A 71,472-nucleotide genomic window follows, 5' to 3' on the forward strand; every position below is an offset into this window, starting at 1 on the left:
AGTCTTGGGGCCAAGTAGTTTCTGAAAATTAAAATGGAAAAATCAGTAATTCATTGAATTCATGTTGAGACAGCTATATACCATAAACCATAAAGAGACAGCTACCGACCTTTGCCTTGGAAGAAATGCTCGAAGATGAAGGCAACCCGCCATCCACACAGCGACTCATCGACAAGGGCGAAAGTCTCCGATTGTTTCTCTCCTCACCAAATTGACCCGTTCCCGAATTACAATACGCATATGTCCGTTTCACTGAATTTGTTAGAGAAGAAAACGATGAATTTCCAACGGCCATTTGTGATATTAAAAGAATATATCAGTGTTCTCTGGTTAATCCAGTATTTCCCACCTGAGCGAGCCTTTTTTGGGATATGAAGGCCGATAATCTCATTAGCCGGCGACGACTTTGCTGCTACTCTGGCCGGAGCAACAGTCCTCCGTTGACGAATCGACATAGAAGATGACGGCAACGTTTGCTTTGGAGGAGGATTCGGACTCCGATGAACTTTACGTTCTTCCTCTTCTCCGTTGTTCTCCGAGCTCCCATCGCTCCCGGTGCAACTCGTTCTCTTCCGCTTGCCGTACAATCGATCCCCCTCCTTCTTGCATATTTGTTCTCGATCTCGTAACCTCACTCTTTCATCCATTTCCTTATCTTCCCCTGCAAAAGTAAACAACGCAAACTTTATCCGAATCCTAAAATTACAATTTAAAAAAAATAATAAAAAAATTTGCAACTAGTCGAACCAGGTGCATTTCTGACACTGGAAATTCTCTGTCGTAGTTTCGAGATTACGTTGAAGTTCTCCGCACTTGTTCTCCGACCACCTATATTTCTCTCCATGGCCGCCGTCGACTCTCTTTCATCAAACGAAAGAAATAAACAACAAACTCCGGCGAGAAACTCAACACCGCCGGTCGATTTCTCCGATTCTCAGCTGAGTAAAATCAGAAAAAAACTTCACTGCAAATCTTCTCTCTCTCTCTCTTTTCGGTGTCTCTGACATCTAATCTTTTTCGGTACACGTCTCCGATATCTAATATGTTTAAACTTGCTTTTTCTACTGCGGGGCCGCCGTAGACGGCGAGGATTTCTCTCGCTAGCTAAAACCCCATCTCAGCCGTCGGATGAAATCTTGATCTGACGGTTCTGCAAGGCCGGTGCCTACATGGCAGGAAACGTCACTTTCTCAAGGAATAACTTCTCGATGATACACGTGGCACGGTTATGAATCTCACTTTTCTTTTCTTTTTTGGCGCGTCCTCCACGCTTTCGGTTGGCGCGTGCACCGCTGCAACCCAACTTACTGTCAGGTTTGTTGAACTACGCAAATTGGAGCCTACTAAGAGCATCCACAATGGTTGGGGAGAATTGGGAGATAATGTAAGAGTGATTAGGAGAGAGAATGTGGGAAGGGGAGGAAAAAAAATAAGAAAATCAAAATCAAAAATTTAAAAAAAAAAAAGTAAAGGGTCAGGCGCGCCGTTCGACGCGCCTCACGCGCCCGTGTAGGAGGCTGCTGTGCGCGAAACGCGCACAGCAGCCTCCTTTTTCTTCTCTTTCCTTTTCTTCTTTTTCTGCATTCTCCCCAATTTTGCAGAACAAATATTTTGATAAATAACCCCACCCCACATTTGTTATTATCCCCACCCAAGATAATTCATCTGACATTATCTCCATAATATCCACGGATGTGGATGCTCTAACTTTAAGTGATGCACGTCTGACGTGTCATGGGTTCCTTTTTTCTTTTTTGGAAAAATGACACTTTTTCCCCTGAGTTATATACTTATAGTACTTTTCCTCCCTAAATTATTTAAGTGGTTCTTTTCTCCCCTAAAATGTTAAATAGACATATTTACCCTTTGGTAGGAAATATCCCGACCGACATAAGCTCCACCCCGACCGAGTTGTCTTTGTTCTTTTCTTCTTTGTCTTTACAGGTGACAGGTCGGGCTTCCAGACGAAGAACCCGATCTGGGTCCGACCGGGAGTTGCCCGAGTGATGGTGTCGACCACCGAGCAGTAGCCCTTTGGCAGGAGAGCTGGTACAGGACACGTGGCGGCTCTCTACGACGATAGGCAGGGCACCTGGGAGGTTGACACGTGGTGGTTACGTGGAGAACATGCCGAACGACCGGAGTCATGTCTCCAGGCGCAGCGGCTATAAATACCCACAGTAGCTACAGTGTAGAGGACTTTTGGACGATCGATAGGTTGTTACTAGAGAATCCCGACCGCAGTCAGTCGGTACTCAGAGCAACCAAGTAGATTGTACTTAGGGCCTTTACCGTGATCAATAAAGTCTTTTACTTGCTTTAATTGGTCTCGGGTTTATTTTATATTGCTTACGTAGAATTAGCAGTATCATTTTGGCGCCGTCCGTGGGGATCCGTGCGAGAAAGCAACGTCTTGACGAGCACCCGCTCCCGTTCCAATCATGTATCCGTGGGCTCAAAACAACTTCGCCGACGACCAGGCGGACGCAGCGAGCTCATCTGGGCACCACGCCACCCAACAGCAAGGTCAGACGGTAGAATTGAATCTCAATCTCTCACCACCGCACCCGTCTAACACATACCCCGGTTGCCCAACAACCGGTGAACTACATACAACCGGGATACCCAACACCCGGTCAGCCATATCAGCAGCAGTCGATGATGTATCCCGGCCAATATCCATACCTAGTCCCACCTCCGCCGCACGGGTATTGGCCTAGCCAACCGATGTACTACACTCCCCCGGTTGGTTATCCACCATATACGCCTGCTTACACGGCTCCAGCCGCCGCCCCTCCAGTACAACCGACCGCACATGTAGAGCCGCAGCGTCAGTCCGCTTCCCGGGCCCGATGCTCGGCTCATTCGCGGTTGGGGTCGGGGGGTGCTGATGCGATGGAGGCACCAGGGCAGGCCCAGCAAGCGGTCGAGGTTCCCGTCCAAGCGGAGGACCCCGAAGAAACTGCCCGAGCGGTAGCTTTTGGTCGTCTTCGACCGGAGATGCGCCAGCGTTTGGGACCCCAAGACCCGAACCGCGGGCAAGAAGACGTACAGATGCAGGAGGCTAGCCAGGAGGCCTCATCTGGGTATGGCGGGTCGAGATCTCACCGACGACGACGCGCTCGGGATACAGCCCAAGCCGCTGAGCTCAACGAGACCCGAGGATTACTCTATAACCTCCAGGCAGAATTTGCGCAATTCAGAAGCGCGCACCCTGCAGCAACCCCGGTTGGACAACCGACCCTGCACCAGACGCCTTTCACAGCGGCGGTAATGGCTCAGCCTTACCCGCTCGATTTAAAAGTCTCTGGAGAGAAGAGTTATGATGGCCGGTCAGACCCTGAGGCTCCCGTCAACGATTTCTACAGCAATATGACGCTGAAGGGTGTGTCGGACGCCGTGATGTGCAGGGCTTTCTATTCCACGCTTACCGGTCGAGCGGCGGAGTGGTTCCGAACTTTGCAGCCGGGTTCGATCGACAGGTTTGACACCCTGGCGGTCAAGTTTGTGAGGAAGTTCATCACCTCCAAAGTGGTGAGGAAGCCTTATATGTATCTGGAGAAGGCCAAGCAACTTGAAGGCGAGAGCTTGACCGACTTCCTCACCAAATGGAAGGCGGCGGTCGGGGAGGTAGAGCCCATGGACGACGTCACCGCCACCCACATGTTACACATCTCTCTCCGGGCGGGGTATTTATATCAGGACTTCATTTTACACCCCCCGGCCACGTATGAGGAGGCCCTTCGAAGGGTCACAGATTATGCCAATGCTGGCGAGGCGAACGCCGTAAAGCGCTCGCAGGAGGTCGGATCTTCATCTCGTAAACCGGCCGGCCGGGCGGAACACCGATCGGGTGATGACCACCCCCGATCCCGCACCAGGACTGGTGAGTTTACGGCCTTGAACCGATCCGCAGCGGAGGCCATGCAGTATGCTCAGTCTTGCAACCTCATTAAGCTTCCCCATCCCGATCGAGATGGTCATGACAAGAGTAAGCATTGCGCTTACCATCGATGTGCTGGGCATGACACTGAAGAGTGTACCCATTTGCTCCAACTGTTGGAAGATTTGCTCAATCTAGGGAAGTTGGACAAATGTGTGGGGAGGAGAGAGGACCCCAAAAGGAATACCGATCGGAGAGAACAGCGGCGCTCTCATCACCGCTCCGACCGGTCGGGTCAGGACCGAAGAGACGATCGAAGGGATGATCGTCGCGATGACCGACGGGACCCTGACCCTCCATCTAGCAGCCGACCAGCATGAAAGCCGACCATCCACGTTATTTTTGGTGGATTGGAAGACGCTTCCCGACCGCGAAGTAATTGCCCGGTCGCTATAGTGGACTCCCGGGAGACCGGGAAGAGGCAAAAGATGGAGCCCATAACCTTCACCTTGGAAGATCAACTCAGCAGCGGTGACCACGGCATGGAGGCGCTCGTGGTCACAATTGATGTGAAAGGGACGGACGTCCAGAGGGTTATGGTCGACACTGGCAGCAGTGTGAACGTCCTTTATTTGGACGTGTTTGAAAAGCTTGGATTAGACAGGAAGGAGCTGACTCCGGTCGGTGTACCACTGTCTGGCTTTACCGGGGCTCTTATTTACCCCGAGGGAAAGATAACGCTCCCGGTCGAGATCGGCACAGCCCCGAAGTCGATCAAGACGGAGTTAGAATTTGTTGTGGTCAACCTCCACTGCGTCCACATCGTTATTTTGGGCCGACCCGCCATTATGAAGATCGGTGGGATAATTTCAATGCCTCACCTATGCATGAAATTCCCCACCCCCAAGGGGGTCGGCGTGGTCCGTGGCGATGTCCAATCCGCCAGGAAGTGTTACACCCGAGCGGTTAACAGACGCGATTCCGGTTCGTCTTCCCGGGTGAACACCATAGCCAAAGAAGAGGCTAAAGATCGGAAGGAACAACCAGAGCCTTCCGAGGAGATAGAAGAAGTTCCCCTATCCGAGGACCGACCGGATAGGAAGATCAAGATTGGTCGGGCCCTCACCCCCGATCTCCGAGCAAAAATTTTAGCCATACTTCGGGAGTATGCCGATATCTTCGCTTGGGGGCCCGAGGACATGCCCGGGATCGATCGGTCGGTTATTTGTCACAAGTTAGCCGTCGATCCCGCAGCGAAGCCGGTGGTGCAAAAAACCCGGCACCTTTCTTCCGATCGCCGCGAGTTTGTTAGAGAGGAAGTCAAGAAGATGGCGGCGATCGAGCACATCCGACCCGTGATTTATCCCGAGTGGGTGGCTAATATAGTTATTGTTCCGAAGCCCCCAGCGTGGAGGATGTGCATAGATTTTACCGACCTCAATAAGGCCTGCCCGCTCGACCTGTATCCTCTACCCAGTATCCACCAGATGGTCGATGAGACGGCCGGGGCCGAATTGATGAGCTTCATGGATGCATTCAAGGGTTATCATCAAATCATGATGCACCATGAAGATGAGAGCAAGACAGCCTTCGTGACCCCGGACGGGCTGTATTGTTACCGGGTGATGCCGTTCGGTCTCCGCAACGCAGGAGCCACCTATCAGAGAATGGTCAATATGCTCTTTGCCGATTTGCTAGGCCGAACGATGGAAGCTTATATTGATGATATGTTGGTTAAGAGTCGGGACCGATCCGACCACACTCGGGACCTCCGGGAATGCTTTCAGGTTATGAGAAAGTACCAGTTGCGGTTGAACCCAAGCAAGTGTACATTTGCGGTTCAAACCAGCAAGTTCCTCGGCTATATGATGACAAAGAGAGGAATCGAGCCCAACCCGGCCAAAGTAAAAGCGATTCTGGACATGCAACCACCTTCTACCGTTCGGGAAGTCCAGCAATTGACCGGTCGGTTGGCAGCCCTCAGCCGATTCCTCTCCAAGTTAGCTGAGCGCGCTTTACCTTTCTTCAAGGTATTGCGAAAGGTCAATGGATTCGTCTGGGACGAAGAATGCCGAGCGGCTTTTGATGAGCTGAAGGAGTATCTCATGTCACCAATTGTGCTCTCAAAGCCCGAGCTCGGAGAAGAGCTAGACGTATACCTCGCCGTCTCCGATCGTGCAGTAAGCGCAGTATTGTGCCGAACTGATCCGGAAGGGGTCCAGCGACCGGTGTACTATGTAAGCCACGCGCTACATGGTCCCGAGCTCCGGTACTCCCGGTTAGAGAAGGTCGTCTACGCCTTGTACATCGCCGCGAAGAAGTTGGCTCCCTACTTCCAGGGTCGAGCAATTCGCGTGTTGACCGATCAGCCGATCGGGCCAGTCCTCCGAACTGCTTCCTCATCCGGTCGCCTAGTCAAGTGGGCGTTGATGTTGACCCAGTACGCGATCGAATACCGACCAAGACCAGCCATTAAGGGTCAAGCTTTAGCTGATTTCTTGGTCGAGTGCACCGCCCGGGATACCCGACCCCTTGAAGTTGCGGACCCCGAGGCTGAGTGGTGGTCGTTGGCTACTGACGGGTCGAGTAGCAAGAAAGGAGCAGGAGGAGGAGTGGTGGTCACGAGCCCGGAAGGATTTAAAGTTTATTTTGCCCTCATGTATCAGTTCCATCCGACCAATAATGAGGCTGAGTACGAAGCCTTTGTTAATGGCTTACAGTGCGCTCGGGACTTGGGGGCTGAATACATTCGAGCTCAAACAGATTCTGCGCTCGTGGTCGGCTAGGTTCTCGGAGATTATGAAGTCAATGGAGATCGTCTACAATTATACCGAGACCTAGCCATGGAGAAGCTTACTCAGTTCCGGGGGTATACCATCCGGCACATCCCCCGATTGGATAATGCCGATGCGGACATCTTGTCTAAATTGGCTCAAGACGCCCCGGAACATATGTCGAAGATAACACAAATTTTGGTGATCCCGAGACATAGCATTCATCGTCTACCGGTCAATCCGATCCAACCGGTAGAAGATAACTGGATCACCGATCTAAAGGAGTACCTCGAGCACGGTCGACTCCCAGACGACCCGCAGCGTGCTCGGAATGCCAAGTTTAGAGCCCCAAGGTTCCAAGTCTTAGACGGTCGTCTCTACAGGCGATCATATGGAGGCCCTCTTATGCGTTGCTTGACCGCCTTTGAGGCGGATTTGGTCATGAAGGAGTTGCATTCGGGAATTTGTTCTTCACATCAAGGAGGCCGATCATTAGCCCGTCGTATCATGCTGATCGGGTACTATTGGCCGTCCCTCCGGCTAGACTGCGAAAAGTTAGCTCGGGAATGTGAGACGTGCCAACTGTTTGCCCGGATACCTGGACGACCGGCAACTTTCTATCAGCCGGTAACAACTGCAATTCCCTTCGCTAGGTGGGGGGTAGACATCCTGGGCCCCTTCCCTCAGCTCTCCGGTCGGAGGAAGTTTGTGATTGTCGCTATTGATTACTTCTCTAAGTGGATCGAAGCTGAGCCCTTAGCCACGATCACTTCTCAGCAGTGCGCTCGGTTCCTTTGGCGCAATGTGATTTCCCGCTTTGGCGTGCCCGTGCATCTCATCAGCGACAACGGCCGCCAATTTGTGAGCCAGTATTTTCAAAATTTCTTGGCCACGATCGGGACGACCCATGTCCGGTCGTCGGTGGCTTACCCGCAGGGAAATGGACAAGTGGAGAATGTCAACCAAACGATCTTGGAAGGTCTAAAAAAGAAACTACACTCGGCTGGTCGTAGTTGGGCCGATGAGTTGCCATATGTGTTGTGGACTTATCGGACGACCCCGATGGAAGCTACTTTAGAGACCCCTTTCGCCCTGGTCTATGGAGCAGAGGCCCGACTCCCGATCGAGAAAGAACCTACAATGCGGAGGAGAACGAACATGCGATGGTCGTGGATCTTGACGGCGTAGAGGAAAAAAGAGAGCTAGCAGCTCGGCGCATGGCCGAGTACCAGAAGCGGGTCAAGAGTTCGAAAGATGTTCGGGTCAACCCTCGTTACTTCCAGGTGGGAGACTACGTTCTACGACGAAGGGAGGCCAGTCAACCTTTGGAGGGCGGAAAGCTAGCTCAGAACTGGGAAGGGCCGTACATCATCAGCGCCATCATACGGCCGGGTACATACCGACTGGAGACGACAACCGGTCGGGTAATTGAGGGGACTTGGAATTCCGAGCACCTCGTTATGTTTAGGTATTAGCTTATTTTGTGTAATCTCTAGACGAAGTGGGGGCTCGACCTGCGAGTTAGTCCCGGTCGTCATTTGTAATTAAATTTTATCATTGTAAATATTTATTTAACCGCCTGCGAGCGGGAAGGTTTAATGTATAAACGATCGGTGATTGCTCGACCGCTTGCATGCGGCGGCCCGGTCGGTTATGTTCTTTACCTTTGAGGCACGCAGATCAATTCATCTTCCAAGTTACATCGACCGGGCGAATCTATCGACCGGTCAAATGCGCTCCACATCGGCGGACATTCGAGTCACGCCACTAATCGGGGAAGCCAGGAGCTCTCAGCACAATTCCCCGATCTGTCCAACTTCTTTCACTATCGCACCCACTCGTGCCTCGAGCGCACAATAGTGTGGGGGCTGGGATGAAGGAAGTATCTGTAAGCCCGTCGCTCGGATATATCCTGACCGTGGAGGCTTACCTATTTTTCAAAAATTTCGTCAAGGCCTGGAGATCGTGTAAACTCGATCGGGTTGGCCAGTTTCACGACGGGACCTCAGACGCATGACCGGGCTATAAGGCCTTAAGGTTGGGCGTCAACGGGGTCGAGTATTACGAGACCGGGCCAGATGGCCGTGAGGTCGGGAGTTTACGATGAGGTCGAGAGTCTATGATTGGAGTGCGCACGGTTAGGAATGAAAATAAAAAACGAAAGCATAAAACGAAAGATAATTGGATCAAAAGAGAAGTTGTCATTAATTAAAAGGTGCCCGGTACAACTCGGGACCGGGCTCCCGGGTAAGCGTTTACAAAAAAGGAAAGAAACCGGTGGCCTTCACTTCTTTGCGGCTTCGGCAGCGGTCGGGTCGGAAGGCTTCTCAACAGCAGCCCCGCTCGGGCCAACGATCTCGATCTCCGGATCGTAGGGGTCTAGCCCGGGGTCGGGGACTTCGGTCGGGAGGGTGGTCAGAACCAGCTCGAGGTCATCGCCTTCAAGGGCCTCCCTCATGTTAGCCTCAGTTCGTTCCCTCATGTCCCTTTGGCCGTTATTGTAAGCCCAGTGACTGAAGGACCAGAAAAGCTCATCCGCGACCGCGTTCTTCCGCATCTGCCGAATGAAAACCATCCCGGGCTCGACCTCCCGGAAGAAGTGCTCGATTGCGGCAGTCGGGTCCGTGCTTCGTCTGACCGCTTCTTCCCGAGCTTCCTTCTCTTTTTGTAGCGCCTTCGACAAGGCGCTCCGCTCGGTCCGAGCTTTCTTTAGGGCCTCCTCGGCTTTCTTCAGCTCGACAGATAGCTCCTCCAGCTCTTTGAATCGCCAGTCGGCGACCTTCTTTAGCCGTATGGCCTCCGTGGCCAATAGCGCCTGGCCGTGAAGGGCCGCCCCGACCCGTGATGCCTGCAAAGATAGGCATGTTAGTCTGATCGAAGATCCTTCGTATAAAATGAAGGAGGGAAAATTCTTACCTCGGCCAGCTCGCGGCCGAGCCGCTCTGCCAGTTGGGTCGGGCTCAGCTTGGTCAAGTCTATCTCGACCGGCGTCAGATTGCCGATCCGAGATAGCACGGAGGCATCAGCCATGACCGACCCGACCGCCGGGGTCAGGCTCTTCTCGGTCCTCTGCCTCTTGCTCCCGGTTGCGTCCTCCGCCGGTCTCTCCGTCACTTGGCCTTTTGGCCTGCTGGTCACGCGGGTGACCAGGGTGTCCGAACCGTCCAGGACCCCGCCCTCATCGGTGATGATCGGGATGGGGCACAAGGGTCGGGCGACCGGGATGGAATCCCCTCCCGAAGACCCGGCAGTCGTCTTCTTCTTCCCCAAGGTTATCTTTGTTCGGGGAGGAGATTTCGGAGCTCCGCTGTTAAAGCGTTTTGGCGCCATGTCTGCAAAAAAGAAGCAGCTATGTTAAGTCGGGAGTAAGTTTGCTGTTCGGGGAGTTGTGAGCGGGGGAGTTAGTTAAGGATAGACCTGTCTTCTTCCGTTTACCCCGAGCAGGAGGACCTGCTACCACCACGCCCATCGGCACGGGCTTGTATTTCTCTTTCAGGCCGTATACCGGGTCGGGTAACCGGGCGGCGGCCAGTTTCTCTGCCGATTGGAAGATCTTGTATTCGTGGATCTCGCTTGAGATCCGGGCTTCAGCTTCCCGAAGAGCCGAAGTCTCGACCGGCGTAACTTGCTTCCTAAAGCGGGTACTCCAAATTCTCTTGGTCGGGAGGATCCAAGGGTCATACTTGACCGAGAAAATCCTCTTATTCTAGCCTTTGTTGTTCCCGGGCAAGCCTGAAATCGAGCATTTTCCCTCTCGGGACTGCACCATCAAGAATCCCCCCCCCCCCCCCCCCCGTAGCTGCCCGAGAGGACCTTCACCTGATAGATGTGGTTGAAGAGCTCCATCGTGCAGTGTACCCCGTGCCGAGCACAAATCTGCGGGAAGCACGCTATGATGCGATGCGAGTTCGGGCAGATTTGGGCTGGCATGACCTGGTAGTAACCCAGGAAAGCGGTCAAGATGCCCGTGAACGGGAAGACGACCGGGGCCATTAGGGAGTCGTAGTGCATCCCGATCCATTTGCCCCGGTGGCGGTCGATAATGTTTCCGAGCCGCCGACTAGTGTCGAACTCCACTCGACCGCCTAGTCCTTCTGCGATCCATGCGGCTTCCCCGTGCGTCAGTTCGCTCATCTGTTGGGCGACGCTCTCGCTGTTCAAATATACGAACCCGTCATCCTTGCTGGTCCCCGGTTTGCTCCCCTCTTCCTCGACCGGATCATTCCTACCCGAAGGCTCGTCTCCTTGGGGAACGGTTCCCGGGTGATCCCCTATCACCCTGGTAGGTGTCTCTCTTGCGACCTCACTCTCGCGGCCTGAATTTCCCTAGCTGCTCGAGCCCGATCCCGAAGATTCGCTTGAGTTTGAGGATCCCTGCTGCTCGGGGGCTCGCTCGGGAGCCTTGCCCGGTCGTCGAACGATTTCAGGAGAATTGGGCATGATCTCCACCTCCTCGTCGCTAACTTGCTCGAAGCCGTGGTCGTAGTCCGCGACCGAAATGTTTTGGCTATCCGAGTCCGACATATGGTTCTACCTAAAGGCCGGTCGGGGTTAGTACAGGGTTCGGGAAGTTAGCTCGAAGTTAGTTCTATCCTACTTCTACGCCAAGTTAAGAATGAGGGAAAAGATAAGGGGCTAGGAGCTTACCGATTGATGATACTTGGAAGGAAATCTGAAGTTCGCTTTGCTCGATCGGATCGTTGAACTGCCGCTCGGGACTCTCTGAGGGTACCGATTGCTTCAGTGGATTGAGTAAAGTTCAAATGAAGGCCTCAAGGGCCTATTTATAGGGGAGCGTTTAGGCGGGAAAACAGGTCCACTTGCGTGACGCGACCCGCACTGACTCCGAGGCGACCGTTACGGTCGCCAAGGCCGGTAGTGGCCGACACGTGGCGGGGAAGGAATGACAGCTGGCCGGTCGGTCGGATGGCCGACGTTAGGGCTTCGTCATCCCGTCCCATTTTTTCCCGGACGGTCAAAAAGACCCGGGCTGGGGGGCTTTTGGTAGGAAATATCCCGACCGACATAAGCTCCACCCCGACCGAGTTGTCTTTGTTCTTTTCTTCTTTGTCTTTGCAGGTGACAGGTCGGGCTTCCAGACGAAGAACCCGGTCTGGGTCCGACCGGGAGTTGCCCGAGTGATGGTGTCGACCACCGAGCAGTAGCCCTTTGGCAGGAGAGCTGGTACAGGACACGTGGCGGCTCTCTACGACGACAGGCAGGGCACCTGGGAGGTTGACACGTGGTGGTTACGTGGAGAACATGCCGAACGACCGGAGTCATGTCTCCAGGCGCAGTGGCTATAAATACCCACAGTAGCTACAGTGTAGAGGACTTTTGGACGATCGATAGGTTGTTACTAGAGAATCCCGACCGCAGTCAGTCGGTACTCAGAGCAACCAAGTAGATTGTACTTAGGGCCTTTACCGTGATCAATAAAGTCTTTTACTTGCTTTAATTGGTCTCGGGTTTATTTTATATTGCTTACGTAGAATTAGCAGTATCACCCTTAAAATAAATATTTCATTTATTTTTCTTCTCCAACAAATTATTACTATAATTTGGTTCAAACCAAACAGATACTATAGCAACCAAACCAAAATATTCCAATTACAATTTAGAATCAAAACGCGATATTTAGAGTTTATTAAAATCGCAAACCGGAATGGTCGGTTCATGTTCCGAACTGAAAAAATAAAATGCATTTATTGTTGAATTTAGACTATTTTAAAATAAAAAATAAATTAAAATTTTAAAATAAAGACGGTTCAAAATCGCGAACCGGATCCAAAACCGCCGGTTCACGGTTCATGATCCAGTTTTTTTTTGTTCATAAATTTAATAAATTGAAATTCAAATATTGGGTTCTAGATCTGAATTATAACCGAAAAGTTTTAATTCGATTGCTATAGTGTCCGGTTTAGTTCGAATCGAACCGTGATCATTGCTACATATACACAATAATTTGTTGGAGAAGTAAAATAAATAAAATGTTTACTTTAAGGGTAGAAATGTCAATTTAATATATCAGGATGAAAAATTGCCACTTTTAAAATAATTGAGGGGCTAATGTGCTTACATAAATAATTGAGGGGGAAAAAATGCTATAAGTATATAACTTAAGGGGAAAAAGTGTCATTTTTCCTTTTTTTTTTTTTTAATTAGAAATAAATTATGAGATTCAAATTGGTTTAAGTATAACTAACCATAAATTAACATTTTTTACTACGATTATTTTTTGAACAAATTATTATTGACAATGGGTTAAAAACATCGTATTTGAAGTTTTTTTTTTTTTTTTTTTTTTTTACAATTTGAAATAGATATCAAAACAATTATATATAAATCACTATGTAATAACTTAAAGAAAATGGATTTAAAAAGTCTATTATACTTACTAGATAAAGACAGGGTGGATAGCTTAACAATACTAGTTTGTCATGTTCGAGTGATAATTTTAAAAATTGTCAAGTTTAATAGCTTAACAATTGCCTTTGTCAAAGTTCAAGAGTCTCAACATTCCACATATTGGGCTTGTTTGGTTATCAACGGTTAGCGGTCAGCGGTAGCGGGTTATGTTAGCGGTTATCAAATAGCGGATTGTATTAACAGGTTTAACCAGCAGATTGTATTAACGGTTTATAAAAAAGTGTTTGATAAAATTAACTGTTTAGATTAGCGATTAACATGTAAAATGACCATAAGAGTATACATTATAATTTATAATTCATAATAATAATAATAATAATTTAAATAAATAAATAAATAAATAAAAGAACGAAAGAAGGGAGCAGCACAAGCTGCTCCCCTCTTGTATTCCCACTTTTCCCACCGTCCCACATCGGTGGGAAAAGTGGGAATGGAGCCTTGAGGCTCCTATTTAAGGAGCCTCAAGGCTCCACAAATTTGTTGCCCATCCCAGATGGGCAACATTGAGGAGCCGTTTTGGCTCCTCAAATTAAGGAGCCATTTCGGCTCCCTCATTAAGTTTTAAGTTTTTTTTTTAAATATAAACAGGGGCGTTTTGGGGAAAATTTAATTTTCCCCAAAACGCCAACTGTAAACGCTGCAAAGTGCAGCGTTTGCAAAAGCAGCGGTTTGGAGCAAACCGCTGCTAACCAAACGATTTTTTTTGGCAGTTTGACCATGTTAAACTGTCAAAAATGGCGGATCCGTCAATAACCAAACATGGCCGTTATCTATACTTATCTACGGAGTACTTAAGAAATGACTGAATATGTTGAGTATGATTCTAGTATTGGAAGGTTACAAGTTTTATTTTTGTCAATGTTCTCTCAGTCTAACTTGTTGCACATGATCTTCTTAGTGCGATTTATTTATTATGTGTAGTTTGTAGGTAATAAAGAATATAATCGGGGTATATCATCTTTGCACGTGTCATTCCCTTGCTCGGGATTCGATCGCCGCGTCGAGGGAATTATTCCCGACCTCTTCGCATATCGGCCCGACTCGGTACATAGGATCGAGCGGATGCTCAATCAACAACAGTGTCTTACCATTTATTGACTCATTCCGACCATCTTAGGTCGAGATAGGTGACCTGACCTTCTCCCTTTGAGCCATGAGCATCTTATTCCTATTGTCAAACTCGATTGCCAGAAATCTCGATACACGTGGAAGAATCAGTGAGGCCTCTGACCTCTCATTGTGCATGAGTCACATGTGTTATGCATGCCGAAGGACCGACATGGGTCTCCTTTTCCCTCCTATAAATACCGCGTTAAATACTTGTGAGGAGACTTTTGACACATTTTACACACTTAAATTTAGATTGGGACCGTCTGACCCGCTGTCACATGACCCGTGTTTAGAGACTTAAATCAACAAGCAGACCATTAAATAATTCATCGACGATCTGACTTTATAAACTATACGTATTTGTGGACGTGACCGTATTTACCACATTAGTAGATTATTACATATAAGTGAAGTTTCTATAAGTTTCATTCATCACCCAACAAAATATACTCGTATTTAAAATTTAAAATGTAACATACAGATAATTTTATTAATTTGATCTCAAAGAGAATTCAACCATAACAATAATAATTTAAACTCAGAAAGCATTCACATGAAAAATATTCCACATTACTTTTCCAAAGAATATAATACAAGACATGATAGTGTAATATGTTGAAGTGTTGAACACCTAATTCATTCATTAAAAAGTAAAGTAGCAAGGAATATAACAACTACTACTAATAATAATAACAATAATAATAATAATAATTTATCATCATGCAATATATTTTCTTTTAAAATAATATTTTCAAGTTGACATGGAAATGCTCTTCCTACATTTTGATGATAGAGAGACAAATGTCTTCAATATTCTTTTGTTGTCCTTTCGTATTGTTGTTATAAGTATAAAGTGTAAATTTATCAACTATTACAATATTAAATTTAATAAAGTAAATATTGATATTTCAATCAATGCCTTGATATTTATAGGTAGGCTAGTCTTAAGAGTATCCTAAAATAGCTTCTTTTTTTTTTTTTTTACAAATTTTAAAATGCCAAGTATGAAAGAATGAAAGAGGGGAAAAAACAATAAAAATTAATTTTCAGGAAAAAAAAAAAAAAAAAAAAACTATGATAACCCGCCGTTCTGGTGTACTTCAGGCGCACCGTAGTATGTTGGTTTTTTTAGTGGGTCCACATTTCTTATAAAAACCATGTTCTCCTGTAACAACTTAATATTTCTCTCACATCTCCCTGTGTCCTCCACATAAGCATTATAACATGCAAAAATCATCCAAAATCCCCTATTGGGATGCTCTTATTATATCACCAAAAAGAAAGGGAGAAGATTGTTGTCACTATAGTAAAACACATTAATAAAAAAAAATTGCCTGGAGAACAAGTATAGTGACAAAATCACAAAAAGCATACCTATTGATGGCAAAGTCCTGTCCTGTCCTATGCCCGTATTGTGAGCGTTACCCAAAATTAATTGAATTTTTGTTCTAATGTAGACAAGTTAAATATGCACTATTAGCGTAATGATCGAGACCTTGATATTTATATACTTTAATTTAGTCTTTCCTATATTTAATAATAAAAAAAAAATATTGCCACTACATTATGAGGCATTAATAATATAAACTTTTTTCTTCCGCCCGCGAAAAATACGGTACAGTTTGAAAATAACGAGTCTTTAAATGGCGGTGCAACGTCTACCCGTGATGAAAAGTAATAAAAACTTATTTTTACACGTAGACATGGTCAATATGCATGACAAACTTGTCACGTTTTGTAGCAAAAAACAAAAGATTTGTGCACTTTCTGCCAATGTTCATCCAAAGCACGCACGCTATTCATCCAACGTGACCACTCACTCTTTAGTGTATTTATCTCCCTTTTTGTTTTCAGTACAGAACGGGCTTCATACGCGTTTCAGAGTATTCAGGTATCCATTGAAATGGGCGTGATTATGAGATCGGAAGCAATGCGGCTTTTGTTGTTGACGTTAATGGCCGTTTCTCGTTCCCCGGCGACCGTGGCCGGCGAGGTGTACAAGGTCGGCGACGCGAATGCTTGGACCATTGGCACCGTTGATTATCGCCAGTGGGCTTCGTGCAGGGCTTTTCACGTCGGCGACGTTCTCGGTAAGGTCGTCTGAGTTCTTAGAGGACTTTTTGCAAACAGGTGGGGGGTTATGACTTATAAGTGTTTGTTATGAAATTTATGTGCAGTTTTCGAGTACAATCCGGAGGGGCACAACGTGATGCGGGTGGGGCGGGAGGATTACCGGTCGTGCAACACCGCGTCGCCGATCGCCACCTACGCCTCCGGCAACGACTCCATCAGGATTATGGGCCCCGGCCACTACTACTACATCTGCGGGTTCGAAGGCCACTGTCAGGGCGGCCAGAAGGTTGACATCAGAGTTTTTAAAGTTCCTCAGCCCACTGAGGTACCCAGCGGCGGAAGCCCCGCCCTGTCTCCCCACCACACTGCGGCTCCGGCTCCGGCTCCTGCGCCGGCGCCGGCGCCCGTTTCCGATATCTCTCCGCCTGGCCCGTCGCCGAGCGGTGGTCTCAGCCTGACTCGTTCCCGTCGCCTTGCGTTACTTATTGGGATCTCTGTTTTTCTAGTTTAGTATCTTATGATGTTTCATAGGCTTTAATTTTGTCGATTCTGTATTTTTCTCAGAATAGTTTAAACTTTTAATTGCATCCTCTTTTTCTCCCCATCCACCTCAACATTCACTAACACACTTTTCTAATTATTCAAATTTTTTTTCAAATGATAAAAATTTGTATCAAAATATAATATTTATATTAAAAAATTATAATACTAATCGAAAATAAAATATTCTATTACTAGAAAGTGTAATACTTTTACATTTTAATTTAAAAGTACTACATTTTTCCTCATAAGTATTACATTTCTTAAGTAACGAACACTTGTCGCAATTACTTATATAACATATAAGGAAGTGTGTAATACTTTTGATTTAAACGTATTATATTTTTTCTTAAAAAATATTACATTTCTATTATATGTAACAAACACTTTAATCCTGATTACCATTACATTTTTCATTTTAAGTATTACATTTTCGTACCGATACAGACTCGTAACGCGAATAAAGATATGTGAAACAGTCTCACACAAAGTATTACCATTTATAAATTTTGCGTGGATCCACCAATTTACACAAATCTTATTATTATCATTCTATAAGTTAAAATTTCAAATATAATTATTACTTTTTATATTGAAATTAAACTTGTAAACCTTTCATTTAAGAGTTAATTCCAGCAATGGTCCTCTGACTATGTTGATTTTTCATAATTGGTACTAGACTTTTAATTTGGACAATTTAGACACTTGACTTTCGAAATCTTTCCAATGTTGATCCTTCCGTCAGGTGAAGATTAACTGTACATTAGTTTGAGGGGTAAAGTTGTCATTCCACAATTAATTTTTTTTTTAAGTAACTTTATTCTTTGCTTTTTCTTCTTCTTCTTTGGCATCATCATCACCAAGTCCTTGAGATTCTTTCCCTGCCATTTTGCGGATGTTGATCAGTTGGCTGCCATTTTTTTTCTTCAGTTCTTGAATCTTGTTCTGGTTGTTGGTTGTTCGATATGGGTTTGAAGGGATTTGTTGAGGGAGGGATTACTTCCATTATTTCCGGGTGAAAATGCAGCTCTAGGGCGAATCTGCGACAGTGGTTCAGACCTGTGATTTTCACACCACTGCTGCCCATTCTGGTCATATTCCTATTCCTCTGTTGCCGCGCTTGGGACCCATTGCGGTGGGTGTGAAGATCATTCGACCGGTGGGATCGGAGCTGCCGTGGGGAACCCCGCAGACGTGCTGGTGGCATCGAATTCGGTGGACGTGCTGAAGACGAGGATGATGAACATGAAGGTGGAGCCGGGGATGGCGTCGCCGTACGCCGGCACCCTTGACTGTGCCATGAAGACGATCAAAGCAGAGGGCACCATGGCTCTTTACAAGGACCCTTCATCCCCACCATTTCACGCCAGGGACCCTTCACTGTAGTGCTCTTTGTGACTTTGGAACAAGTCCGCAAACTTCTCAAGGACTTCTGATTCCGGTGATGATGATGCCAAAGAAGAAGAAGAAGCAAAGAATAAAGTTATTTAAAAAAAATAATAATTGTGGAATAACTATTTTACCCTCAAAGTAACATCCACTTAACTTTCAACTGACGGAAGGACCAACATTGGAAAGATTTCAAAAGTCAAGTGTTTATATTGTCCAAATTAAAAGTCGGAGACCAATTGTGAAAAATCAACATAGTCGGAGGACCATTACTGGAATTAACTCTTTCATTTAATTGATAATTATAACCTTTCATTCTATAAGTTAAAATTTCAATATTAAAAAATTGCATTGCATAAATTTAATAACAAAATTTAACAAAAACCAAAATTATATATAACAAATAGTTGGTCATTGCAACTCCAACGACCATTTAATAATAGAGATAAACTTTCATTTGCAAGAGAACAAAGTTTTCAAAAACCCATCTCCCAATTGTTATTACAAGAGAGATAAGCACAATCAAGCTACATAAAATAAGAGAAGTACACATTCTCAAAAAATTGAAAAAAAAAAAAAAAACAAAAAGTATGAGCGTTTACATGGTCATTTTTCTTATAACTTGAAACTTAAGACTTACGAAGCCTTCGAACCATCCCTTGAAGTTCAGCCTCGAGTCTTGTTTAACTGGGGACTTTATGGGAGGTATGCGGTTTGGATTCTTGTAGTTTCTTATTGTTTAGTTTTCTTTTTTCAACTATACTATTAATTTATTTTAAACAAAATAAATTATATTTTAAAATTTTAATTTAAGTTATTTGAAAATTACACAAATTTTAAATTTATTTGTTTGTATTAAAGAGGAGGGGATTTTAAATAAACATCCTTCCCCTCGAAATATTTTGGGCCAAAACACTTATAATTTATATTTTGTCAACACTCGTTATGTTGAACAACCAAAGGAGGATGAATATGCACCTGTACTGGTACCCCACATTAATGATAAACATACACATTAACCAACTAATCAACAACTTTATTTAACAGTCAAATTGTCACTAATTAATTTAAAATGTCGGTGGACATTCAACGTTATTTATATTCATTTGTCTACCAAACTAATTAATTAAGCTTAACTCATATCAAATGCACACTATCTGTGTGAAGTTACTATAATTATGTGCATCTCCTTTAACGTTTTTCATCTGTCTATCTTCTTAACTCATATAGAATGCACACTATGTGTGTGAAGTTGTTATAATTATGTGCATCTCCTTTAACGCTTTTCATCTGCCTATCTGCATAACTCATATAGAATACATAGTGGGTGTAAGGTCACTATAATTACGCGCATCTCCTTTAACGTCTTCTATGATGCAAGATGTATACAATAAAGTGCGATCAATCATATCATATGATGCGGTTAATACATTTATTTATTTATCTTTAACAAGAAACATCTCAAAACAAATATTTTATATCCAAAATTAAATTAAACCAACAATAAATTCACATATCATCACATATATAGTACGTATAATCCTTCATAATTGCTCTCATTTCCTATCTCTCTTATTCTCTACTTCTTCTTCTTCTTCTTTCTCCCAATCTCTTTTATTCTCCATCTATATATCTTCCTTTTCGTAGTGGTTTGATTGGGGTTTAATTTAAACCTTCCTTTTAGCCATGTTTCTGTCTCAGAGGGCCGCCATGGTTTTCTTCTGGTTAGCTACTATGATGTTTTGTGAAAGAGCGATGGGCGAAGTGTACGAGGTCGGCGATGCAGCTGGTTGGACTACCATCGGCCATATCGATTACAAAGCTTGGGCGGCGTCGAAAAGCTTCCACTCCGGCGACACCATTGGTAAGTCCTACAGTGATCCAAATTTGTAGGATAGATGTGTCCGATGGGACATCGTACGTTAATATGTGATAGTTACACATGTCATATTGTGTGTGTGTGTTTTTTTTTTTGGGTTGAAAACACAAAATAGTTGATTATTAGACCGGAAAAGATGAGTGTAGTATGATTTTTATTTTACCGGAAACCTTATAGTCATTAACGGATCAAACCTGAGACCTTATAATTACTAAGTCAATTGTTCGACTAAGTTGATTGGGCTGTCCGTATAGTGTAATTATCGTAGTGTAGTTTGTTAGGGTATACCAATTGACATGGATAATAGTTGCAGGTTTTCATCGTCACTTAACAAATATATATATATATATATATATATATATATATATATATATATATATATATATATTGATTATTATAAGTGATAATAGTTTGAAAAAAAAAAATTGTTAGGGTTGAAAAGTCATATGAAACTTGTGGATGTTCACATGTTATTTGTGTGTTACAACATTTGTTCAAAATTTTAACTGAATAGTCAAAATTGTAACGATTTGAAATAATTAAGCATAATATTTGCTTAGGTTAAAATGATTGTACCCAACACAACAACTTTGATTGTGATGTTTCACACCTAAAATAACAAGTGATTTATTCAAATCATGGCAACATACATACTTATTTCTTCAAACGACTAATATAACGCCCTGAGATAATTGGGTAACTCTAATAATTGCAAACTCAAAATTGCACATCGTTGTTGTTGTTGTTGTTATTATTATTATTAATTATTAATGGTATAAAAGTTTATTTGTTTGTTACAAATTAAATATAACAGTTTTTAAGTACAACAAGGAATTTCATAATGTGGTGAGGGTGACCCATAAGAATTACAACGCATGCAACGCCACCGGCGCCTACGCCACCTACACCTCCGGCAACGATTCCTTCGTGATAAAGAGGCAGCGCACCCACCTTTTCTTCATCTGCAGCATTCCCGGCCACTGCGAAGCTGGACAGAAGATTGACATCAGGGTACACAACGGAAGCAACAGCGGCGGCGCCCCAACTCCCACCCCATCCCCACTCCCCGATAATCCATCGTCGCCACCATCTCCGACCGACGTGACGCCAGCTCCTGCTCCGAGTTCACCGCCGGCGAAGTCTCCGACGGAACATAAGGAATCGGCAACGGCATCGTGCTCCGGGAAGCTCTGGATGGCCATTGTGGCAGTCGCTGCCTATTATTTGACTTCACCGGTGGCTCTTTAAGCATTCAAAATTTGTTAATTTTAAATAATATTTCTCTCGAATGTGACATTTCGCAAACTATTTTAAGCATGAAGTATTATTTATTGTTTACTTTAGAGCAATCTCCATAGAAAAAAAAAATTTCTTAGTTTTGTCAGGTCAATTTGGAAAAAGGAGAGAGAAAAAATAATAATTGTGTCAAAAAAAATTGAATTTATAGGCCGAGATGAACCGCGCACCAAGTGATTGCATGTTTTTTTCTCTACCATAACCGCCAAAAAACTTGTTTTTGCAAGATTAACTCAATTTTCTTTCTCATTTATTATCTTTCCTACATATAAATTATGACCCCACAAAAAAAAAATACTATTATGATTTTTTAAAAACAAATAACCAAGTACCCTTTCAAAAAAAATAATAACCAAGTACCATTCATTCATATCCCTCATTAGAGAATTACAAATGAAGAGAGGAGGGTGAAAGTGCACCTCCCCACTATCTATCTTAAAAACAGACTCTCTAGTTAGTAGGTAGGTAGTCCGGTTTGTAGATCATTTAACAAACGAGGCATCAACGTGAGCCAAAGAACTGTACTCAACAAGTCTTTTACATCAAGCAATAGGTAGCAAACCAAAAAAAGAGACTCCAAAGTAACTGTTTAATCCTTGGACAACCACCGATGTGTTTGTCTCCAGATGAACTCTCCAAACTGGTGATGCTTTAACCAACTACGTGCTTCAGATCTCTTATAGCCATGGTTTCTACTTCTCTTGGAATGTGGGATCCTCTCCATGGTTTACACACACACATTCGTTATGAAGTTCCCCTCCTCGTCCCGCAAAACCCAATCGAATCCCAATATGTTGCCCTCTTCATCAATTGTCGCGTCTACGTTCAGCTTCAACCAACCCAATTAAGGTTATTTCCATTATATTTATCTGAATAAATCAGCAGCTATATGGGTATGCATTGCATTACACCACCTGAATTAGCTTCTTTCCATTCCCTAAAATAATCCTTCCAGGCGTAGACGGTAGACATGTTTCTCCATATGATTGTTTATCAATTCCCAGCAGTCCTTAGCTATTTCACATTCAACCAAAGTATGAAACATTGATTCTTCTTCATTCATGCAGTGTTGCAAAGACTGGGACTATCCACCTCATGTGGTCAAGTTAAATTTTACAGTAATAGGATTCATAAACTTTATGATGCAAATATTTATTAATTTGATTTGTAATTGAGATATTTTTTCTTGATGCAGTTAACTTAATATATTATTTGTACTTATACTTTAATTTTTGGACTTGCCAATGTTATTGACTCGTGACATAATAAAAGTATAAAATGTCTTTTTTTTTTCTTTAATTTTAGTTTGCTACATTTAGTAACATCATTCTATTTTGAGTAACGAGTGCAATTCATAGTCATTATCTAAAAGGGTGTGTAATAGATTAATCATATTACTGAGTAATACTTTGTAAATCACAAATTACAAATGAAAGATACATCACATTATTAGGATCGGAAGACAACATGCCACGAGTTTGATCGAGATGGTTCCCGAGTGTAGTTTACTTCTCCTTTTGTGACTTGCATGATATTATGCAGGAGCGAGATTTATATACTGCACATTATATAGTGATTGTGAGTTTCTCTCATTTTTCTAAAAAGAAAATAGAATTAAATTTTATAAAAATTGAAGTAAAAAATGTAATGTCATTAGGGATGACAATTTGTCCCGTCCCCGGTAGGGATGGAGATAAGGAAAATTTTCGAGAAACGGGTACAAGGACGGGATAGCCCTCCCCGTCCAATCCCCGAATAATTATTATAATTTAAAAATAATAAATTATATAATATATGTATAAAATTAACACATTAGTTTTGAAATTAAAAATCACACTAATTTATGATTTTGACTAAAAATTGACCGGGGACGAGAACCCCGTAAAAAGTCAAAAACAAGAATGTGGACTATTTTCAATTTCTCGTCGGGATGGGGTTTCGGAGACGGGGACTGGGAATATACTCCCAGGCATGTTGTCATCCCTAAATTTAATTGGATTAAAATGATAAAATTAAGTTTAAAAATATTATCATAATTGGAACTAAAATTGGATTAAAGGAAAGATAGCTTTAACTTTTATAAAATTTTGTGTTTTATTCTTTGTGAAAATTTGGAAAAATAAATTGATGTTAGTTCCACTACCGTCCTCATTAGTGGAAATTATGTTGACAATATTGAGGGCACATTTAATAAATGGCTCACTATATAGAGATTGAAAATTCCTTCAAATGGGAACATTTCTATGAAGAGCTTTAAGTTCCCACTACTAATAATTTGTTTATAAAAACCCAATAGGGTAGTTCAAGTGGCAAATGAGCTTTCTTTGTGGGGGAGAATTTTGGGATAACCTGGGTTCGATTCCCACAAGTGATGATTCCCTTTGGGCCAACTTCTGTGCCAAGCGAATCGGGTGGACCTGGACCGTAAAACGGACAGAGAAAGACCTGGACCACAATGTGTGGTTTACACCGAAAAAAAAGTAATTTGTTTATAAAGATGGTGGATGTTGAGCCATTTTGTGCCATGTGTGGTATCATCCATGAAGACACTATGCCACAATGTGTGGTTTACACCGAAAAAAAAAGTAATTTGTTTATAAAGATGGTGGATGTTGAGCCATTTTGTGCCATGTGTGGTATCATCCATGAAGACACTATGAATTCATTGGTTTTGTGTGACTATGCAAGCTCCAGACACTATGCATTCATTGGTTTTGTGTGACTATGCAAGCTCCATATGGAGACAATCCAACCTTCTAATCCCTAACCTTGTGACAAATATTTTTTTTATGTTTGGTTTAGCGAAGTCTTGAATATTTTAGACACTAATGAGATTATGTACCCACCTGCAATTCTATATTATATTTGGAGAGTAAGAAATAGAGCAGTTTGGGATGCCTATCTCCCGATGCCGAGAAAATTGTTGATGACAGCCACTACCGCCATGCAAGCATGGCATGCCGTACACCCGAACAGTGGCCAACACCCGCTGACCGTGCCCACCTAGCCAACCGATGCTGCTGTGCCTGCCGACGCCGGCATTGCTGCTGTCAACCATGGAGGTGCGCCACTGCCGAGAATGCCAAGAATCTGCCAAGTCGATGCCAGGTACCACCATGTGACAAACAAAGCCACAATTGGAGCAGTCTTACTCGATGGCGATGGGGGCTACGTTTCGGCTTACAGTGCTACTCTCCCAGATTGTTTCACTCCACTTATGGCAGAAGCATTCGCGTGCAAAGAAGCTTTGTCATGGTTGAGGGGTCATGGGGAGCGGTTTATAGTGCTACACACGAATTGCTTAACGCTTTAGCATTACTTATCTTCCGTAGTTGCCCCAGTTCGCACATATATTTGAATATGCCATTGATAGCTGGAGATCTTACATATCGTCTTTTGACTTTTGTTTAGTTAAATTCATTCTTAGATTTGAAAATTATTTAGTTCATACTTTAGTTTCATCAATTTTTGATCAGACTACTGCTATGTTTTGGAATTCGATCCCACCTGATTCAATTTCAGATTACATCTAACAAATGCCACTATAGCTGTTTTTATCAAAAAAAATTTATGTTAGTTAATGGCGGGAACGCGCTAAATCCCTTAAAAAACAAAAATTTAAAAACAAAATTCCCACACATCAGCTTTAATTTGGGTAGGAAAAGAAAAAAAAAAAAGAGATATATATATTCCTAAACTACCCCACACACTGCACACGTTCATTTACTGCTCGCTCTGTTTCACCCCCACACCTCTCTCTCCTCATCTTCTCTCTCACATGGAGAACCGGAACCAGAAGCGCAGCGAACGGTTTTCGAGCTCCGGTTCGAGAAGGAGCTTGAAGAGGAAGCTGGAAGAGGTTTTGGAGCACGATCGGTCGAGGATCGTGTCTCTCTCCGTCGAAGAAGCTCACCGAGATCTCGTCGTCGAGGTCCGTGCTCAAGTGGAGATTCTGGAATCGTCGTTCTCTTCGACGGAGCAGGATCGAGCTTCCTCCAAGCGAGCTATCCACGTCCTGTCTGAGCTGGCGAAGAACGGTAATTCTAAATACTCGATTTGTGTTGTTGTTAGCTGGATCGAGTTGTCGGTGAACATGCATAGGGGTTTTGGTACGGATTTTTGAGATTTTTGTGCGTTTGCAGAGGAATTTGTGAACGTTATTGTGGAGTGCGGCGCAGTCCCGGGTCTGGTGCGGAATCTTCTGCCGCCGGTTCCGGCGGGGGAAAGAGATTCCGGTCCGATACCGTATGAGCATGAGGTTGAGAAGGGGAGTGCCTTCACACTTGGGCTTCTTGCCATAAAGGTAATTATCGAACAATTATGATCTGTACTGTGTTGTACAGATTTTTTAATTTTTAATTTTTGTTGGTTAGCTCTCATCTGGATATCAAGGAGATAGTCGAGAAAGTCATAGATAATCGTTCTCAAAATTTGGAGTATACAATTTTAGGGTTTAGTGAAATGCTATTATGTATGCTGAAGTTGCTTTTGTTCTGGGAGGGTCATGGAACATCATGATGTGGTGGATGATCTCTATTCTGAGCTGCTGAATTCTCAAGGGACATGTATGATTGCTGCATTTGTTTGATGATATTCAAATAATTCCAAGCTCTAAGTTTAAACTGTTGATGATTCTGAGAGAGTGCTATCATGTTTGCTTTAATGTTCTGCAATCATTTATATAAAACATTGATTAGTTTTCTTCATCATGATGATAAAACTTTGCTTTGAGTTATCAAAAATTATGAGCAGACTGTTGCTCTCCATGCACTTAAATGTGGGGCTTTCTAACATTTCAATTGTTACAATAACAATTAACAATAATACTTTTGGTAGCAGTGTAGCAAATTAAGTCCAACACAACTAGACCATTTCAACCTCAACAATTATTTCATTACATGTAATTGGTATATCATTTAATCCTTTGCTACACAAAGGTTCTATCCAACAGAATTTATGTGCTAATCTATATTAATCTGACACACTTTACAGTCTAAGGATGTACATATAACTGACTTCGGATGCAATACTAAAGTTTTTTAATCAGTTGAAGTTGTCCAACTTTTCTATGTCTAACAGCCAGAGCATCAACAACTCATTGTTGATGCTGGAGCCCTGCCTCATCTTGTGAATCTTTTAAAGAGACACAGAGATGGTCAAACCTCTCGGGCAGTGAATGGTGTTATCAGGAGAGCAGCTGATGCAATCACCAATCTTGCTCATGAGAATAGCAACATTAAATCTTGTGTTAGGTATTGCATAATCTGGAAAATGTTGGTCTTTAGTTTTGTACTAAGTAAAACAGTAATCATTTATGACACCTTCAATTTCCAGGGTTGAAGGTGGGATCCCTCCGCTTGTTGAGTTGCTTGAATTTGTTGATCCAAAGGTGCAAAGAGCAGCTGCGGGTGCCTTGAGAACTCTGGCCTTCAAAAATGATGAGAATAAGCATCAGGTATAGTTTTCTTTCAATTGCTTAATCTGTCTTGGAATTTGCTATTCTTTTATATTCCATTAAGGACATATATATGAATTGCTTACAGATAGTAGAATGCAATGCTCTACCCACTCTTATTCTTATGCTTCGCTCTGAAGATTCTGCAATACACTATGAAGCGGTCAGACATTTGGTTTCTTTTGACTTTGAACTTAATTTTTGCATTTGCTGCCTATTTAGATAATCTCTGGCATTTTTTGGTACCCTCTAGGACTAATTATATTGGTGTTATGTTAGGTTGGTGTAATTGGAAATTTGGTGCACTCTTCCCCTAACATTAAGAAGGAAGTTCTTGCTGCTGGAGCTTTGCAACCTGTCGTTGGATTACTTAGGTCTGATTAGTTTATGCATTTTGAGGTTACTGTTTAGGATTTAATGCTTCCACGGCAGCAATGAAATATGTCCCTCCATTTTAAAGTCAAGATTTTGCTTTCTCATTTGTTTTCTTTTTTAAAATACAGTTCTTCTTGTTCAGAGAGCCAAAGAGAATCTGCTTTGCTACTAGGGCAATTTGCTGCAACAGATTCAGACTGTAAGGTTGATTAAACTGATACGCCCTGTTTGCTTTGAAAAATGAAAACTCTTATTAAAATAGTTTCTTCCAGTTGACATTATATTAATATTTGATGATTGCAATTAATATAATTTTCAGGTGCACATTGTTCAAAGAGGTGCTGTACCACCACTAATTGAGATGCTTCAGTCTCCAGATGCTCAATTGAGGGAAATGTCAGCTTTTGCACTTGGAAGGTTGGCACAGGTAATCTTCATGCCTGGTGATTTTTATATCTACCTGGGTGGTTTGTCTGAAATGAAAGAAGCCTAGAGGACTCATTTTCATAGTATGCTATGGATACAGTACAAGGATGCCATGTACTGTTGATTAGTTTGCTAGAGTACTCTCCCTCTCACATTACACAGTGGATATGCATTGCACAAGGAAAAGCACAGATGCACCTTGTGGTCTGGCTAGTACATTGCAATAGAGAATCTAGGATTTTCTATTTCTTGAAATCAAGTTTATTTTGCCTTACCAATCACTGATACATTGTATCTATACTCTGTATAAAGAAAACAGTTGGTTTGAGGGTATTTGAGCCCTTCCTCTTTGAGTTTAAAATTTTAAAATGTTTTGCCTATAGCTTTAGTTATTGACTAGGTATTGTTGGTTCCTTTATTTATAGGATTCACATAATCAAGCTGGTATTGCCCATAGTGGTGCTATTCTGCCTTTATTGAAGCTTCTTGATTCAAAAAATGGATCTCTGCAACATAATGCTGCATTTGCACTTTATGGTCTTGCAGATAATGAGGTAATGATGCTTTTCTCCGTTTGACCATACCATGAGTTGTAGCTTAGTTTCATGCTTTCCTTATTCTTCACTTGTTGCAATTTTGAAGGATAATGTTGCGGATATAATAAAGGTTGGAGGTGTTCAAAAACTTCAAGATGGTGAATTCATTGTCCAAGTATGAACTTATCATCCTGTGATATTCTTGAGCTTGTATTGGCATTACTTTGTTATATCTATTAATGACTAATTTTTATCTGTATAGAATTAATCTACTGACCCAAGTGGATTAATGGAAACTATCTAAATAAATTTTCCTCTAAATTTGTACTTAATAAGTGTCACTTATGGCTTGCTAATTATATGGTTACTTCTTATATTATCTATCATAATTCAAAACAGTCCTCTCCTTGATACCACCATCATAAGAACATTTGTCTTTTCATGACTCAACATGGGCTTCTTTAGACTAATGTACTTCTCCAGTTATATTTTATAATATAATGTATAATATATAATTACAGTATCCTATAACCATCTTTCTGATTTTCCTGCCACATGCTTGAGCTTGAATTTGATAATTTCCTTTACAGCCAACAAGAGATTGTGTTGCAAAGACTCTGAAAAGATTAGAGGAGAATATTCATGGACGAGTAAGTTCAATTTCTTGTAGCAGGGAGTGAGGTTTTCTTTTCTATTTTTGTATCTTATTCGGAATTCTTGGAGGCTTCTCTAGGTATTACAATGGGACTCATTACCCCACTCTATTCAACTAATCTGTCATTCATCACTTTTGTTCTCTTTTTTGCAGGTATTGAGCCATTTGTTGTATTTGATGTCTGTTGGAGATAAGGTTGTACAAAAAAGAATAGCTTTGGCCCTTGCTCACCTTTGTTCTCCAGAGGATCAAAAGACAGTTTTCCTTGATAACAATGGTAAAATATATAAGTAGTATACTGTGAGTGGGCTTAATGTAATCAACTTTTCTAAACATCCTGCAGAGACCTAACACATGTCTTCCTTCTGTATTTGTGTTTTGTAGGATTGGAGTTGCTTTTGGAGCTTCTAGAATCTAATAATGTAAAGCATCAACGCGATGCTTCTGCTGCTCTGTGCAAGTTAGCTGATAAGGCCAACTCGCTTTCTCCTGTCGATGCAGCTCCTCCGTCCCCAGAACCTCAGGTTTGTTTTATCCTTTTTGGAGGATTAAGTTTTACTTGTGCTGTGTTCTGCGTATAGCAGTGTTTTAATGCTATTTAGAGCAGTGATGTGATTAATTTTGTCCTAATAGTAACCACTTGATAGACAAATTTATTTAGTCTATTTATGTCTTCACCATCTTGTGTTGATAATTGTGGCTATTTATGCAGGTGTACCTTGGGGAGCAGTATGTAAATAATAATACACTATCGGATGTGACATTTTTAGTTGAAGGTATAAAGCTGTTCTATTATGAAGTACCTTTTTAATATTCTCTGTAGATTCTTCATACCAATGTTTTTGGTGCTGATATAGTCATGTGCTTTGATCAGGTAAACGATTTTACGCCCACAGAATTTGCTTGCTCGCATCTTCTGATGCATTTCGAGCGATGTTTGATGGTGGTTACAGGGTCAGTACGATTTGGTTACATTCTTCTATATGCTTTTGTCCAATGTTCCTCCTGTTTTATAATTGAACATTTAGGTTTCTATAGTACATGCTATATAATCAATTTGATTGACATATTGCAGGAGAGGGATGCCAAAGACATTGAGATCCCAAATATCAAATGGGACGTATTTGAGTTGATGATGAGGTTAAAATCTACCCATACAACTGATGCAGGACTGACTAAAGAAAAATATCCTAGGATTTTTTGATAGAGGGTCTTAACTGTTCATTTTCTTTCTGACAGGTATGTATATACAGGATCAGTTAACGTCAATTTGGAAATCGCACAGGATCTTCTAAGGGCTTCTGATCAGTATCTTCTCGAGGGACTAAAACGCCTATGTGAATATGCAATTGCACAGGTTAATTCCTTATTAAGGACATTTTTTATTTGAAGAAATGGTGAACTTTTTGTCTGACATTGTTTTTTCTTTTCTTAAGGATATTTCTGCGGAGAACGTCTCTCTCATGTTTGAGTTGTCCGAGGCCTTTAATGCTTTATCATTAAGAAATGCTTGCATTCTTTTCATACTGGAGAACTTTGACAAGCTAAGTGCGATGTGCTGGTAAGTTGATTACATCCAAGAAATCTTGTATAGCCACGACTGAGTTTAGTTTAGACCAACTGACAAAGCAATAATAATACCATGTTATGCAGTTTTTCGGATTTGATTCAGCGTATATTACCAGAGACTCGCAGTTACTTCGTAAGAGCACTCACCGGAAGCTGACTTGCGGAGGCAGAAGATTATCCTGGGCCTGATTTTGTATGGTTTTTGATTAATTCTAATCTCATCCAGAAGAGGCAAGATGTATAAAATTGGTTAGTTTTTGTTGTAGTGGTAGTCCCAGAATGGAATTGCCAGATATAGCTATCTTCATCTGGAACTGGTGTTGTAATCCCCCCGGTTGAATATGAATGCTATTATTTCTTCCTTCACTGGCCTTGAATGCAGGCTGCTCAGTAGTATATTTGCAGAGTTATTTTCACTTTTGGTGCTACGAGTATGTGACTATTTTCATATTTGATCCTTGAACATTTATGGACTAAATTCAGTAGCTCATATTAGGTGCCTTTGAAAAAACAAACTGAAGTGAGCTCATTTATTTATTTATTTATTTATTTATTTATTTTTTAAATCTATATTATGTAAATTTCCAAAATGGTGTTTCGATTATAACCTTTACTCAAGTTGGTCATATGACTTTTCAAACTTTTATTAAAGCAAGTGTTCAATACACGAGGGAATAGAAGTTAATTAAAGGATTAGTTTGTGAACGTGTAGTTCTAGTTAAGGCATGTGCAAGCTTGTTTGTTGATCTAGAGCTTGATAAACACTTTCAAAGTAAAACCCGAGTAATTTAAATATTTACAATGTAAATTTTCTATTTTCTTCTCTAATTTGATGGTCAAGTTTATGCCTAACTTTAACAAATGATCGATTTAGTTTAAAATTTAATAATTGGAAGATCATTTTGGTTCAATTAAAAGTCATAGGACCAATTTGAGAAAAAAAGAATATTTTGAAAATTTCTTCCATAATTTATTTTGAGATTATGTTTTATCCATTTGATCACTCTTTTTTTTTTTGAACGATTTGATCACTTTTTTTGGGCATCAAAATTTGAATGTTAGTATAAAAGAGAGATTTTATAAAATAAAATGAATTAAAATGAGCTTCTCCTGGGAGCGGGCAAAAGCAAAAGATAGGAGTAGCTGAGGTGAGCTGCGTGTTTACACTCAACAGGGTGATACTGATATGGCTGCACAGCTTTCAGGTGTGTGGTTTAACGGTCCCGCTATACCACTCACCGGCGGACGTTCTCTTCAGTGCCGGAGTAGCTCGTCGCCGTCGGCTCTCTCTGCGCTGCCGTCTTCTCCTTTTCCTTCATCTTCTATTCAGGCAAGACGCTCGTTATCCCATATATGCACACACTCGCGCTTTTTAATTTGTCATTTTTTGCGCGAATTGAACCCAAAAATTCGTCTAGGATGATTCTATAGGAGGAAATTGGAAAAATTTCTTCTGGTGCTAAGTGAAGCTTTGTGTTCTTTAACGGTATACCGAATTTTAGTTCCAATTTTTAGAAAAAATTTCATGTTTGGCCTGGAACCACGCCTTGATACAGCTATATCGTCTCTGATAGGAATATATACTTTTTTCAAGTATCTGAAACAGCTTTGCGTTTGTTATTACTTTATTGAAGACAAGATTGAGCATCCACATTGTTATTCATTATTGTCCTGCAAAATCTTAGTTTAGCTCCTCTTTTGGTTCGTCTGTTTGGGGTTTGAAGAGAGAGCAAAAAAATTGTTGGTACTGAATTTTGCAGATTGTTGGTGGGAAAGCTAATGGATTGTACTTAAATGAGACTTCAAAGCTTGGTACCACTTCGGAGGGCAGCCAAGAAAAATATGATTGGAATGATTTGGAGACTGATCTCTATTACTGGACAAAGCAATTACGGCCAGTTCAGGTATGGATGGGTTCTTGATTTGAATACTCTCTGTCTACAGGGCTTCTTATTTTTAATTGTTATTTCCTACAAAATGTCTGGATTTTAAGCATTTTTTGAAAATTAAAATTTGGTATTTGTTGTTCCATACACGCACTGAGGCTTATATATTCGTAGTGGTACCCTGGTCATATTGCAAAAACTGAGAAAGAGCTCAAGGAACAGCTGAAATTGATGGATGTTGTGATAGAGGTTCGGGATGCAAGAATTCCCATGTCGACCAGTCATCCACTGGTAAATTCTTTTGTAGCAGATTGTTTTTGGCTCTTTTTGAATTATCGATTTGTCTTGCTATTGACTAGATATGCTTGACCAGATGGATTCTTGGCTTGGTAACAAAACACACATTTTAGTTCTGAATAGGGAGGACATGGTATCTACAGCTGATCGGAATGCTTGGGCTGATTATTTTGCTAGGCAAGGAATAAAAGTTGTGTTCTCGAATGGGAAACTTGGAATGGTAGGTATAACTTATGCTCCCTCAATCTCAAAATGGTTGTTCACGTTTTCTTTTGGTACGTTCTGAAATATTATCCACTTTCCAAAAATGAACATCCCAATTCCCAAATCTTTTTAGTTTTCTACATTATCCTTCTAATAAAATCAAAACTCCAAAGGTATCCACTTTTTATGGACAAAGAGGAAAACTACATACTTTTTGTCCACTATCTTTCATATTTGTGTTTAAAGTAAATGGGAAGACCATTTTGGGATGGAGGGTGTAATGCCGTTGTTCATTATTTGGTAGTTGCTCAAGCATTAGATGGAGTAAGATGATTTTGTTTTTTAACTGCAGGGCACCTTGAAGCTAGGCCGGTTAGCAAAAACTTTAGCGGGTAGTGTGAACATAAAGCGGAAGGCAAAAGGTTTACTTCCACGTCCAGTAAGTTTCATCCCTTACTGTTATATGTACGATTGTATGCGCTTTGGTCGCTATTTGATAATAGATGTGCCATTGAGGCAACTTTAGCTTAGTGTCTTTTTAATTAACCGGTGTTGCTTATCAAATAATGATGATAATAAACAAATTAGAAATAATGGATCTCATCTTGCAATGAAGTTCATGCGTAATCCTGAAAACAGATCACGAGTGGGCAAAACTTAGACTTCTAGCAGTTGGAAAACTGAAAACTTTTAGAGGACTCTAATTTGTTTTAAAATTGTCATACTGTGACAATGTTGATTCTCCAACTCAGCTGCTGTTTACAAATTGTCAATTGTAATATGGGGACTTTTAATATTTATAGGTTCGAGCAGGAATTGTTGGGTATCCAAATGTTGGTAAATCATCTCTGATAAATCGTCTACTGAAGCGTCGGATGTGTCCTGCAGCTCCAAGACCGGGTGTTACTAGAGAACTTAAGTATGGCCCATCATTTTTTTCATTGTCTGATTTTTTTCTAAGAGTTAAACTGTACATGCACATGACACTCATTTAGCATTTTTTGCTCAGCAACTGATCAGAGGAAGTATTAACTTATGAGTTAGTTATAGGCATTTTTGCATTTCAGCAAATAATAACTTACTACCTTACGACTTATGGGCTTATTTAAGTAATACTCTGCCTGTTAACATAAACTGGGCCAAACTGGCAAAATGGGCACCGTTGGGTATCTTGGGCTAGAGAAATGTATGCACATATGTATATGGAGATCTATGTAATAGGTCTAGAGCGGGTCCTTAGATTTATCATTATAAAATAATGAGCAATTTGTACTAGGATGCCAGATAAAACTCAGCATCTGTATGAAGGTTTCTAATATAGACAAATATCTTGTGGTATGGAATCAACTGTGTTCCTGGTATCTGAATAAAATAAACTTGCTGACTATTTTCTTTTTGTTTTCACAACGTTAACACATTTCTTCTGTGAAAAGATGGGTCCGTTTTGGGAAAGATTTAGAGTTGCTTGATTCTCCTGGCATAATTCCAATGAGGATTAGTGATCAGACATCAGCAATAAAGCTTGCCATTTGTGATGACATTGGGGAAAGATCCTATGATGTAGTAGATGTTGCTGCCGTTCTAGTACAAATGCTGTCAAGAATTCCAAATTTAGGTATGCTTCCTTTCCTTTTTTGAGCTCTATTCAATTAGCATTCTATAGCTATTACTTGTTTTTTTTGGTCAGGCCATGAGGTGTTCTGATCAGACCCTAACTGTAGGACGCACCTTTAAACCCGTACCATACTCAGACTAATCCCATTCGCACTCGGCCCGGCCCAATTAAGGGGCAAAGTGTTGGCCATATTGGTTTTTCCATACAAGAGGGGTTTTTAGCTATTACTTGTTTAATATGAATCATTGGAACGCTATTCCATGGCGAGTAGTTTCTATATTTATATATTATTATAAATTAGTTTATGAATTCTCATTTTGAAAGTTGTAGGAAAAGATTCAGTACTTTAGCCATAAAGCTTGCCACTTTTTAATACCTTTGGCATCTTTCTTAGGTGGTGATAAAGTTCTTCAGGACCGCTACAAAATTGGGATCGATGGTCATTGTGGCAAACTGTAAGTTTTCTGTGCTCCAACGATATGCCCATTTGCGGGGAAACTAATTTGAACTGTGGAATCATCTGTGCATAATCTCACACAGTTCCCTCATTTCATCCTTTCCAGCTATAAAGGAATTATAACATGTCATTCTCGGTTAAACTTATGAAAAAAAAAATGTTTGTTCTCGGTTTGCAGATTTGTTGAGAAGCTCGCACTTCAATTGTTCAATGGCGACACACACCAAGCATCATTCCGCATATTGTCAGATTTCCGGAAAGGGAAGTTTGGCTGGGTAAGCCTTGAGAGGCCACCACGGTAAGCGTTGGCTGTGCATAAATTCTGTACAGAAGACCATGTAAAACGCCTGGGCAGGCTTTCAATTCATCAAGCCAAGATTTTGCAAGATATCATCACATTATAAAATCCATAACAACCAAGATTTTGCTATGTTCTGGTAACTAGAATACCCAATCAATCATGGAGATTAGGCTAGTTTCATGATTTGATCCCTCTAAATATCACATTATAAAATTCATAACAACCTGTCATAGCCAAAGTTGCTCAGTCTTTGAAATCTCTAGTGTTTGTTTATTTGTTTTGGATAGATTATAAACAGCATGATCCTGTCAGGCCATCCCAATACTATTTGTCCTCAACAAAGGACGAGATCCGTTAGGTTGCAACTTATTCGGATAGTTGCTATCTAATCTTCACAGCTACTAGCCTCTATCTAATCTTCATTGCTATTAGCCTCTATCTAATCTTCATTGCTATTAGCCTCTATCTAATCTTCATAGCTATTAATCTCTGGGTGAATGTAGGTGACAGATCCAACCCTTCCCATGAGATCATTTATGGCTCTAATGATATGAAGGTAGAGATTTGCCTTCTTTCCCTTTCATTTCACCTTTTGGATGTAGAATTGTAGATTATGAGCATGATTTACTTTCAAACTCAGTGATAGTAACCAACTTGGTTGACGTGAGTGGCCGTGCACTCTCGTCCTTTAAGAGAGATCGGGAGTTTGAATCAACTCTCGTATGAAAAAATCAATCTGACCAGTACTTTGTCCCTTAATTGGGCTGGTCTGGTGCGAACGAGATTAGACTGAGTATAGTACGAATTTAAAGGTGTCTTTTACAGTTAAGGTATGCTCAGGACACCTCGTGGTCTGAGCAAAAAACTTGGTGATAGTTGGCTTCCATGATTGTCTTATGACACTTGTATCTCAAAATGACAAAATAATTGTCCCATGGCACTTGGCAGTTCTACCTACACACCAAAACATACATCCCATGAAACACTTGTACCTGAATCCCAAAAGATTTAAAGAGTATAAAGATTAAAGACAGACTGCCAGAGAATCTTTTCCTTGCGCTGGTCACGTGCAATCTCAACCGGAGGCAGACATCGCAGAAATACAGAATGGGAACCAATACTGTGACATAGAAATGTGTTCCAAATTAGTCTTATCTTGATAAGTATATTGCTACCAGAAAATTGTGCTAGCTTGAATGAAAGCGACTTAAGGGTAATAGGGTATGTTTGGTCAATCATTAGTGTGTGGACCATCAATCATTAGTGTGTGTGGACTGTGGTCCACACAAATTGTGTGGACTATATTTTGTTTACTGTATAATAATGAATATTTATTACAAAAATAATGTATATTTAATACAAAAATAATGTACATTATTTTTGTTCCGAGTGTATATTATATTGTATAATTTATATTCAGTACAAAAATAATGTACATTTAATATATTAAAAATGTATTTTTTGTTATGGTCCACACAATAATTTGCCATGTTTGGAAGTACATGGTAAATTCAAGCGGGAAGAAAATAAGGTCATTTTGGCGGAAAATAACTTCTGCCAAAATTTGGTGAAAGTCATTTTCTGCAAAACACAAGGTTTCCGGCGAAAATCAACTTTTTTTTTTTAAATTATTATAAATTTTTTATAATCTAAATAAAATATTTAAAATGTTTAATTATACAATTCTACTCATTTTTCAGCAAATGAATCAAACACACCAAGATAGTTTTTCAGAATGCAACTAAATACGGGAAAGAAAAATGTTTTTGAAAAAATGACTCATTTTCAGAAGTCATTGCTTCAGTGTTTGTGTAGGGGTTCAAATCTCAGTAAAAATTTAAGAGGTCAGTGAGAGATATTGACCGATCAAAGGTGATAAAAACTTCTTGTACACAGAATATACACGAGGTGGCTCCTAATTTACTTCTTCATATGATTTTTAAACAAGAGTTTTGACCTTTTGGAGGCTTAGGCATCAGGACTAGTGTAGTGGGATATTTAATGTATATACATAAAAAAAAAAAAAAAGAATGGCAAGAATTAGAATTTGACCCACCACGTGAGATAACCATTACAAGCCAATGCACGTGAGGGGCGGGGCTCGTGAGAGCAGTTACCATTTCCAATTTAGTTATTTTTTTAGTTTGTTTGTTTTTTTCCCAATCTCCCTTGATCCCCGGTTATGACCAAACGTAACATAAACTCCATTCCCATTATTATAATATAATAATATAATAATATAATATCGCATTTATTCGGATTATAGTTTAAAGAAAACTTGTCTTCTTCTTCCTCTCCCTTGAAACTAGCTAGCTACTGATCCATCTTCACTTTTGTCATAGTTAGCTACAAACCTGTCCGGCCATATATCTCTCTCTATATATCTTCATACTCCCCAGATCAGATCCATCTTAGCTTCTTTAGGTCTGTTCTATCTATCCATGAACGCCATGGAGAATAATGATAAAAATAATAATAATGGCACCAAGAAGTTTATCACCACGGAGGAGCTGAAAAAGCACGACAAACCCGGGGATCTATGGGTGTCGATTCACGGCAAGGTGTACGATGTTTCCGATTGGGTGTATCGCCATCCCGGCGGCGAGTATCCTCTGTTGAGCCTCGCCGGGCAGGATGTGACGGATGCGTTCCTGGCTTACCACCCCGCCATCGCCGCCCACCATCTGCAGAGATTCTTTAATGGATACTACGTCTCCGACCACCAGGTGTCGGAGGTGTCGAAGGATTATAGGATGCTGGTGTCGGAGTTTTCCAGGATGGGGCTGTTCGAGAAAAAGGGGCATTTGGTGTCGTACTACGCCGCCGCGCTGTCGGCGATGTTTCTGGTGAGCTTATACGGGGTGGTTTTTATGGAGAGCGTGTGGGCCCATATGGGGTCGGCGGTGTTGGTCGGATTTTTATGGATCCAGGCCGGGTGGGTGGGACATGATTCTGGTCATTACGATGTTATGAAAACTAAAAAACTCAGCCGGGCAGCGCAGCTTCTCGCCGGAAACTGCCTCACCGGAGTGAGTATTTGGTGGTGGAGATGGAACCATAACGCCCACCATATTGCATGCAACGTGGTGGATTACGATCCCGACGTTCAACTCCTCCCTATTTTCGCTTTCTCCAATAAACTTTTCCGGTCATCTCTAATCTCCCATTTCTACGAGAAACCCATGTCGTTTAACTCCCTCGCCAGATTCCTCGTAAGCTATCAACACTGGACATTCTACCCAGTCATGCTCTTAATCGCGAGAATCAACATGTTTATTCAATCCTGGAAAACTGTCTTATTCAAGAAAAAAATCTTCGCGAATCGTGCACAGGAGATTCTGGGATTAATCATCTTCTGGGTTTGGTACCCGTTTCTTCTCTCCAGTTTACCCAACCATTCGGAGAGAATAATGTTTGTGGTTCTTAGTTTAATGATGACGGGGGTGCAGCAAATCCAGTTCAGTTTAAACCATCTCGCCTCCAGCTTCTTCGCCGGGCCGCTCACCGGAAAAGACTGGGTGGAGAAGCAGATCGACGGGACTCTCGACATCGATTGCTCGCCGTGGATGGATTGGTTCCACGGCGGATTACAGTTCCAGATCGAACACCACCTGTTCCCGAGAATGCCGAGGTGCCAGCTGAGGAAAGTGTCGCCGTTTGTTAAACAGCTCTGCGAGAAACACGGAATAGCGTACAACCATGCATCTTTCTGGGCAGCCAATGCTTTGATGTTCAAATCCATCCGAGATGCGGCGCTCATGGCCAGGGATTTATCGCCGGAGAAAGCGCCCAAGAACTTGGTCTGGGAAGCGTTAAACAGTTTCGGTTAACGCCGTCATCCGCCGTCGCCGGCGGAGATCCGTTAACCCGACGTTTTATTTTATTTTATTTATTGTATTTTGTTCTGCACACTGTTCCATGCATATCTGCAAAAGATCAGATCGTAGTAATATTTGAATAACCAAATATCGATGCATTAAAATTTGTGTAAAACCCTAAATAATAAAAGTATCAATTCTATTGTTTAATTAATATTATATTAATTTTTACATGAATATATCTGTATATCTGAATCTCTTGATTCATTAGATTCCGTGTCTCTGATCTGTGTGTGTTTTTTATGGAGAGGAAACAAAGAAGCTAGGGATGAAAAGTTACTAGAGAAAATTTTCATTAGAACTTTTATATCCACAATAATCAAATCACAAGTAAAAGATGAAGAACTAGATTGTAAGTAGAAGATCAGATGAGAGTGTGCACGGAGTAAACTTGTTCATATGTAATAATAGTGCGCAAGCTAGACTAGAAAGACCATTTATGATAGAGCTGATCAGTAGGGCACTTGGGGATGAGGTATAAAATACTAATATGTTAAAATAAGTTACTGGTCTCATTATTCATCATGGTTGCAAAATCGTGCTTAGGCGCCGTTCAACCGCCTAGATTAGGGTTTTTGTCTGAAATGGGAAGTGGCATTGGATTATGGACAATATTAGGAAGTTCTTTTTTCTTTTGACAATATTAGGAAAACCGAGTTTGGGAAACACGGTTGTGGTCAAAACTGCATTTCCTAAACTCGGGTTGGTCGCATATATACGGTATTGACAACCGCGTTTCCCAAAGTGATACGATAGCCGCATTTGGGAAATGCGGCTATGCTATTAACATCGCCGGCGACCTGCGTTTATAGGTTTTATTAATGGTTTAAAGTTGACATGCACAGTAAAATCTCCAATCCAACTTTTCAGAAATTATCTCTGTTTATAGTTTGTCACTACTACTTTATCTATCTATAATTCGATATATAAAATAGATCAATAAATAGATAAGTAATTAGCCGTGTTTAAAAAAGATGAAAATAATAAATTGTATTTGAACTTTAGCGTTGCCCCACTGCTAATGCTTCTAGATCCACCATGGGAAAAACTTACATATCTTCTAGATCCGCCCGGAACCACTCCCACCGCCGTAAAGTCAACCGGATTCCAGAGGTGACCGTCGGACTCCCCAGGTAGGCGAAACTGTGGCGTCGGAGAAGTTCCCATGCGAGAACACCCACCGGAGAAGCGAGCAGCGAGCGTCGGAAACACACACGTCTACTGTTGCTTTTGTCGCTATCGAAAATTCCAAGGGAGATACGAACAAAATAGTTGTATGTCGTACTCGGACTTTTACCGTTTACAAAACTACCAAGAACTCTAACAGTACTGTAAAGCTTCAATCGTTCAAACCACAAAAACAAGTTTGGGACCGCCGAGGACAAAAACGCAGGTCGCCGGCGATGTTAATAGCATAGCTGCATTTCCCAAATGCGGCTATCGTATCACTTTGTGTATACGACAACCGCGTTTGGGAAATGCGGCTTTGACAACAACCGCGTTTCCCAAACTCGGTTTTCCTAATATTGTCAAAAAAAAAAATTCCTAATATTGTCCATAACCCAATGCCACTTCCCATTTCAGTCAAAAACCCCCTAGATTATCACCGGTCACAATCGGTGTTCTAGGCGCCAAACTAGACTGCTCAGTCAGTCAATTAGTTATTGTTTTATTTTTTTTTAAATAGTTATTTCACTTAAAATGACGTTGTTTTGAGCAAAATAATCCTAAATCTTGTAATAGATCGATATGTTCTTTATACAATTTACAATTTTAGATGTTTTCTAGGTTAATATTTAATAGTTTAGTATTAAGTATTAAATTATTTAAATAATTTATAATTATCAAGTCTAAAAAATTAAATAATTTTTAAAAAATATTAAAAAATAAAAAATAAAAAACATAATAAAACATGTGCCAATATATTTTTTTCAACCATGTTATTCATACATATTTTTTCAACCATGTTATTCATACATATCAAAATCAACTTAATTTATAAGGCACTTTAGTGAGCAACCAATTCGTCCGTTACATAATTGACCGAAAAATTTAACAAATCAAAAAAATTATTTTGATCTTTGAAACGGATATAAATAAATTCTATGACCGATTGAAAAGTCAAAAGTCCAAAGTCTTTAAAAGTAATAAATGGAACGAATTGAAAGTCCCATTTTGAGTTGGGCAAGTTATCAGTTAGTTAACGGACAATTTACTAAATACTAATACTAACCCCTAGGCTTAAACTCAAATGAACCATGATGAACTTATAAAGACCAAAAGTGCAATATAACGTTTCATTTTTATTTTAATAATGTCTTATATAATTTAGAATAAAACACAAATTTTAATAATTTTATAGCAGTTTTAAACTTTCTCGTAAATCAAATATTTTTCTCTCAAAAGATTGAATCCCTAACCTTAAAACTCCCTACACTCTGATCCGATAGAACATTTAAGAAGATATTATAGCAATTTTAAGTTTTCTCATAAATCAAATATTAAATCACAAATGGTGCATGCTTGAAATTAACTAAAGGCCCACACGCCACCTTTCTTCAATGCCACATTGAAATAGTGGCAATGGCTATCGTGAGTGTTACGGAGTGATGTTTTTTCAGTTAGCAAAATGTGACGTATATGAAATTTAAAGTCACATAATTATGTTCATACGTTTCAGATGTCTTTCTTCTTATTGAAAAAGAAAATTATAGTCCGCACGGGCTTAGCTCACTGATTCAGTAGACAGTATTTGAGAGAAATGACCAATGTTTGGACCTTGGCACCCACATTATAAGGAGATTATGTTTAAAGTTGGTAGATTCATTGTGCCCGGGATCTATCGGGCCCTTTTGGGTTGGGGAATTCAACCTTTTAGGAGAAGAAAAAGAATTATAATAAAAATAGATAACATTGGCACACTATGTTTTTAGATTTGGTTTCTTTTAATACACTGAAAAAAATAAAAACACTACATAAAATGTGACAAGATCACACCAATCAGCTGGTCCTAAAACAATAAGTACCTTATCCCTTGGGCAAGATCTCATAGGTGTGAAGCTAGTCCGAGCTAATTCTATCCTATGCAAGACGGCGACTGATCTGCACATCGATTAATTCCTCTAAGATGTTGAAAAATTTATAGAGAAATAATGTTAATGGGATATGTGTATGTGATTTAATGTTCATGTGATTCTTTAGAGTTGTAGAGTGTGTAAATAATAATCACATGTAGCATTATATTAGACGTTGGATAAGAATTTATAATTGTGATTTAGTTATATTATCATGATTGAAGTTGTGAGAGTACAAGCTAAGAGAACTAATTTCGTGAATAATCAGTAATTGATTCAACACTAAGCTAAGAAATGCTTAAATATACAACATTTGGTGTATATATACACAACTCACGTATGGACATAATATGCTCTAAACTTGTAGGAAAGTCAACAAATTCATGGTGTGATGGGATGATATTCATTATTTTTTTAATATCATCTTTAATAATGTCGAGCAAATTTAAAAATATAGTGAGTCTCAATTATTGTGTTTTTAGAGTTATATTAGTATTTTCACCCGTGCGATGCACGGAATGGAATTGTTATAATATATTAAGAATATTTAAATCGATAAAGAGTTAATTTCACCAGAGATCGCTTATCTTTCCTGACAATTCCAAATTTAATCCTAGAATATAGTTATTAATTATTACGATTTATTCTATGTTATAATTCTTATGTTAATATTCTTACTATTATTATTAACACTTATTATAATGGTCGTGAGGCACAATAATAATATAACCATAATTAAATATTATTGTATTGTATTCCGGAGTTAATGCCATTTTTGGTCCTAGACTTATTGAGGCATTGACACTTTTTATCCTCCATAATAAAAATTGCCACTTAGTAGACACTGTTATTGGTCGTTGGACAGTTACAATGAAGCCGTTTGTTGACCGTGAATTAGAAGGGCTTTTCTGTCTTCTATATCTATCTATACTATATATAAAAACAAAATTCTGAAATTTTAACTTCCCGCCCAATTCCTAAAAAATCTCTCTTCCCAATAAAATAGATTGATTTCTACTTTCTGATTCGTACAATAATTCTGGGTTAAAATTCTATTCAAAAATTTTAAAATAGTGTAATACAATTCACTTTGCACATCTATACTATATATAAAAACAAAATCTTGAAATTTTAACTTCCCGCCCAATTCTTAAAAAAACTCTCTTTCCAATAATATATATTGATTTCTACTTTCCCATTCGTAAAATAATTCTGGGTAAAAGTTATATTCTAAAATTATAAAATAATGTAATACAATTCCCTTTGCACATCTATACTATCTATACTATATATATATATATATATATATATATATATATATATATATATATATATATATATATATATATATATATATATATATATAAACAAAATCCTAAAATTTTAACTTCCCGCCCAATTTCTAAAAGATCTCTCTTCTCAATAAAATATATTGATTTCTACTTTCCCATTCGTACAATAATTCTGGGTTAAAATTCTATTCTGAAATTATAAAATAGTGTAATACAATTTCCTTTGCACATCTAAATCTATATTATATTTTAAAACAAAATCCTGAAATTTTAACTTCCCGCCCAATTCCTAAAAAATCTCTCTTCCCAATAAAATATATGGATTTCTACTTTCCAATAATTCTGGGTAAAAATTCTATTCTAAAATTATAAAATAGTGTAATACAATTCCCTTTGCACATCTATACTTCTATACTATATATAAAAACAAAATCCTTAAACTTTAACTTCTCGCCCAATTCCTAAAAAATCTCTCTTCTCAATAAAATATATTGATTTCTACTTTCCCATTCGTACAATAATTCTGGGTTAAAATTCTTTTTCAAAAATTATAAAATAGTGTTATACAATTCCCTTTGCACATCTATATCTAATCTATACTATATATAAAAACAAAATCCTAAAATTTTAGCATCCCGTCCATTTCCTAAAAAATCTCTATTTCCAATAATATATAGTGATTTCTACTTTCCCATTCGTAAAATAATTCTGAGTAAAAATTCTATTCTAAAATTATAAAATAGTGTAATACAATTCCCTTTGCACATCTATTCTATATCTATACTATATATAAAAACAAAATTCTAAAATTTTAACTTCGTGCTCAATTCTAAAAAATCTCTCTTCCCAGTAAAATATATTGATTTCTACTTTCCCATTCGTACAATAATTCTGGGTAAAAAGTCTATTCTAAAATTATAAAATAGTGTAATACAATTCCCTTTGCACATCTATACTATATATAAAAACGAAATCCTTAAACTTTAACTTCTCGCCCAATTCCTAAAAAATCTCTCTTCCCAATAAAATATATGAATTTCTACATTCTCATTCGTACAATAATTCTGGGTTAAAATTCAATTTTAAAATTATAAAATAGTGTAATACAATTCACTTTGCACATCTATACTATATATAAAAACAAAATCCAAAAATTTTAACTTTCCACCCAATTTCTAAAAAATCTCTCTTCCCAATAAAATATATTGATTTCTACTTTCCCATTCGTACAATAATTATGGGTAAAAATTCTATTCTAAAATTATAAAATAGTATAATACAATTTCCTAAAACAAAATCCTGAAACTTTAACATCTCACCCAATTCCTAAAAAATCTCTCTTCCCAATAAAATATATTGATTTCTGCTTTCTAATTCGTACAATGATTTTGGGTTAAAATTCTATTCAAAAATTATAAAATAGTGGAATACAATTCCCTTCGCACATCTATAATCTATAATATATATAAAAACAAAATCATGAAATTTTACCTTCTCGCCCAATTCGTAAAAAATCTCTCTTCCCAATAAAATATATTGATTTCTACTTTCCAATAATTCTGGGTAAAAATTCTATTCTAAAATTATAAAATAGTGTAATACAATTCTCTTTGCACATCTATACTATATATAAAAACAAAATCCTTAAATTTTAACTTCCTGCCCAATTCCAAAAAAATCTCTCTTCTCAATAAAATATATTGATTTATACTTTCCAATTCGTACAATAATTCTTAGTTAAAATTCTTTTCTAAAATTAAAAAATAGTGTAATACAATTCCCTTTGCACATCTATATCTATACTATATATAAAAACAAAATCTTGAAATTTTAACTTCCCACCCAATTCCTAAAAAATCTCTCTTCCCAATAAAATATATTGATTTATACTTTCCTATTCGTACAATAATTCTTGGTTAAAATTCATTTTTAAAATTATAAAATAGTGTAATACAATTCACTTTGAACATCTATATCTATCTATACTATATATAAAAACAAAATCCTGAAATTTTAACTTCCCGCCCAAATCCTAAAAAATCTCTCTTCCCAATAAAATATATTGATTTCTACTTTCCTATTCGTACAATAATTCTGGGGTTAAAATTCTATTCTAAAATTATAAAATAGTGTAATACAATTCACTTTGCACATCTATACTGTATATATATAAAAAAAAAAGAGAAAATTACCGATTTGGTCCCTCGACTATGAGGATTTCACCAATTTGATCCTCGACTATCAAAATTACTCAATTTGGTCCCCGACTATGACATTTTTACCTGATTTGGTCCTAAATGTTATTTGCAGGTCAAACCTAAAAGGTAATTTTGGGATTTAAAAAAAGCTAAGTATCTTCCTTCTTCTTCCCTAAATATAAGTCGTTTGTTTTATATAGATAGGTTATTTGTTTTCGATAGCAGTCGCAACTTCAATATGCAACCAAAGTGCAGTGAATCATCTTCATCCAACTATAAGAATCGAATGATGTTCGAAAATGGAGATGCTTATAGCTGGATGAAAATGATGTTGGTACAAGGCAGCAAATTTTTGAACATCATTCGATTATTATAGGTAGATGAAGATGATTCACGGCACTTTGGTTGCATATTGAAGTTGCGACTGCTATCGAAAACAAATAACCTATCTATATAAAACAAACGACTTAGATTTAGGGAAGAAGAAGGAAGATACCTTTTTAAAATTCCAAAATTTCCCTTTAGGTTTGACCTGCAAATAACACGTAGGACCAAATCAGGTAAAAATGTCATAGTCGAGGACCAAATTGAGTAATTTTAGTAGTCGAGGACCAAATTGGTGAAATCCTCATAGTCAAGGGACCAAATCGGTAATTTTCTCTAAAAAAAAAAAATTCTTGAAAGTTTAACTTCCCGCCCAATTCCTTGAAATTTTAACTTCACGCCCAATTCCTATAAAATCTCTCTTCCCAATAAAATATATAGATTTCTACTTTCCTATTCGTACAATAATTCTGGGGTTAAAATTCTATTCTAAAATTATAAAATAGTGTAATACAATTCACTTTGCACATCTATACTATATATAAAAAAAAATCTTGAAATTTTAACTTCCCGCCCAATTCCTAAAAAATCTCTCTTCCCAATAATATATATTGATTTCTACTTTCCCATTCGTAAAATAATTCTGGGTAAAAATTCTATTCTAAAATTATTAAATAGTGCAATACAATTCCCTTTGCACATCTATACTATATATATAAAAACAAAATCCTGAAATTTTAACTTCTCGCCCAATTCCTAAAAAATCTCTTTTCCCAATAAAATATATTGATTTCTACTTTCCAATTCTTACAATAACTAGTATTTTCATCCGTGCGATGCACGGAATGGAATTGTTGTAATATATTAGGAATATTTAAATCGATATATAATTATTTAAGAGTTAATTTCACCAGAGGTCGTTTATCTTTCCTGACAATTCCAAATTTAATCCTAGACTATAGTTATTAATTATTACAATTTATTCTATGTTACAACTCTTACGTTAATATTCTCACTATTATTATTAACACTTAATTACTTTTAGATATTATTATTACCACTTATATTATTATTATTATTAGTTTCTTTTCAAGTACTGTTAGTATATAATGGTCGTAGGGCACAATAATAATATAACCATAATTAAATATTCTTGTATTGTATTCCGGAGTTAATGCCATTTTTGGTCCTAGACTTATTGAGGCATTGACACTTTTCATCCTCCATAATAAAAATTGCCACTTAGTACACACTGTTATTGGTCGTTAGACAGTTTTGATCCTCCGTCAATGAAGCCGTTTGTTGACCGTGAATTAGAAGGGCTTTTCTGTCTTTTTATGCCTTATTCTTCTAATCTTGTTTAGACCAGCGCTGCTGTGACTCCTGTGAGGCGAGATGGCGAGACTTGGTGGCTAAGTAGTAACCGTCGGTAGTGAGTAGCAGCGAGGTTCTTCTCCGGCGAGTTGTGGGTACGGCGGCGAGCATACGAGGCAGTAACTCCTTCCGGCGACGGACCAGTAAGGCAGATCTGGCGGTGCAGCAACAGACCCGGCAAGGTTGGGGCCTTCACCGATGGTTTTTGGTTCCGGCGAAGCAGACAGGGCAGCAGGTCGGCGAACCCTCCTATTGTAAATAGCAGTTTTAGTTGTAGATGGCGTGATGTAGAATTTGCACCTGTAAGTCCTCCCTTCCATATTGACCACAAATATCCTTCCCATCTCTCTCTCTCTCTCTCTCTGACCACAACTACTTGGTGCACAACCTCAAAAACTCTGTTATTCTACCTGAAATTCATTGAAGTTTCAAGCTGAAAATGTGGAATCCGCCGCTCCCCAAAAATCGCATTGTCTGAGGTGTTGGAATGGCCGATGTTGACTTCCTGGCTGCTGTAGCTTCATTCCCCAACCCGGATGATAAAATTCGGAGCACCAGCTTTGAGGTTCAAGGAGGTGGTAACACTGGCAATGCTTTGATAAAACCCGGATGATAAAATTCGTCTTGGTCTTAATCCAAGGATCATATCTAAGGTTGCTGATGACTCACATGGCGAAAGAATACTTGATGAGCTTGAAAGGGATGGTGTTGATACATCTTTTATGGTGGTGTCCAAAGGAGGAAACTCACCATTCACATATGTCATTGTCGACAACCAAAAAAAAAAAAAAAAACGTGCACGTGCATTTTCACTCCAGGATATTCACCCATGATATCTGAGGGTCTACATACCCAAATCAAAATTGTCTTCAGCGCTTGGAGTAAATATTGTCTACTTAGATGGAAGGCTGCATGAGACTGCTTTGATTGTAGTGCAGGAAGCAAAGAGTAGGGGCATACCTATTATAGTTGATGCAGAAAGGTTAGGGAAGGGGTTGGGTGATATTCCTGACTTTGCTAGTTATGTTGTATGCTCAACAAAATTTCCACAGGCATGGACTAACGCCCTTTCTATTCCAACTGCACTTGTTTCCATTATTTTGAGATTGATGTCAAATGTAAAATTTGTGATTGTTAGCTGGGTGAAGATGGTTTCTTAATGTTAGAAAGGACTGAAGCGGATAACCTCAGTTTGAAGAAATGGATGTAGCAGTGACCAATGGATGGAGAAATACAAGGATTAGAACATAAAAAGACAGAAAAACCCTTCTAATTCACGGTCAACAAACGGCGTCATTGACGGAGGATCAAAACTGTTCAACGATCAATAACAGTGACTACTAAGTGGCAATTTTTATTATGGAGGATGAAAAGTGTCAATGCCCCAATAAGTCTAGGACCAAAAATGGCATTAACTCTTGTATTCCGTGAGTCACAATAATAATATAACAATAATTAAATATTGTTCAATTCTATATTCTTCTAGGATTTCTATTACCATCATTAATTATTCCCAAATTTACCATAATTAAATAATTTGACCAATTATAAAGAAAGATTATTAAATAATGCAAGGACAATTGTTAAATTAAAAATTTTTAAAATTCATTAATAAAACATAAGGTTCTCATAGTTTTTTTCTTAAAAACTCTTTAATAAAGTATTTTTTTTAGAAATTGGTGGGCCAAACCGCCTACGGCAGTTTGCAGTGGATAGATCTCGAAAAAATACGCGATTTCAAAAAAATATTTGTCCAAAACAGACAACGGAGTCAAAAGTTATGCCTTGCCGAACTTTTGACACTTTACAACTTAAAAATAAATAAATAAATAAATAAAGGCCGGTTCAGCCGGCGAGGTGGCCGCCGAGGAGGCCGATTCCGGCCTTCCTCGCCGCGGCCAGCGACACGATTTTTGCAACACTGATATATAAAATAGATATAGATTAGAATAGGAATAGTATTACACAATTTTATAATATTAAAATAAAAGTTTAACCCAGAATTATTGTAGAAATCAATATATTTTATTAGGAAGAGAGATTTTTTAGGAATTGTGCGAGAAGTTAAAATTTCAGGATTTTGTTTTTATATATAGTATAGATGTGCAAAGAGAATTGTATTACACTATTTTAAAATTTTAAAATAGAATTTTTACGCAGAATTATTGTACGAATGGAAAAGTAGAAAATCAATATATTTTATTGTGAAGAGAGATTTTTTAGAAATTGGCCGGGATGTTAAAATTTTAGGATTTTGTTATTATATATAGTATAGATGTACAAAGAAAATTGTATTACACTATTTTAAAATTTAAGAATAGAATTTTTACCCAGAATTATTGTACGAATGGAAAAGTAGAAATCAATATATTTTATTGGGAAGCGATATTTTTTAGAATTGGGCGGAAAGTTAGAAATCCAGGATAATGTTTTTATATATAGTATAGATTGTATTACAGTATTTTATAATAATATTAGAATAGAATTTTAACGCAGAATTATTGTACGAATGGGAAAGTAGAAATCAATATATTTTATTAGGAAGAGAGATTTTTTAGGAATTGGGCGGAAAGTTAAAAATCCAGGATAACGTTTTTATATATAGTATAGATTGTATTACAGTATTTTATAATAATATTAGAATAGAATTTTAACGCAGAATTATTGTACGAATGAGAAAGTAGAAATCAATATATTTTATTAGGAAGAGAGATTTTTTAGGAATTGGGCGGGAAGTTAAAATTTAAGGATTTTGTTTTTATATATAGTATAGATAGATTGTATTACACTATGTTATAATAATATTAGAATAGAATTTTAACGCAGAATTATTGTACGAATGGGAAAGTAGAAATCAATATATTTTATTAGGAAGAGAGATTTTTTAGGAATTGGGCGGGAAGTTAAAATTTCAGGATTTTGTTTTTATATATAGTATAGATAGATTGTATTACACTCTGTTATAATAATATTAGAATAGAATTTTAACGCAGAATTATTGTACGAATGGGAAAATAGAAATCAATATATTTTATTTGGAAGAGAGATTTTTTAGGAATTGGGCGGGAAGTTAAAATTTCAGGATTTTGTTTTTATATATAGTATAGATTATATAATTTTTTAGATAAAAATATCTTTACTGTTATAACTTTCGTTATCTTTTCTATTATTGTTACTATGCGGATACATCCGTCATATTTTTTATTATATTTTTCATTAGTAATAATATATGCATGTAGACATTATACTTTTTTTTGAAAAATATAATAAATAAATTTGATTTCATTTGGATTTTAATTAGTAAAGATTTGTTAGTTATTTTCTAATTCTAAAATATAAATATCAAATTTATAAAAATTGTTAAATAATAATAATAATAATAATAATAATAATAATAATAATAATATTATTATTATTATTATTATTATTATTATTATTATTATTATTATTATTACCAGGATTATGTTGTCTAATGGTACTCGGATTGGATTTTCATTTGGAAGATTGTGAGTTTGAGCCTCAGTGGAGCAGTTATTTGATCTTTGTGTTTCAGTGGGTTGAGAAAGTATATAAACAGATACTACATTGTAATAGATCTAGTAGCATTCAAAAAAAAAAATTATAAGAGTGAACCAACGTTATTACTCATGATTTATATTTTAACTTTAACAATTATTAATCATTCCATATATATATATATATATATATATATATATATATATATATATATATATATATATATATATATATATATACACACACACACACACACATATATTTTGAAAAGGATCAATTGTACTTCTTTTGAAAAAAGAAGAAACTTTCTTTAAACCAAACCCGAAATATAAAGAGGTGGGTGGACATCCCAGCCCACACCCGAAATGCTTAAATATAAGACATTTGGTATATATATACACACCACACATATAGACATAATGTGTTTACTGTTTAATTAGTCCGTGATGATATGCTCAATTTTGAACACAAAATTTGGATATAATATTTGTTTCCAAATTATTTTCCTTATTTTTTTTTTTAAAGTAAAGATGCTTTTATTAATAATAAACGAAAGGCCGAAGCCAATACAATATTCAAGGGATTAGGTCACACACGACCAAAATCCCACTAAGTAAAACTAAGTAAAACTAAGCTAGAAAATAAAATGAGATAACATAAAGTAGGCCCCCGGGGCTATAACATACATGCCCCAAGTCCCATGCTAGATGACTAACACCAGACCAAAGACTATAACTAAGTAAAAACGCAACTGCTCGAAAATAAAATGCAAGTACAATCCAGCTGCTCGAAAATTATTTTCCTTATTTCATAATTCATATTGATTTTTTGGTAAATGATTGCTCATAAACTTTTAGGAAAGTCAATAAACTCGTACTATACCATACCGTACGTTACTAGTATGGTACGCACTAGTATGGTAAATGATTGCTCATACTACTTTGCGTAACTATGCTTAAAACTTATAAGTTTGTTGTCTATCATACTAGTAACGTACGGTGGTGTGTGCGTACATAGAGGAGGCATGTGCAAAATAAAAGAAGATGATTTGTTAAAAAAATAAATTTTAAATAATAATAATAATAATAATAATAATAATAATAATAATAATAATAATAATAATAATAAGGTTTGCAATTCAAGTATTATTATAGCACGAACTGATCACAATTGAGCATTTTTATCTCATCGACATCCAAAAAAATGGGAAAATCGAGATTTCTTATCTCAAGTATTGATTTTTTTATTTTTTCGTACAATACTAGTAACATACGATGGTGTGTGCGTTTATGGGAGAATGCGTGTGCGAAAGTTATGTAGAGGGCGTTTTGTATGAGTTATTTGTTTTGTTTTGTTTTGTTTTGTTTTTTTTTTTTTTGAAAATTGTCGCTGTTGTGTGCGTATATGGTCGAAGGCGTGTGCATAAGTTCTGTAGACGGCGTTTTGTATTAGTTTTTTTTTTTTTTTTTTTTTTTTTTTTTTTTTTTTTTTTTTGGTATTTTTGTTTTAAATTGTAAATTGTGAACCACAATCTTTATTAGGTGAGTGTGTTGTATATTTTTAATTGCAAGGACACGTATTTGAAGAGTAGTTGATGTTTGTTCGTATTAATTTTTTCTTTTTCGTACCATACTAGTAATGTACTGTGGTGTATGCATATATGGGAGAAGGTGTGGGAGAACACAGCGACGGAGAAGAAAGAGCCGGACGAGCAGCAGCAAAAGGACTCTAACGTGACTAGCGGGGAAGACACCAAGAGACACCGAAAAAGGAGAAAACTAAAAGACGGTCATTAATGTATCTTAACATAAATATCACTATACCATCCCATAAAATCTGGCAATAAAAACTTAATACCTTAATAAAAATATAAACAAAAGACACCAATACTCCTAATTCTCAAATAAACAACACGCGCGTGGCTTAATAAAAAATCAAATCTGAAACGTCTACCAATACAAATAAACGACTGAGATCAAGCCTCACGATCTCACCTAACAATAGGGGCCTCACCGGATCCAAAATCTATATATAATTGTTAAGGCTCTATAATCATTTCTAGAAAATGATGGTGTTGGCCATGCAAACTCCTTACTACTTACACTTTTTGTACTACCAACAACAAATCACTCTCAAATTCTACTTCTTTCAACCCATATTCAAACAAACAATCAATTCATAATAAATGATCTACAACTCAACCGCAATACTCGTAGAGCATATATACCTAATCTCCCTTATCTATATAAAACATCTTGCTCACGTTTTTATATAATGGGTTGTTTAGTAAATGACTGTTAGCTGATTGAGTTAGCGGGTTTGACTAGTTGATAGAATTAGTTGATTGTAAAAAATTATTTGGTAAATTAGCCGTTAGCTGTTAGTTGATTACATACAAAATGACTTTTCTCAAAAAGCTGATCGAAGAAGCTACTTTGGACAGCTTTTAAAATTTTAGCATTTAATTTGGAACAATGAGTTCTTACAAAAAGCTAATTAATCAAACACTCATATTGATTGTTTAACCAAATCAAACAGCTAATAGTGACCAAATAAACCAAAATTGACTGATAGAATCTATTTTACCAAACCGTGCCAATATCAGTTAAAAAATTCATAACAAATAAATAAATAAATAATAAACTACTCAAACATTGTGTGGGAACTATTATAGTTTTATTGGAAGATAGGAGCAATTACAAATTTTCCAGTGAGAACGGTAGGCCTAGCCCCTCCATTTTTCAATAATTAATGGGCACTATAAAGGGAATGGCAGGCATAGTCTTTGTAGTAAAGCCCAAAGGAAAAGGCCCAGTTATTTCACCTTTTTCTTTTCCTCCCATTTTTTAAAGATCAATTAAGCAACATATTATGTAGTATTTCAATGAGTCAACAACTATCCTACTTTGATTGATGGAGAATCACTAATTACTATTCGAATGGAAGTTTTGGATGATGTTTGTCCGCTTGTAATCCTAGTTAGTAAAAGAAAAAGACGAATTGTGATAATTAAGGAACTAATATAGAGATTTAGAGATAATTTTTGGATGACTTTACAATTAATGTTAGCTGTTTTTTAGGCCCCTATTGGAGTAGTTAATTTTCCCATCAAACTATCCTCATCACCGCGGGACATGCATGCCACAACAATTTTGTAAAGAGAGCCACCAATAGCTTGGTGTTGGACGGAGTTCAGTAAGGGACCAAGTTCAGCACTATGTAGTTAGGGGATTATTGGACGAAGGCTAGTAAATGGTTAAGTTTAGCATCCTGGCTCTCGAAAATGTGTAGCGGACTGAAGATATAAAAGGAAATAAAGTTACACCTTCGCTATGAGCTAAAGTTTTTGGTGTAGTGGTAAACACTTGATTCTAATAAGTGATATCAGAGTAAGGTCATGAATCCCTATAAGAACTGTTGATCCTAGCACTCGGCATGGTGTGGAATCGCATAAAATTTTCGTGCACAATCCTTAGAGCATCCGATCCCCAACTGTGAATTTTTTTTTACCGTTTTTGAGAAAAACATGACTTATGTGGAGGAGAGAGAAGAGTTGGGTTCTTCATGCAATAGTGGTTTTTGTGGGCAATGTGGGGCATGCTGTCGCGTTCTTTTTTTTTTTTTTTTTTTTCTTCTTCTCATGTCAGACATGCTTTTTAATTTTTCTCCTATTTTTCCATCTTCTCTGATCTCTCATAATTGACACATAAAAAATACAAAAAAGAAAAAAATCACTACTATTGAGGATGCTCTTAGCTTGTGTGCCAACACCCCGACCCGATCCCACCCTCAAGCTCAATTTTCTTCTGATTTTTAGCTCAATAACTCATCAATATTTTTTCAATGATTACCCGAATCTTCCTCGATATAAACTTATAAAGAGTAGTAGTAAAAACTAATGGACCAACTGACATGCAGTTGTGCGATTGCTTCTTGAGATTCCGGATTACAAATGGAAGCTTTTCGCCACTATAGAATTATATTACTAAAGACGATTTTAATGATGTTTTTATAATGCATAATCTCCCAGCAAAAAGGTGGTCTGGTCGTCTATGCATGATTGGTTATCTTAGTTTAAAGTATGATTATCATATCTTTTGTGTGTTTAACGTTGAATTGAATGAACCCCTTTTTGTTTAATTAGTGTTTAAGTAATTATTAATAAACAGATGCATCGTCTTTGGAAGATATCATAAAAAAAAATGCGTCAATATCCACTAGCATATATGTATATATATATGCATTATATATATACTAATGTGGTCAAAAGTTGCGATCGTGCCCAAAAAAATTTGGACATGCGTCACTCTTTGGTTTTCTTGTCTATTTATAAAGGAAAAAGGAATAAGAAATAGGTATTATTTTGTCCAAACCTAGTGAAAATCTAACATATGTGACATTAATAATCTTGTTTGTTGTCAAAATGAATATATGCTTTTCTTTGTATGCAATTGTCGGTGTTAGACCAAGGACCTTAGAGCAACCCCATCAACCCAATTTTTCACGGTTTTTATGTGCTAACAACGAGAGAGGGGACAAAAAGAAGAATGAGAAAAGGATATGACCGTTCTGATGTGTTTTTTTTTTTTTTTTTTTTTTTTTTTTTTTTTAAACATAGCAGAAGACGCACCAGCGGGCGCGTGCACCGTTGGGTGCTGAACGTGTGCCCAACGCGCACAAAGTGAGTAGTCTTCTGCCATCTCTCTCTCATTTGGGACCCACAAAAAACATAACCTTGCAAAAGTAAAATCAGCTTAAAAACCATTGCCCACATCAATAAAAAACTATCTTTAAATTTTTAATCTGATAAAAATCATTGTTGTGGAAGCTCTTATAATTCAGTAGTATTTGTTTGAAATTTTAAGTGAAAATTCACACTTAGTTCAACTTTTATGAGTTCCGTTACATGTATTAAAAAATTGTTGATATTATTCCATGCCTATATAATTGATCGAGTTGGTATCTAGGGTTTGTTGAGCATATATAATATATAAACATAAATGTGTAATCTAACTATCAGCTTAGACTTTTAGTTGAGATAAAGTACATGTGAAGTCATGGGTTCGAATCTCCATGTCACCCGATAAAAAAGAGCCAACCTCATGTCAAAAGTCATGGACTATGGTCCACGTGTTGTTTAGAGCCCATCAAAAAATAATCGGGCCCGCACAGGTGAGGGGCATGTTGAAAAATTAAATTTATCAACAAAAAAATTCACTGGTAAATTAAATTATTGAAATCTGTAGATATATATTTATGCTCTACCTAGCTATTTAACTCGTTAAATTTGTAGTTTTCTTGTAGTGCCTCATACTATATATAATGTTTTTGAACTTTTATACATGTATATTTGATGGTTAATTAGTGATAGTATTATTATTGGAAGAAAATTTAACGAGTTAATACCATCTAAGGTCCTCCGAGTATAGTGGTTTTGTCATGTTTAGTCCTAAACTTTTAAATTGACCATCTGTGGTCCTTCGACTTTCAAATTTTTAACAATTCGTGGTCCAAGTTAACCACCCATGGTCCTTCAACTATTAAATATTAACCAACCATGGTCCTTTCAAAAGAACCGCGACTGGTTAAATTTTGAAAGTTGAAGGACCATGGGTGGTTAACTCGGACCACGAATCGTTAAATTTGAAAGTCGAATGACCACAGATGGTCAATTTCAAAATTTAAGCCTAAACGTGATAAGACCACTATACTCGGAGGACTTCATGTGGCATTAACTCAAAATTTAACTTTTGATCTCACTACTATTACAATAACATTATTGTATTTAGTCATTAACTTTTGTTTGAGTCGGGTTGACAATAATTAGTCCCATGGCTTTATTGATCTGATATTGCTACATTGGTCCTCTATTAAATTTTGGTTAATTAATGTTAACTCTTATAGATTATTTGATAATTTGATCACAACTTTTGGTTACATTATATTATATTGTTTATAATAACCATATAAATATGAGATTAAAAGTGTTATTTTTTATTTTTAGTGACCAGGAAACCCTAGTCACTGTTTGATGGTGTGCACTCGATAAAACTTGCAATAGCTTATAAATCATACATGAGAGGTAAACAACACTAAAAAAATTATGTGCGACAGTTTGACGGACTCAACTGAGAGGGCATTGATAAGACTTGAACTTTTGACATTTAGGTTCAAAAATATAATTATGTTTCATATATTTGGTTTCATTTCCTTGGCCACCCTATTAGGATCGGACGGTGTAATTTTTTCTATTTATTGTATCTGACAATTATCGAAGTTAAACATGTTTTTACCGGAGATGCAAAAACTAGCGTACATGCATTTTAATATGTGGTTGACTTTAATCAGATTTTTGGTCGGCCAGTATTAAAAATCCAAAAGCAAAGAATCAAACGAGATGGATGGTGCAGGCATATATGGTAGCATTTTTTATGGTTAGGGTTCTAACTTCTATATATATAGGAATAGCACTAGCCACTAAACTAGGGCATCCATTTGTTTTGTATTTCAAATTAGGTTTACTAGTTTGGGGATTTAACAGTTTTAGGTTATATATATATATATATATATATATATATATATATATATATATATATATATATATATATATGGTAGGGAATACCCCGACCGACATAGTGTACCCCGACCGGTATGCCTTCGTCCTTTTCTTCTTGTCTTTGCAGGTTACAGGTCGGGTCTCCTATGAAGAACCCGGTCGGGATCCGACCGGGAGTTACCCGAGTGGCAGTGTCGACCACCGAGGGGTAGCCTTTTGGCGAGAGAGTTGACGAGGGACACGTGGCGGCTCCACGCGTTGACAGGCAGGGCACCCGGGACGGCGACACGTGGTTGCTACGTGGGAGGCATGTCGGACGGCCGGACTTGTGTCTCCTGCTCCGCGGCTATAAATACCCGCGATAGCGACAGTGTGGGGGACTTTTGGACGATCGATAGGTTGTTGTTAGAGAATCCCGACCGCAGTCAGTCGGTACTCAGAGCAACCATTTAGATTGTACTTAGGGCCTTCACTGTGATCAATAAGAGTTATTTATTTCCTTTAATTGGTCTTGTGTTTATTTAATTACCACATTACGTGGCAATTAGCACTATCATTTTGGCGCCGTCTGTGGGGACCGTGCAAGAAAGCTACTGTCTTGACGAGCACCCGCTCTCGGAAACACCCTTCTCCGCCACCTTCTCCTTGCCTTTGCCGACCGCCACCCGGGCGACCAGGACCTCGGACGCATCCACCACATAGCCTTCGGGCGTGGTGACGGTCGAAGCGCCCATCGGTCGGGCGAGCGGGATTTCCTTTTCCCCGGCTGCTTTGGTCTTGGGCTTGCAGGCCCTCGATCGAGCACATGTCAGCTCGGGATTGGGTCATTAGAAACCCGCCCCCATACGTGGCCGTCAGCACCTTCACCTGGTAGATAAAATTGAATAGTTCCATGGTGCAGGCCAAGTTGTGCCGACCGCAGATCTGGGGGAAGCACGCGATCATCCGGTGCGCGTTCGGGCAGATCTGTCCGGGCACGACCTGGTAGTAACCCAGGAACGCGGTGAGAAGGCCCGAGAAGGGGAAAGTGATCGAGGCCATCAGGGAGTCGTAGTGCATCCCGATCCACTTTCCCCGATGCCGATCGATTATGTTCCTGAGCTGACGGCTGGTGTCGAACTCGACCCGACCAGCGAGTGTTGCGGCGATCTTGGCTGCTTCGCCTTTAGTCAGCTTGCTCATCTGGTTCTCGACGCTCTCGCTGTTGAGGAATTCGAACCCGTCCCCGCCCGGCGCCGCTTGCTCGGCCGGGTCTTCCTCGACTGCTTCCGCGTCGTTTGCTCGATCGCCCTCTTGGGGCTCGACCTGATGGTAATCCCCAATTACCCTCGTAGGCGTTTCCCGAACGCCTTCGGCCGGGGAATTTCGTCCGCTTGTGAACGTTTTCCCGCTTTCACTGCTCGAGCTTCCCGATCCACTGGAGCTCGACCCCGACGTCCCAGACGAGCTCGATGACCTTTCTTGCTCGGGGGCTCGCTCGGGGATTTGCTGTGGTCGTTGAACGACCTCCGGCGAGTAGGACATAATGTCCACTTCTTCGCTGATCTGTTCGACCTCGTCGTCGTAGTCTGCAACTGAAATGTTCTGGCTGTCCGAATCTGAAATTGTGTCTAAAGGCCGGTCGGGGTTAGTATGGGACTCGGGATGAGGGGTCGAAGTTAGTAGTTACCTACGGGTGGCTACGCGAGAACGTAAAGCAAATAATAAAAGCACAAGGATAAAGAGCTTACCGACTGAGGAGACTTTGAGAAGTTCACAAGTTAGTCGCTCGACTGCTCTGCTAGAGTGCTTCGCTCGGGACTCTCTGAGTATGCCGATCGATTAAGAAGATTGAGGAAAGTTCAAATGAGGGCCTCAAGGGCCTATTTATAGGAGAGCGTTTGGGCGGGAAACCAGTCCACTTGTGCGACGTGACCGTTGCTGACTTCGAGGTGACCATTGCAGTCGCAGAGGCTTGCAGTCATCGACCCGTGGCGAGGAAGGGAATGACAGTTGGCCGGTCGGTTTGGTGGCTGACGGTTGGGCTTCTTCATCCCGTCCCGTTTTTTTCCGGACGGTCAAAAAGGCCCGGGCTGGGGGCTCTTGGTAGGGAATACCCCGACCGACATAGTGTACCCCGATCGGTATGCCTTCGTCCTTTTCTTCTTGTCTTTGCAGGTTACAGGTCGGGATGTATGGTGTATCGCACTCAGGTGCGAATGCTTCACCCAGGCGCGAAATAGGAATGGATTCTGTCCGTCCACGTGTCCAGATCTAATGGGTGAGAAACACTGATTTAAAAAAAAAATGCAGTGGCATTTTTGTAAATAATTGAACATCGAAGTGCACGTAAAATGTATTACAAGTGTATGTAAAATGTATTATAGGTGCAAGTAAAAATTTACACTGAGCATCAATACTAAGTACACCTATTGTTATAAGTAGTTGCACCTATAGTTCTAAGTAGTTGCACCTATAGTTCTAAGTAGTTGCACAGATAGTTATAAGTAGTTGCACCTAGGTGCATGAATGTTTGCGGGTGGTTTTCAGGGGTATTACTACCCACTGAACTCAGATCAATGAATGTTAACAAGGCAAAATTACATGCACCTATAGTTATAAGTAATTGCACCTATAGTTATAAATAGTTGCACCTATAGTTATAAGTAGGTGCACCCAGGTGCATGAATGTTTGCGGAAAGTGAATGTTAACAAGACAAAATTACATGCACTTATAGGTAAAAACATGTGCACTTGTAAGAACAATGCACCGCTGAAATTAAAAAGAACAAATCACAGAGATTAAAGAAACCAATCCTTTCAATCTTCACATAGTAAAATTAACTCTTATTCAGAAAAAAAGAATATATATATATATATATATATATATATATATATATATATATATATATATATATATATATATATAAGATTGCTCATTTTTGGTCATGTCATTAGGTGTGGCGGTGTGGTCGTATCTGTATCGTTGAATTAGTCTAATCTAACGGCAGTGACTAATTCTGAGGATTTGAGGATTTGAGGATTTTCACGCGTTTTCGTAAGTGGAGGTGTTATGGTAATTACAGTGGCCATTTATAGCGGCTGGGTTTCAGAATACACCAACAGTGTTGACAACATGCACCAATAGTGTAATAAAACACACCACAGTGAAACACACCAATGGTATATTCCCGAGCATTGTATGGTGTATTTATCCATATCTAATGACACATTTTTTGTGATGCGTACCTAATTTGTGTATGTTTTTTGTTGTGCATTTCATAACATGGATGGTGTATATTTGTATAACAATTGGTGCGGCCGCACTGACCACACGGGAAGGCGTTGCCGCACCTGAACTTGGCATTAATGAGAATCTACAAATACACCAGAGTAAGGCTAATAATGCACCAATTACACAAATAAAACACACAACAATGTAATTTCACTTATTCCGGTACGCTATGATGAGTTTACCCTTGCAGTTCACTGGGTAGGAGAACGTGCGCGAAAATATTGGATTAATGTGATTCATTGGATCTATCTAATCTAATGGTCTATAGTTGACCATATGACCACACCTAACAATATGGCTGCACTAGATCGCCCCTCTCTCTCTCTCTCTCTCTATATATATATATATATATATATATATATATATATATATATATATATATATATATATATATATATATATATATATATATATAAAATCTGGGGACGTTAACCAACTTGGTTGGCATGAGTGGCCGTGCACTCTTGTCCCTTAAGAGAGGTCGAGAGTTTGAACCTCCTCTCGTATGGAAAAACCAATATAGCCAACACTTTGTTCCTTAATTAAGCCAGTCCGGTGTGAACTGAGATTAATCTGAGTATGGTACAGTCTTAAAGATGCCTCTTATAGTAGGGTCTGCTCAGGACACATCATTGCGATCTTAAAAAAAATAATAATAAAAAAAAAAACACTGTGGGCGTTAGCCAGGCTAGTGGTAGTGTCATATGCATGTGAGAATTTGATGAGTTGGTTCAGAAAGTATTTTAGCGTCAAAGTTTTTACATGCGCTCTCCTTCACCCTCACATGCTGTTACTGTAAATCCATCCCAAAAAGGTGAATGCATGATGCCATGCCACCTACCCGTACCCTACGCTGAAATTAAACTCCTACTCTCACATGGAGCAGTTGCACATTATATATATAGGATTATAGATGTCTTGGAAGGCTGAGTCCAGTATTCTACTAACGAAATGTGTAGCTAATTCTCATTTAAGAGTGATTTTTATATGAACCAGATTATATATATACGTTGATGTGGATTATTCCCAACCGTATTACCAGATAATTATGTCTGAAACCGGGCCTTCCCGAGTCATTACCTAGCTCTTCCGACCGCGTGTCAAGTCTACCGAACTCATTTTGTATGTCTGGATCGGTGTTCACTCAGGTAACGGTGCCTGACCATATTGACTTCTCCCGACCATATTAGGTCGGGACCGACGACCCGACCTTTTCCACTTGGAACTCTAAAGCTGTGCCGCAATAGTTAAGTGTGCACCGCTCGAAAGAGTTATGCATCTTGTAGCACGTGGAGGGGCCTGCGTGGCCACAAGCCTTGCCCTGTGCATGGGTTCCACGTGCTACACATGCCGAGAGGTCAGCATGTGTCTCATCTCCCTTCCGCTATAAATACCGCATTTATTGTTGAGAGAGGGGACTTTTAACACTAACTACACACTTACCTTTAGCTCGGGAGTCTCCGACCCACTGTCACCACGTACTCAGACTTAAGGACTTAAACCAACATGCTGACCAAAAAAGGACCGAAACTGAAACTGGTCACTGTACCTTACTAATTAGCTAGCTAGTAGGACTTTTCGTATTTACTACGTCATACACACACACACACACGCGATGATGTTATATTACTAAAGATTGAAGGGAGCAGCTCCAACCAAGTTGGTCAGCCTATTGACTTGGTCTAGGTATACTACAAGGTTACAAGTCAAACTCCCAACTAGAGTAATAACCTACTTTCTTGATTTGAGTTTGTTAGCTATAAACAACCTATGTTAGTTTATCTCCTTGTGGTCTTTTGTTGGCTAGAGTAACAAGACGGAGTATATACAAAACAAAAAATAAAATGGGACTTGATAATTGACTTGGTAACTACAAGGTCTTAAGTTGGACTTGTGTTCCTTTGTCGGTTGAGTCACAAGATAAGGCGAGCTTTATGCGATATGTATTTTTAAGTAACGATTGCATTTTATTTTTTTTTGTAAATTAAATATTGAAGAACAAGTTAATGTGAGGGTACCGTTAATTTCTGCTTTGTGTAAAGACAAAACATTATGCTTAGGCGGCCCTAAGAGAGTAATAGCGGCGGATATACGTATGATGTCTCTCTACAATGTCTAGGAATCAGATTTCTTTTATTTGAAGAAAAGCAATCAATCAGGATTGTTAATCATGCCGTTTCTTTATTTCATTAAAAACAAAAGGAGGAACAGAAACCTTATGTGTCGAAACTTTGATATATGCATATTTTGAAAAAGATTATGAGTTCATTTTTGTATATTATCTCGATTAAATTTGTTGTACATAATTTTTTAGTGTATTTTATTTTTTAATTTACGAATTATTGTTAAGAACGGAATTTATCTGGTGTATATTTTTAAGTAATGATGGTAATAGGAAATGATTTAATTTTGACAAAGAGGGAATTAAACGATTAGCTAATGTAAAATGCATGTTTAGGTTAATAATTATAATAAGTTCATGCATCTAGAGGCCTACTAATAACATCCATAAACATTTTTATTATGCCTATAAGCTACCCGACATGAATGGGTAATTACTGGTTTTACACGATTAATATGTTTCTTTCTGTGTTTTTGCCTTCAAATAATGTATATTTCATTGTCTTTTTGCATGTTGAATTCCAATTGCCATACAATATATATTATAGGGTCCGTTGGAAAAACTAGAAAATTGGAGAATAAAAAATTATATATATATATATAAATAGAAAACATTTTTAATAATATAGTTTTTCATTTTAAAAACTGAAAACTATTTTTCAATTTTCAAAAAATTGGATAACTTTTTTTTTTTTTTTTTTTTTTTTTTGGTTTTAATGGTAAACATAATCTTTTTTTTTTTTTGAATGCTACTAGCTCTATTACATTGTAGTATCTGTTAATATACTTTCTCAACCTACTGAAACACAAAGAGCCAATAACGCCTCCACTGAGGCTCAAACTCACAACCTTCCAAATGGAAGTCCAACCCGGATACCATTAGACCACATAGTCCTGGAAAACATAATCTTTATTCACAGTGTAATTATAATTATCTAAAAAAAATTAATCATTTATAAATGTAACTAAAATTTTAATAATGATATTTATTAATTATAAAAATTAAGTTGTGATTGTGTTGTATAAGAAGTGAGTCAAAGTACTTCAGGAGTTCCTGTACTAAATTTTATTAATTTAGTATCTTGATCTTTAATTTTGTTCACTATATATATATTTTTGAAATTGTTCAATACAATTTAGTTTATGTACTTTTTAAAAAATGGTGTAATAAAGGATAACAATTAACACCATTAAAATTGACCATTAAGTTTGATGATGTGGCATTGGCGTCACCACCGCCATGCCAACATAATATGATATGTCATGCGAACTCATAATTTATTGAAAATATTATAATTTATATCCCTCATAAATATGTCAATTATCAATGTTACCCCTTAATTATTAATGGTGTAAATGTGATTGTCCGCTATTTTCCCTGTTCAAAGATCACATTTTTTTCATTCATTTTTCTTTCTTTGTTTGTTCTTCTTCCGCCGACAATAATGTTTCCCCTTCTTCCTATTAGGAGATGTGCAATATATATATATATATATATATATATATATATATATATATATATATATATATATATATATATATATATATATATATATATATATATATATATATCATGTTTTGAAAATTGAAGGGTAACATTTACACCATTAATAATTTAAGAGTGACATTGATAATTGACATATTTATGAGAGATATATATTATAATTTTTTCCAAAATCATATAATACAGGGATTTAGGCTAGACTTATTCTTGCAATTTTTAAAGATGACATGGATTTTTAAAAAAAAAAAGTTTAAAAACATTTAGGCCTTTAGGGTGCCAGCTCGGCTCGAAAGCTTTCACTTGTTGAAAGCTTTCAACCTATTCTGCAGACTTTTGTCATTTATTATTATTACTAATTTTTTAAATGATGTAATGTTGAATGATTATATTTAAATAAATATTTTAAAGTATATCAATGCAATATTATATAGAAAATGTTTATACATAGATAAATAAATATTAAATTTGTTTATTTAAATCAGTAATTTAAAGTACATAAATTTAAGATAATATATGAGAGATTGATTATAATTGTTACTAAAATAAATATTTATAACTTTGTAATAACGCTAGTCTAAATATTTAGTCTAAAAGTGATAGTCTAAAAAAATATTACTTTTTGTTTAAATTTCTCTAATTCTTCTTAATTCTCTTTTGAGTAGCATTGTCATTGTTTTCATCTTCCGTACATGTCTTCTCTTTTTTATTTTTTTATTGGTAGTGTGTCATTTGCAATTAGGTTACTGGTGACAGCATAGAGAGATTTATCATGTAATGAGATTATGCTGTAGGAAGCTTTAAATTGGCCTTGCTATGTATATGGCTGAGATTTTAGTTGTAATATGATCTCTTTAACTTACAAACACCTATTGATATTTAATAGTGATAGTTTTTTTTCCTACATGTTTCATGTGCTGTGAGATGTGTGTCGGAGGTTATCATGTGAAAATATTGAACAAAATATTAATATTTATTATATTTGTATACAATACTTAGTAAATAAATATATATAACATGTTTTGTATTATAACTTTGATATTTAATTACAAGATAATGTAAAAAAAAAAAAAAAAAAAGACAATGGACAATGTAATGAGTATAATAAATTAATAAATTTGAAGGTAAGGAATCTTTGAAGGGTAGAAAATAAAGATAATATAACTAATAAAATTATATTTCTTTTAAATTTTTTTATAATGAATAAATTTTTTAAATAAAGCATTATAGAAATCTAATTTTAAATTAATTAAATGCATATGTATTATTTTTTATTGTAGCTACTAATTTATTTAATTTAATAAGAGTAATAAAGTGTCGTACATACTTTTCATCAACAATAATGAATCAGTGATTTTTTTTTAAAATTTCCATTCCTTGTTGAAACAAATTGTTTTGAGAGTTTGTCAATAGGACAATTGCTACAATTGCTGTCAATAGAGGATGATAATAAATAATTCAAAATATATGGTTACAATAGATATTGTTATAATGATATATTAAAAAATTAACTTACAAATTTGTTTAGAAGTTTTCATGCATTGATAAAATTATGATGTGTAAACTTGTTTAATTGAAGTTAGTAGGACGTTAACATTGTCAATTATTTGGAAAATGGTCCTACCGTTTTAGAGTCCATGTGTAATTGTATTTATGATCAACAACTTTGTAATTAGGCCGCGTAGGTCTGACAATGATGTAAGAACAATTTTGTTCGATAAAAAAATAATAGTATAATATTTGTAAAGTAATGTACAACTATACAATTATAAAAATATATAAAAAATATTAATACCATAATGACCTAAATCATTCCAATAATGCAAAGCATAATTGAAATATTAAGTTTTGTTCTAAATAATCAAAAGAAGATTACTTAAACGTAAAAAAAAAAAAAAAAAAAAAAAAAAAAAAAAAAAAAAAAAAAAACTTAACCTAAATTTTTTTTTTTTAAATAATAATAAAATTCAAGAAAATCAAATGATTTTTAAAGTTATTGATTTATAATCTTTGATGCTAAACTTTGAATGCTATGTATTCAGTCGGAAATTATTTGACCAAAGTTTATGTTAAATTTTATATTCTATATATGTTTAATACATTTTAACATATTCATAATATATGTTTAACAATTATGCCAACTGTAATTGGGATGGGGTTCGAACCTAAGACCTTTCTTATATAAATGAATGAGTATGTTAAGAATAATAAATAGTTAACGGAACGGAATTTAGGGTTATTTAAGAGAAGAAAATAATATAATAGAAGGTTAATAAGAAAAATCATTAAAAATACTAAAATCAAAATAATATGAACTATTCATTTTAAGAAACAACTACTACCGACATTTTTTTTATTCCAGTTAAGGGCCTAACATTATTGGCTCTTATTAAATTTATTATAGACGTAGATTATTATTATTATTATTATTATTATTATTATTATTATTATTATTATTATTATTATTATTGTTGTTGTTGTTGTTGTTGTTATTGTTGTTGTTGTTATTATTATTATTACTCTGATATATTATAATGTTATTTGAAATTGAGCTCACTTTTGAAAGTGAGAGCATCGTAAGGTTTGCAGAGAAAATAATAATAAAAAAATATATATAAATTTAGTGATGTGGAGGCGTTATTGGTTCTTTGTGTTTCAGTAGGTTGAGAAAGTATATGAACAGATACTACAATGTAATAGAGCCAGTAACTTTCAAAAAAAAAAATTTAGTGATGTGGAAGTAGAGTCTATTTTTGGAAGTGAAAGATATTGCAGGAATTAAAATAACTTTAGGGCATCTCGAACAAGGGAATTTTACACAAGAATTTAAAAAAAAAAAAGGTATGTGGAGGAGAGAGGAGAGATAGGATTGTGGTAGTCATGTTAATTTGGGGATTTTGTGAGATTTTGAGGAATTTTGTAGAGATTTTGTCAGTTTATTATTTTGTTTTTTATTTTTTCTTTTCTTTTTTTCATTTTCACTCATTTCTCTTTCTTAATCACATCTTCAAAATTACAATTCCTACTAGATCTTTTATTTCCCTGAAATTGTAGTAACTCCTCAAAAATTACACCAAGATTTTCACTAGTGAGGATGCCATGAGTAAGTAATTTTAACGAAAAGTATGAGTTGCATAGAGAAATGATGAACATCCTCTGTTTTTGCATAATCTTTTGGCACTCTTTTTGATGATAAAAAAGAGAATGGCCCTATAAAGCAGAATCACACAAAATACATTTCATTTCAAGAAATGCCCCAAACCAACCAATCATATTTAGCTATTCTCATAACCCAACCAATAACAAAGATAAGGGGCAAAACAGATAAATAACTTTCACAAAGGTTTTAATTATATTATATTATTATTATTATTATTATTATTATTGAAAAATGACATTTCATCTCTCAATTATTTAGTTATAGTGAGTTCAATCCCTTATTATTGATGTCTCGAATTTTGGTCTTAAATTGATATTAGAAGTTGTACTTTTAGTCTTTTAAACGAGTAATCTACAACATAATTAGGGGAAGAAAACGACATGAATTGTTATTAGAAGTGTGCTTAGCCTAAAAAAAACTCTAAATTGTAAAATTTTCATGCTACTTATTTGATATTTGGAGACCAAGATGCAAAAGAACTATTGCGATATCTACTTAAGGACAAAATGCGAAAATCCCAACATTGAGGATTGATCAACTACACACACACTAGAGATCATATGCTGTTATTCTCCTAGGTTAAAAATAGGGTTGAATCTCAAGTCCATCCAATGGTCATTGAAACATCTCAACCGTTGATTAGAAATTTTAAGTAGCGATTGATTTTGTTTGAATTCGTGCACTGAGGGGTAAAAAAGTACCCAAAAAAACTCCATAGCAGAACTACGTAATCGTCTTCATAAGCCATCTTCTCCATTGTAGCCTATTGTCTTTGCATCTTCAAACGATCTCTGATCACTCACATGCTGGAAAAAGGTTAATATATGCACCTTAAGGTGCAACATGAAGTTTCAATGTTATGCACATTACGGGTTATAAGTGTGCTCCTAAAGGGAAACTATTATGCACATTAATTTCCAACTTTATACCCCTAAAGGTGCAAATAGATGCAACCAAAGTTCTAAAGTTTTACACCTTATAGTTAAATGTACACCTTATGGTGAAAATTTATGCACCTTAAGGTGCAAATTTGCCACATAGAGTTTCAAAGCTACGCAAACGTCTTCATAAGTCATCTTCTCCATTGTTGCCCGTTGTCTTTGCATCTTAAAACCATCTCCGATCATTCACAGGCGAGAAGAAGGTTAATATATGCACCTTCAGGTGCAAATTTATGAACCTGAAGTTTAGATGATGCACCAGGTTGTGCAAGTTGTGAAAACTCTCCCAACCAATGTGAGTATATATACATATTTATTGGAAAATAATATCACACTTATGTTGTAAGTCAAGTAAATAGTGTAACTGAATCTCCAAAACTCTAATGAAGTCTCATAACCCAATAATGAACACTAAATTAAACAATCAAAACAGTACATATAAATTCTAATGTTATCTATTTGTACTTATTATTCCAGGATATATACGAAATAAATTAAATCTCACTTTTACATAATACTTTGCAAATCACAAAACAGATGTAAAACCAGTTTTTCTTATATCAAATGAAACAAGTGGGGAAAACATTGTGTGGTATGAAGCAAATTCCACCGAAGGTGAAAGGTAGTCGAAGCCTACCCTACTTTTTCAAGGACAATCTTTCCCTATAAATACAATACTTCCCCATTCACATCTCCTTCATGTCTTCCACCCCAATTTCTTCATATCCTTTTTTTCCCAATGTTATTGTCTCTTTCAACCTCCTCAAACCATAATCTTCATTTAATCAGCTTTACAAATATATAAATATAAATAATTAAATAATTAACATATTTTTCTGCTAAACTTTTAAGGTTGTCACATTTCAACTTAGAATAACATCTAAGGTTGCTCTGTTCTTCCGATCCCAGTCTGACACTGAAAGATGAGCAAAACATCGAGTGTCTGTGTGGGGTTGCCGTCGTGCCTGGAGCCGCGCATTCTCGTGCACAAAATGGAGTCGACGAAACCGCCGGAGGAAATTTCTGCAGAGACCAAAGAATTAATCAATGGCGATTTGGGTAGTGGGTGGAGCTTTATACAGGCGCTGGGGTCGCCGGAGAGGAATCAGACGGCGGGGAAGGAGGCGGAGGAGGAGGTGTACGTTCACCCGATGGTGAAGCGCTCCGCTTCCACTCTGAGCACGAAGAGCTTGGAGATGTGTACGGAGAGCTTGGGGAGCGAAACCGGCAGCGACATTAGCGAGAGCGTTGAAGAATTCTCGTCTCTGTTACCGGAAAAAGAGAATTCCCCGGCGGCTGCGGCGGCGGCGGCGACCGAGAAGTGCTACAGGTATCGGGAGGCGTTTTGTTCTTCTTCTTCTTCTTCTTCTAAGAAATCGAATCGGACCGGGGTGTTCCCGCCGCCGCTGACGTCAATCAGCGGCGGCGACGGGGTCCAGGTCAGGCCCCGCCGTGAAGGCGGCCGGTTAGTCATCACCGCCGTCGCCGTTACCCTCTGCAGCTCCTTCTTCCAGGCCGAAAGATCCGACGGCCGCCTCAGGCTTTCGTTAAGAAAAACAGAGAATGAGGTTCTTGAAACCGAGGAAGAATCAGAGCATGAGATTTCCGACGACGACGACGGCAGCGATAGAGAAGGAGAAGATCATAACGCCGGCGCCGGCGCCGATGAGGTTGTTCCGATAACAATCCCGGCCAGCCGGTGCAAGGAAAGTGAGAACAGGAACAAAGAGATTCAAACCTGGTATTGTGTCGCCATTTCCTAAAATCTTCCTTTCGGAGGATCCGACGGTAATTCGATCCCGTATTTAGCGCTATTATGTTTTTTTTTTTTTTTTTTAATAATTATTTTCTAAATGGCAGTTATTATGGTTATTGGTTATGAACCCTATCCACTATTCCCAATATTATATTCTATGTATAAAATATCCAATTCACTGTTAAACCTAACTAGCTAATATATATAGTCAGTATTAATTTGTACTGTTAATTGGTCTTCGATCTTCAATTCATTGCAGAGAATGGCCATGGTGGTCCAATGTCGTCCTATGTTTGGTCCTTTTTTCTTTAATCATTAAGGCTGTACTATAAAACCATGTTTCGATTGGTTATATATGTTAGTTCCAACAGATACGACGATGATGATTCAATTATGTCTTGCAATTTTACATGCTCAAACTCATGTCAATCCGTATCGTTTGTACGGGATTTTTACTCTTAAACCTAATACCCGTCTATTCGGAATAACTGTATTGTACTTGGTGCATAAGACATTTGTATTAAATGAATATTACACCTATGTATAAGACATTAAATTGATCTATACCTTAAAATGTTTGTGACATTCTATAATAACAATAACGGATGGCTCTTAATTAGGAGCAAGCCCGACCAAATTAGCTAGATAATTGGTTTGATAATCATAATGTTTCAAGTTTGACTCTCCACAACTTAAGTTCTGGTTTACTTTAATCTTTTGTTGGTTAAGATTACAATGTGAGTTTCATTCAGGAGTGATTTAGAGTACACCTTTGAATAGCGATTACGAATTTATTTTTTTAATGACTCTAATGTTCATCGGTTGCTGCAAGTGGGCTGTTGTACGACAACCTTGTACGTATGCCCGGTAACTATCAGCTTACAAGGGCCTCTTTCCCAACTTCCAATCACCATACACTTATATGGCCAGTGGATTAAAGTTCCCATCGAATCAAGCCAAGATTCTGTGTGCATATACCATTGTTGGCCCACTCTGCTTCTCGAGTCTCGAGGATTAGATAAAGGCAATCACAATAGTAGTTTTTGAGGCTATACTTATGTGGAGGAGAGAGTAAATTTGATCTTTACTGAAGGACCTTGGTTTTTGTTGTGAATCCTACCAAGAAAGAAAAAAAAAAAAAAAAAAAAAGAGTAAATTTGGCTTGCGCCCGTCCAACCGGGCGTGTAAACCTCTACTTTTTTAAATTTTGTTTTTTCAAATTTTGATTTTGGGGATTTTGTTTTTTTTTGTTTTTTTGTTTTTTTTTGTTTTTTTGTTTTTTTTTTTGTTTTTTTGTTTTTTTTTTCCCTTCCCTTCCATTCAATCTTTAGGCAATCACAATAGTAATTTTTGAGACA

General features: G+C 37.9%; 7 protein-coding genes across 9 annotated transcripts in view; 6 read left to right on the forward strand and 1 right to left on the reverse strand.

Moving 5' to 3' along the window:
• Positions 1-1,007, reverse strand: part of LOC109191316 (protein TIME FOR COFFEE-like) — a 4,672-nt gene extending 3,665 nt beyond the window's left edge. Inside the window, exons 1-5 of one of the 2 annotated variants that reach the window (XM_019341920.1) lie at positions 748-1,000; positions 350-661; positions 146-252; positions 110-115; positions 1-21 (exon numbers count right to left, since the gene is read on the reverse strand). The exon at positions 1-21 is cut by the window's left edge and continues 220 nt beyond it. In XM_019341920.1, the coding sequence (XP_019197465.1) occupies positions 1-21; positions 110-115; positions 146-252; positions 350-661; positions 748-844 (543 nt within the window). In that variant the 5' untranslated portion in view covers positions 845-1,000. Of the gene's footprint in view, positions 22-109; positions 253-349; positions 662-747 lie in introns of both variants that reach the window. The other variant, XM_019341919.1, reaches the window with a different exon arrangement.
• A 14,801-nt stretch (positions 1,008-15,808) lies between these two features.
• LOC109191273 (basic blue protein-like) lies at positions 15,809-16,865 on the forward strand. The gene is made up of 2 exons (XM_019341863.1): positions 15,809-16,286; positions 16,374-16,865. The coding sequence occupies exons 1-2, from the start codon at positions 16,100-16,102 to the stop codon at positions 16,778-16,780; spliced, it is 594 nt and encodes a 197-aa protein (XP_019197408.1). The 5' UTR covers positions 15,809-16,099; the 3' UTR covers positions 16,781-16,865.
• Positions 16,866-19,710: 2,845 nt separating this feature from the next.
• LOC109191358 (mavicyanin-like) lies at positions 19,711-21,420 on the forward strand. Its single transcript, XM_019341990.1, has 2 exons — positions 19,711-20,062; positions 20,892-21,420. The coding sequence occupies exons 1-2, from the start codon at positions 19,885-19,887 to the stop codon at positions 21,323-21,325; spliced, it is 612 nt and encodes a 203-aa protein (XP_019197535.1). The 5' UTR covers positions 19,711-19,884; the 3' UTR covers positions 21,326-21,420.
• A 3,652-nt stretch (positions 21,421-25,072) lies between these two features.
• Positions 25,073-30,810, forward strand: LOC109191354 (ARM REPEAT PROTEIN INTERACTING WITH ABF2-like). The gene is made up of 19 exons (XM_019341986.1): positions 25,073-25,410; positions 25,516-25,676; positions 26,453-26,625; positions 26,708-26,828; positions 26,917-26,991; positions 27,108-27,202; positions 27,332-27,407; positions 27,523-27,630; positions 28,055-28,183; positions 28,272-28,340; positions 28,756-28,815; positions 28,974-29,097; positions 29,205-29,344; positions 29,533-29,596; positions 29,695-29,774; positions 29,896-29,960; positions 30,060-30,177; positions 30,257-30,381; positions 30,474-30,810. The coding sequence occupies exons 1-19, from the start codon at positions 25,152-25,154 to the stop codon at positions 30,544-30,546; spliced, it is 2,115 nt and encodes a 704-aa protein (XP_019197531.1). The 5' UTR covers positions 25,073-25,151; the 3' UTR covers positions 30,547-30,810.
• Positions 30,811-31,492: 682 nt separating this feature from the next.
• Positions 31,493-35,465, forward strand: LOC109191357 (DAR GTPase 3, chloroplastic). Of its 2 annotated transcripts, none has more exons than XM_019341988.1 (9): positions 31,493-31,719; positions 32,150-32,293; positions 32,450-32,566; positions 32,649-32,792; positions 33,129-33,215; positions 33,580-33,695; positions 34,210-34,391; positions 34,786-34,846; positions 35,027-35,465. In XM_019341988.1, exons 1-9 carry the CDS (start codon positions 31,576-31,578, stop codon positions 35,148-35,150), a joined length of 1,119 nt encoding a protein of 372 aa, XP_019197533.1. In that variant the 5' UTR covers positions 31,493-31,575; the 3' UTR covers positions 35,151-35,465. The 2 variants fall into 2 exon arrangements, with proteins under 2 accessions (XP_019197533.1, XP_019197534.1); XM_019341989.1 differs by having other exon boundaries at positions 34,789-34,846.
• A 1,958-nt stretch (positions 35,466-37,423) lies between these two features.
• LOC109191355 (acyl-lipid (9-3)-desaturase-like) lies at positions 37,424-39,177 on the forward strand. Its single transcript, XM_019341987.1, has one exon. It carries the CDS (start codon positions 37,591-37,593, stop codon positions 38,977-38,979), a length of 1,389 nt encoding a protein of 462 aa, XP_019197532.1. The 5' UTR covers positions 37,424-37,590; the 3' UTR covers positions 38,980-39,177.
• A 29,875-nt stretch (positions 39,178-69,052) lies between these two features.
• LOC109191225 (protein FANTASTIC FOUR 3-like) lies at positions 69,053-70,543 on the forward strand. Its single transcript, XM_019341811.1, has one exon. The coding sequence runs from the start codon at positions 69,282-69,284 to the stop codon at positions 70,119-70,121; it is 840 nt and encodes a 279-aa protein (XP_019197356.1). The 5' UTR covers positions 69,053-69,281; the 3' UTR covers positions 70,122-70,543.
• Positions 70,544-71,472: the final 929 nt, after the last annotated feature.

This window comes from Ipomoea nil, unplaced genomic scaffold (genome assembly GCF_001879475.1).
Source record: "Ipomoea nil cultivar Tokyo-kokei standard unplaced genomic scaffold, Asagao_1.1 scaffold1619, whole genome shotgun sequence".
Taxonomy (NCBI): domain Eukaryota; kingdom Viridiplantae; phylum Streptophyta; class Magnoliopsida; order Solanales; family Convolvulaceae; genus Ipomoea; species Ipomoea nil.

Coding starts and splice junctions, on each gene's coding strand:
- LOC109191358 (XM_019341990.1), top strand. CDS start 19,885: ATGTTTCTGTCTCAGAGGGCCGCCATGGTTTTCTTCTGGTTAGCTACT. Junction 20,063..20,891: donor CCACTCCGGCGACACCATTG/GTAAGTCCTACA, acceptor TAAATATAACAG/TTTTTAAGTACAACAAGGAA.
- LOC109191225 (XM_019341811.1), top strand. CDS start 69,282: ATGAGCAAAACATCGAGTGTCTGTGTGGGGTTGCCGTCGTGCCTGGAG.
- LOC109191354 (XM_019341986.1), top strand. CDS start 25,152: ATGGAGAACCGGAACCAGAAGCGCAGCGAACGGTTTTCGAGCTCCGGT. Junction 25,677..26,452: donor TTGGGCTTCTTGCCATAAAG/GTAATTATCGAA, acceptor TATGTCTAACAG/CCAGAGCATCAACAACTCAT. Junction 26,829..26,916: donor ATGATGAGAATAAGCATCAG/GTATAGTTTTCT, acceptor AATTGCTTACAG/ATAGTAGAATGCAATGCTCT.
- LOC109191355 (XM_019341987.1), top strand. CDS start 37,591: ATGAACGCCATGGAGAATAATGATAAAAATAATAATAATGGCACCAAG.
- LOC109191273 (XM_019341863.1), top strand. CDS start 16,100: ATGGGCGTGATTATGAGATCGGAAGCAATGCGGCTTTTGTTGTTGACG. Junction 16,287..16,373: donor TCACGTCGGCGACGTTCTCG/GTAAGGTCGTCT, acceptor ATTTATGTGCAG/TTTTCGAGTACAATCCGGAG.
- LOC109191357 (XM_019341988.1), top strand. CDS start 31,576: ATGGCTGCACAGCTTTCAGGTGTGTGGTTTAACGGTCCCGCTATACCA. Junction 33,216..33,579: donor AAGGTTTACTTCCACGTCCA/GTAAGTTTCATC, acceptor TAATATTTATAG/GTTCGAGCAGGAATTGTTGG. Junction 34,847..35,026: donor GATGGTCATTGTGGCAAACT/GTAAGTTTTCTG, acceptor CTCGGTTTGCAG/ATTTGTTGAGAAGCTCGCAC.